Source organism: Arachis hypogaea, chromosome 8, assembly GCF_003086295.3.
Source record: "Arachis hypogaea cultivar Tifrunner chromosome 8, arahy.Tifrunner.gnm2.J5K5, whole genome shotgun sequence".
NCBI lineage: Eukaryota > Viridiplantae > Streptophyta > Magnoliopsida > Fabales > Fabaceae > Arachis > Arachis hypogaea.
The window spans coordinates 5,601,679-5,673,767 of NC_092043.1; the positions used below are offsets into that span (position 1 = coordinate 5,601,679).

Here is a 72,089-nt window from a genome sequence, read left to right on the forward strand (position 1 = left end):
ATAAATTTCACGGACCCAATTTTTATTTGAAATAAGTTTGACATAGTTTGAGGGTCCAAAAGCCAAGTTATGCCCTGCCGAAGTTGGTCAAAAATCAAGTTTTTATCAAAATCTCCAAACCTCTATTTTTACCAATAACATCAATTCAACCCAAGGTTTTACACCCCAAAACAACATTAAACACAATTTCATAGTCAATCAATACCTTCCTCAACATACTAATTCTTAATGTTTAATACTTCTACCCCCAACAATCCTCCATCAAAATTATACAATTCATCATTCTCAAAATCATCATCAAAGGCTCAACATTTACAATAATATACAACTCAAAATCATTCTCATCAATCATCATCAAAAGTTTATGACAATTCAACATTTTTACCGAATATCACTAAACCTTATCAAGTTCACATAGTTCAACCTATCCTACGGTCATCTAACCTAAGTGTTCACGTTATATTATCTATAAAAATCCAAAATCATACCTTGGCCGATTCCTCCATAAGCTCAGAACGCCACAGAATACACCGTTCCACAAATGTCAAAACTCTGAATATACACCAAATAAAAAAATCCAGCCACCAACAATCAAACTCAAGCTTCCAATATTCACTCCCAAGCCTCCGCTCCAATTCCATCAATTTGCCTCCACAACACATAAATCAATCTAATATACCATATAAATATCACTAAATCAGCATAAGGTTTACTATATCAATAATTTCACAAGGTTTAGAGGATCCTCACCTTACCAACAGAAGTTTGGGACAAGACCCAGCAAGTTCACAAAGCTAATTTGATCTTAAACACCAAAATTTAACAAAATCTCAACACACTATGCTCAAAATTTCAAAATTAAAGGAGTGAACAGTTGGGTGAGAAATTGAGACTTACCTACCAAATTATTTGGTGGGTTTTGTAGAGCTCGACATGATAATTGCATGGCCACAAACGGTGCAGCAATCAAAGATCCGGATTGAGAGATAAGTGAGATTGAAATTGAAACAAGGGTTTGGAGCTTTCTTCTTCTCCCCCTTTTGATTTTTAGCGTGGAATGAAATGTTCTAAGGGAGAGAAAGCTGAGTTGGTGTTATATGGAATTCAATCACCTAGGATTTGCCATAAACCCAATCTTTGCATGATCGAGGTAGTTAACATTGAATATTAATCCAGATATTTAAACATCACCAAAACATTAACTCTATTCTCATACCTTTTTCTCAACCATTCACTGCATGCTTTTTCTTAATTTACTGTCTTTAATGTTATTTGATACCCAAAACTCTCATTTTAACTTGTCTAACTAGAACAATTAATCAATGATTGCTTGCTTAGGCCATTAATACTCGTGGAATCGACACTCACTCACCTGAGTTTATTATTACTTGGTACGACTCGATACACTTGCCAGTAAGTTGTTATTTGAAATTCCGCACCACCTGCTCATCAATTTTTTAGTATTGAGTCCACACCCAATACCCATCCTTGAACCCATTACGATAAAGGTGCAAGATTATATCTGAAGTCCTTAGCTAATGGATACCTAGATACCCTTGAGACCTATAACATTTTATGTTGAACATATATGCAACAAACTGATCAATCCCTTTGAAGAATTCAGATTTTATTTCTCATGTTGTCCATTATCACTGTCATACATCTACAAACAATGACTTAGAATTATTTTACTATAAACAATCTAGAATTCACGAAACAATACAATTCAATATTAATTTTTTGAAATTTCAATAGAAATTTTAACTATAGTTAGCAACCTTCACCAAATGTAATTTTTAACTTTTACATATCAAACATATCTTTGAATAATTTTAACAAAATTTAGCATAATATTTTCTTAATTCAGATATCTCCACCAACAAATTGTCAGTTTTCACTGTTTAAACAATGACAAGCATATATTAAAACAAACAGTCACCATATCTTTCTAAATTCTGTTGAAATTTCGATAGAATTTTACCTATAATCAACTACCTTCACGAAGTGTACTTTTTTAATTTTTTTATGAATCAAATATGTCTTTAAACAATTATAATGAAAATTTGGTGAAATTTCTCCTTAATATAATAATAGAGAAACTCTTGGAATCCAGCAAATTTTAGTTTTTTTTATCATTATTTGGTCAACACAAACACTAAATTATCTTGAACAAATAAATTTTACTAATCATATGTGCAAACTCTGAAAAATGTGGGTGCAAACTGTATTGATTTATGTGTGCAAAATTCTAGTAAATATAAATATAAATTATATGCTTCTTTGTGTACAAAACGTCTATAAATATAAATATAAATTATTGTTGGCTAAATACCATGATAATATTTGTTGGTCAGGTAAAATTTTCCATACTAATATTATAATTGGCACACATGTAGTCGCACTTATGGTATTCTCACCAACCACTATGCTAGTTCCTTTGACGGCCCCAAGGAATTACCAACCTAACGGAAGATCTAGACTGTTGTTTTTGAATCGTACGTCATGGAGGAGATGCCTCTACTGTTATGTTGAACCTGCAGCAGAAGAAAAGCAGTGGTGACAGTAAGTGACACTGGAACTAAAAATAGTTGTGTTCTGAAATCAGCGAAAATGGTGCATGAATGTGTTCACCTTTTCTTGATTTGAACTATTCCATTGGCCTATCAAGATGATCCCATGCTAGTTTCCACCCTTTCTCCGCCCAACACCTACCAAGCTGTCATCAATGGCGACACCTTTGACCGATTGGACGATGGCCACCGCCTTTCTTTCTGTCTTATTTAAAAATTTTCAATTTATGTATCTATGTAATGCGAAATGTTGAAACTTTTTTTAGCAGGCTTTAGCATAGTTGGAAAGGCACCGGATTGTGATTGGAGTTTGCGACAGACCTATGCTCGTAAAGAAGCAGGTTAGACTTTTTTTTTCATTTTACATATATCATAATATTACTCTCGCTCAAAATTGATTAGCTTCTTTCTCTGTGCTGAGAAGAGAAAGTAAACTTATTTGTTTATTTGTGTCAATGTCTAAAATTAGATTTTTCATGTACTCGCACAGTAGTATAATTAAATCTTCAATTTTATGTTTTAAGCTGTGTAGCCCAGGTCCCATCATATTGTGACCTGTGAATTACTATTTTTTAATAAAGGAGTGCTAGGAGGCCAACAAATTTTATGATTTGTAGTTATAAATGAGCTATTATTAGTATTTTTAATAGTGTGAGATTATATCTAATGGTGTAGGATTATTCATTTTTCTTTTTCTGGTTAAGTGCTGGCCAAATTTTAATAAAATTGCTGGCTCCCTAGACTTTCTTTTTTTAGTATTATAGTTCAACCAGTTCTTGATTTGGATGTGTTGATATAACATAATGTTCTGAAAATTAAACCAGTGAGTTCAATCAGATTAACTAAAAACCAGTCTTTTAGTCTATTCAGTTGATCTTTAAAATTGTTCTTAAAAATATGATGAAAAAAATCGGTCAAATTGATAGTTAATCAATAAATTGACAAAACTGACCCGGTTTCTTAAACCTCTGGTTCACTACCCCACCCTATAAAATGGCGCCGTTTTATCCCAAAAAAAAAAACAAAAAACAAAACCAGCTCAAGCAGAACACACAACACCCCTCCCTCTTTTTTTCTCTCTCAAATTCAAAATCCCCTTCCGAAAAACCCTAACCCTATCAGAGGAAGTCACCAAAGCAAAACAGCCACCATCAGCTCCCACCGCTATCGGCGTCGACGGTGACAACTCGAAGGTCTGCTCTTTTTGTCGCGTCGCCAGAAGGTCGGTTCGGAACTGCTGTTAGCGTCTCTATCCCTGTCGTCGTCTCTATCGTCGTCGTTGAGCCCGAACCTGTCGTCGTCGTCTCTGTCCTCATCACGTCCATCATTGTCGAGCCCGTGATCGAGCCATGAACTTGCCTTTAATTTCCAAATTTTTGTTTGCAAGTAAGCAAGAAGATAGTAGATGCCAAACTCGCAAAATATTTTCAAGCCGTGCTGAAAGAATTTCAGAAGGCACAATGTCTTACAGTTGAGAGAAAAATAGCGTATATTCCTTTTGTTTCACAAGCAGTTTTTTCTTCCAGGTGATTTATCAACTTTGTAGAAGTGAAAATGGTAAAATTTGATCTTTATTTGCTCTATGTGTGTGTCTTATGTAGAATTTAAGTGATTATGTACGGCTGACGGAAGAATAAGTTAATTTTGAAATAATACAACTTAATTTGTTTGCACTTGGTTCTTTGGTTATCAATTATGTCTTGAATGCATTGTTGTTAATTCTTATTACCTATGTGTATGTGGTTATGATGTGGGCTTCTTTCACTGGCTGCAGCTATATAGCTAGTGAAGTAGATACTAGTTCTGATACTTTAGAACAGCGTGCCCTTCTTGTGGAATCCAGGAGGTGATTTTTTTTATGAGTGATTTATTGTTTCTTGTTTGTTTTCTATTGATAGTAAAATAAGTGATTTGTAGATTTGTTTTTCTTGGGGTTAATTAGGGGTGGTAAAATAGGTTGAATCCGTCCAGCCGATCCATTAAATCCGCTAAAAAAGGTGGGTCGGGTTAGAATTTGGAGCCCGCCAAATTAAAAAAATCATCAAATTCCGCACCGCCAAATTGACAGATTTTGGCAGGGTGGGGCGGGGCGGGCCAGTCCGTTGGGCCACAAATTTTTATTTATTTATTTTTACTAAATAGAAAAGTGATTACTATTATAAAATTAATAATTATAGAATTTTCAAACACTTTCTTTTTGTTTATGTTTTTATTCTTCTTTTAGTTATTAACTTCATTTATTTTATTTTATAATTTCGTATATTTGCTCAAATTTTGTGACTTATTTTTTAAAATAAAGATGATTCTATTGACTCATATTATTTTGAACAATTTTATTGAAGTTAAAAATAAAAAAAAGATAGTGAAAAAGATTATATTATAGTTTGACTATTTTTTATTTGTATTTGATTTTTTAATTATTATTTTTTGGTTAATTTTAATGAATTTTATTGTTTTAAAAAAAAGTCAAGCGGGCTAATCCGCCGATCCACCAATCCGCCATAAAGCGGGACAGACTAGCATTTTGAACCCATCTTAGTTGGCGGGTCGGGCCGGCCCGCTTTACCACCCCTAGGGTTAATAGTCAAATTCGTTCCTAAAAAATCACTCATTTTTTAAATTAGTTCTCAAAAGATTTTTTTAGTCATATTAGTCCTTGAAAGATAAAACGTAAGTCAAATTGGTCATTCCGTTAGTTAGATGACGACGTATAATGTTAAGTACAACATGGCATGATGACGTGGTAGTTTAATGCCACGTGTCACAAGATGATTGGTTGACGTGTCAGATCAATAACACCTAGCACGCCACGTGTCACTTTGACATGTAAAAAAGTTATTTATAATCAAAATAATCTCTGAAAATCCAAACAAGTCATTTTCATCCCTAAAATTTTAAAATTAATCAAATTAGTCCTTATATAAATTTTTTTAATTTTTTCTTCATAATATTAAATTTGAAATCTTTTTTTATAGTACTAATTTTAATATTATTTTTTAGACTTTAATAAACAAAATTCTCTTTACATAAAATAATAAGAATAATTAAATTATTATAAAATTATTTTGTCATTTATATTTTAAAATTTTATATTTTTAAATTGTAATTTTTTTTATAGTAATTTTTTTATTTAAATGAGTTTATCAAATTATTGTTGATAATATATTTAAAAATTTAATATTTTAAATCTCACTAAATAATATAGTAGTTATTTTAAAATTTAAATCTTTAAAATTTTTAAAATTATAATTTTTATTATTGTGTAATTTATATGGTAGAACTCAATAATTAAAAAACCAATTTGTGAGATCACTTGTTGAATCTTAATATTTTAATATAGTTTTTTCTAAATAACTACTAGTTATATACTAAAAGTTTTAATATTTTGGATTTTACGAAATAAATATAGTAGTTATTTTAAATGCTTTAATCTGTTAGATCTTACTAAATAAATATAGTTATTTAAAAAAACTATATTAAAATAGCAAAATTCAATAAGTGATCTCACAAATTAATTTTTCAATTATTGAGTTCTACCATATAAATTAAATAATAATAAAAATGATAATTTTATAAATTTAAAAGATTTAAATTTTAAAATAACTACTATATTATTTAGTGAGATTCAAAATATTAAATTTTTAAATATAATCAACAATAATTTGATAAACTCATTTAAATAAAAAAAATTTACTATAAAAAAATTACAATTTAAAAATATAAAATTTTAAAATACAAATGACAAAATAACTTTATATTAATTTAATTATCTTTATTATTTTATGTAAAAAGAATTTTGTTTATTAAAGTCTAAAAAATAATATTAAAATTAGTACTATCAAAAAATATTTTAAATATAATATTATGAAGAAAAAAATTATATAAGGACTAATTTGATTAATTTTTAAAATTTTAGGGATGAAAATGACTTACGTCTGAACTTTCAGTGACTATTTTGATTATAAATAATTTTTTTACCTGTCAAGTGACACATGGTGTACTAAGTGTCACGGACCTGACACGTCAACCAATCATCTTGTGACACGTGACATTAACATATCATGTCATCATGTCATGTGGACGTGGTACTTAACGTGACATGTCATTATTTATTAACGGAAGGATCAATTTGACTTACGTTTTATCTTTCAAAGACTAATATGACTAAAAAAATTTTGAGGACTAATTTGAAAAATGAGTAATCTTTTAGGGACGAATTTGACTATTAATCTTTTTCCTTGGGTCATTGTGAAATTTTAAAATTTATTATTTTAAAAATAATTGAATTTAAATATTTAAAATTATATATTAAATTTTTCATAATTTTATTGTATATTTAATTAAACCGGTTCAACTACAGTTCAACTTCAATTAGACCATTGAACCAGTCACTATATCAGTCATTGACCGGTTCGATTCTTGCAACCTTGATATAACATTTAACTTTTTTGAACCGGCTGATTTGTTGCGAATTGGATTCTTTTTATCCTTAGTTCTATTGAAAATGTGGATTTTTTTTATTTGCTCCACACTGCTGTGTCTTTAATTTTAATCAGGTAAGGTTTGTGTTGCAGAAAGTCATGGTTGAAGAGCCTCCAGGACATGATAATTCATTAGTTGAGACTTGAATGCTAAAACAAGAAAAATTCAGTTTTGAAAATTGAGAATTATATTTTTATGTTTACAAAATCTTATCTATTAAATTGTATAAGAGCTCATTGATTTAAACATTGTAGAACTGAGCTTGTTACTGGTAATTTCAACTATAAGATGAAAGATCACCTTATTACCAAGTTATAATTTTTGGTGTATGGATTTTACTTACAAAATAGCTTCTTTCCCTCATCTCTTCAGGCTTTGCTTTTGCTTTTAGTTTTGAAATTTCCTTATATGATCCTTTTCCACTTTGCAGTTTGTTGAACTGTTACAGCCTATTGAGGAAAGGATACGCAATGTTGAAATCTTCATAAAGGTACAAAGGCAATGTTTTCCTTATGCTCTTACATATAATTTATCAAAAGTAATCGCCTCTATTTCATGTACTTTTCTTTTTCTCCCCCCTGCCCCCTGTTAAACGTGCATAATTATTAGCTAAGAAAAGTTTACCCTCTTCATGATGGATGAACTTATTTTATTATTTTGTTGACATATGCATGTCTATTTTAAGTGGTGTATCTTTGTATTACTAGTTTCTAAGGGTAGATGGGAAGAAAATGAATGATGTCCTAATTTGCATCCATCCATCAATTGCATATCATTTAAGATTTATTTGAAAGAAAAAAAATCTTATATTAATTTTTATTCGAAATTGGTATGCAAAACCATGCAGTCTATCAAGCCAGAACTGGAAGTGCAAGCTGTACCAATCACATATCCTTATGGCCCTTCTATCGTGGATGCAGATTTGGAGGCTGTGGTTGTAAGGTTTGAAGTCTGCAAGCTTGTGTTATGCCGGTTTTATTTGTTGTTTCTGGATCTTGATGATTATGATCATTAGAATGTTGTTCTGATAGAGACCCGAGCAAGTTCATTACTATCACAATTTTGTGAGTTCTTCTGGGTTTCTAATAATTGTAGTATACAAAGTGATTTTATGACTTTCAAATTGTCAGTACTGATTTATTTGATACCTGACTCATGTTGGTTCTCATACAGCAAAGAGACAGTGCTCGGAGGATTAGCAGTAGACAGAAAAAGAGCTGAAAGAGGTCTTTCACAGTTTAAGGTATAGCTGTTTATTGTTTTTTTTTTTACATAGAAAAGTAAGAAACTAATTTGTCGAAACGTTTCTATGACATATTAGAAATTGTTTCTGTGAATCTTATGCAGATTGAAGTTGTAGATTTGGTCTCTGGAGGTTCAGGTGAAGTTAACCTGAGTTCATCAATGTTAAGGATGTTTGAGGCTGAAAAAGTCAACCAGCAAAGCACAATATCACAGACTTAGTAACAAAAAATTTATTCAGCTTATACACATATTATTTTTCAAGCGTAGTTTATATTACCCATGATTGCAACATGCAAGTTGTTGTTTCATCAGAGTTCAAAAAATGGAGGAAACATTTTAGGAGTGGGAAAAATAGGGGGGAACTCGCAAATCCTTGATAAGGAAGAACTTTTCTCTCTGCAGATAATATTTGTATCATTGAATTTATTTAATGAAATGTGACTATACATTAGATAAAAGGCAAAGATCATGTGGTGGTTTATTTCAAGCGAACGTTGATTTTACCCATTTTGACTGAGTGGTTTTTCTGTACTAGAATAAATTTTTCTATTATCTTTAAAGTAATTGCAAATATAAGTATGTGATAATATTTTTTGATAATGTATTGACAATATATTATATATTGAGATCTCATATTCCGGCAGGAGATATCCAATGCTAGAATAAAAGAGGAGTTGACACATCGGATAAAATCAAAGAGTCAGATGACTGGGTTTTAAAATTTTACTAAGGATAAGGATTGTTCGTTATTTTGTTAGATGAAAAGTTTTATCATACTTTTTCGTAACAATTTTGCTAGGTAATAAGTAAAATTTTGTCCATTCCTGCATATTCTTGTTAGACTGGACTCTAAAATCTATCAAACAAAAAAACACACTTCAATTATCCAAATTTATCCTAATTTAGAATTATATTTCACAATTTTTTTTATTTTTTATTTTGTGGTAATGTCTAATTTGGTCCCTGAAATTCCCAATTTGCTTCAGATTAGTTCTCCATTTTTTAAATGACCAAATAAGTCATCCACTCTCAGAATCGTAAATTTCGTTGGTCCAAAAGTTAAGAGACGTTTTAACGGCGCTAAGGTGTACATACACTTAACTAAACGACGTCGTTTAATTTGTTCCCATAATCTATTCTCCCCAATTAAAAATCTTTCAAATGGTCCCCCCATTACCTTTCCACCAAAAATTGCAATACGTTATCATCACCCTCATCACCTCTTCATCTTCTTCAAGTCAATGCGATCGTCCGTTGTCCCCTCATCTGATCAGCGAAACTCTTCATCTCTGTCAACATTATCCGCCTCAAACATTTACTACGATGAACGGTAAGGATTTGATTTTTTATTTTTATTTTTTCACTGTGTTGATGTTAGTTGGGTGATTAACATGATATGTTATGATTCTGATACTTGCATTTAACTTTTTTGAATGTATTCTATGTTATTCATTTTTTTGGTGGTTGTGTTCTAGGGTTTAGGGTTTCTATTTTGGCCATAGTGCTAATTTCTTGTGATATTCTGGCTTGCAAAGTTAAATGTATGTGATAGTGCGTAGTTAACAGTTTGTTAGTTAATGGTTTGTTAGTATGTGATTGTTTAACATTTTTTGAAAATTCGAAATTGATGTAATGGTGAACTCTGGTATATTTTGTTGTGTTTTTTCATATGAGTGATCGGCTGAGGCTTATTTTCACCATGGAGGGAGGTTCGAGACCCAAGTTTCTGATGGCAGATTTATATACACATCAAGTCGCACTGGTGAACAACTTAGAGTTGATGCAGATTAACTGGATGTTTTTGCCATAACTGGTTCCTACAAGAAGTTGGGCTATGATAAAGCTGATGCTTGCTGGTACTTGGACCCTAAAGATGGTTTAGAGAACGGTTTGAGAAGGTTAAAATTAGACCAGGATCTAAGGAATATGGTTAGCCTCTTCTGCCAAAATGGTAATGTCATCCATATCTATTTTGAACATGGTCCCTCTGTCCCTGAGTTTATATATTATATGGAACTGTCTGATGATGATAGATGTGTTGGTGGAAGAGGTGACAAGAATAACTTAGAGCAACACAATTGTGTTAAGGAAACCAACATAATTCTAAGTCAATTGTGTGCCCCCTCCTGAGTAAGAGACTCTAACACTCCAACCCACACCACAGTCCATACCACAATCCACACCACAGCTCACACCACAACCCACTATTAGCATGCCCTTATCACAGTCGAATTCCATTGCTCCTAAAAAATCCCATTAGTACTAAGCCATCGTCTCAACCAAATCCGATTACACCCACTCTCCCAACTCAAAAAAAATAAACGTAAAAACTACACAAACTATTTAGAGAAATTCCACCACCAAACCAACAAAAAAATTTGGTGGCTTTAAATTTAACACTTCAACAAAGTCACCTAGAAAATCTGTGACAAGATTTACTAGCAAGAAGACACCTCGAACGTCAATCATTGGGGCTGATGATGAATCATCCGATTCATATGAATCTGCAGAAGATAACCTTTACATGCCACATCTGCCACCTGAATTTTCAGAATCTAACACTAAATCTGAGGTAGAAACATTTAAAAAAGGAAGAAGCAAGCTGCCATTAATGGAGGATATGAATTAGATAAATAGAGTCTTGGTAATTTATTTAGTTGTACTTTATGTTATTTTACTAAATCATATTTGTTTGGATTTATTTATTTTATTTTATTTAGTTTAGTTTAATGTAATCTATGGTTTGCTAAAGCATATTTGTTTGGAGTAATTTTATTTATTTAGTTTATTGTACTCCATGTTCTTTTGCTAAATCATATTTTTTGGACTTATTTATTGTATTTATTTAGTTTAGTTTAATGTAATCTATGGTTTGCTAAAGCATATTGTTTAGAGTTATTTATTTAGTTTAGTGTAATTTGATAAGCAGGTTTATTTTCGGGTGATTCTTGAAAGTCAGATGAGCTGAGGACTCCACCAAATTCTGTTGACGAGGCAGACCAGGTTGTGAATCCAATTTTCTATGATGTTGCCAAGTTTGGCCATGTCAGGTTGAAATTAGGGATGAAATTTACAACTAGGGAAGCTTTAAAAAGGGCTGTTACAAATTATACTTTACAAGAGGGAAGAGGAGTAAGGTATTCAAAGAATGACACTATTAGAACTAGAGTTGTTTGTAAAAACGAAGAGTGTCTTTGGTTAGGCTATTGTTCTTATAACAAAAGGCATGCATGCTGGAAGATTAAGACATTAATGATGACCATACTTATGAGAGAAAAACAAAAAATAGGTATACAACTAGAAAATCAGTTACTGAAATCCTAACAAAAAGGTAAGGAAACAACCTACTTTTAGGCATTGTGAGGTATTTCACTATTTCAAGAAAAAAATTGGAGTTCAATTATCTAGGATCAACATTACAAGATCTTTAGGAAATGTTTGGAAGATTGTGAGAGGTGATGAAGTAGCCCAATATGCCAAGTTTAGGAATTATGCAGAGGAGTTGCTGAGGTCAAATCCAGAATCTATTGTGAAACTATGTGTAAATGCACAACCTGAGAGAGACCCTATCTTTCACAATTTTTATGTGTGTCTTCAAGGTTGCATGTAAGGGTTTGTGCACGGATGTAGACCCTTGATTGGTTTGGATCCAACGTTTCTAAAGACTTTCTATAGAGGATGGCTAATGTGTGATGTAGGGCAAGATGCAAACAATCACATCTACCCCATAGTATGGGCTATTGTCCTATTGAAAATACAACAACTTAAAAGTGGTTCTTGAAACTTTTGCATGAAGACATCGGTTCCTATCAGGAGCATAACTGGTGTTTCATGAGTGACATGCAAAAGGTACGTATAATGTACTATAGAGAAGCACGATATATGATATATTGGACTGTTTAGATCTAATGATGGTTCTGTTAGGGACTATTTGGAATTAATGAATGTATAGTCAGGGTATATTTTGAGCATTAGACACTTGTGAATTTTGAACTGGTACCATTCTCATAGTCATTCTGAACTGTTACCATTGTCACTTGTAAATTGCAGGGACTCATACCGGTACTGCAAGAGGTTATGCCCAATGTGCATCGCAGATTTTGTGCATGGCACTTGTGGCATAACTTCTAAAAGTGATGAAAGGACAAGCACCTGAAATAATTGTTGTGGGCATGTGTTAGAGCACAGACAGTTCTAGAGTTTAACAAAAATATGAAAACCCTCAAGACTATCAATGTGAAGACATGTGAGTATCTGGACAAGATCCCCAAACAATCCTGGAGCAAAGCGCACTACAAAGACACCCAAAAAAACAACAATGTATGCAACAACATGTGTGAAGTTTTCAACTCAGCCACCAAGCCATATAGATCAAAGCCAATACTTACACTATTAGAGAAAGTTAGGAGGATTGCCATGACAAGCATGGCCAAAAATAAACTTAACCTGGCAAGTCATATTGGACATTTACTTTCTATACAACAAAGTAGGCTTGCAAAGGAGAGATATTTCAGTAGATACCAAACACCTATATGGTTTGGTGATGCTGCAGAAGTCATATTTGAAGTTTATGGTGAGCCGCACAACGTGCTAGTTGATTTGGGAAATCACACATGCAGTTGTTGGTCATGGCAGCTATCAGGTAATAGACATGTAGATTTTTTGGATTTATTTTTCTAAATACTACAACATATTCACTTAATTATCTTCTTTTTAGGATTACCTTGTCGTCAGGCCATTGCGGCTATTGTATGTTTGAATGAGAACTATGTTCATGCATGGTTGACAATGGGATCTTACAATAAGACATATGAGTTTCATATTAACCCGATAAAAGGAGAAGAGATGTGGGACAAGTCTGAGTACTCTCACTGCTTACCCTCGACAAGACCAAAATCACATGGGAGACTAAAGCTCTATGCAAGAAAGAAGGATGCACATGAGGTCCCTGTTGGAGGCAGTCAAGACAGAAAGTCCACAAAATTAAAGAGACAATATGACAAGTTCACTTGTGGAACTTGTGGTGATGTTGGTCACACTACAAGGGGGTGTGAAGTTGCAAAAAAGCTAAAGGTAGAGGAGGCAGCAACAGCTGCAGAATAAGCTGATAATAAAGCTGGTGAAAAAATCCCACAAAATACTCAAGTTGATAATCAAGTTGGTGATGAAGTTAGTGTCCAACAAGGTATTGTTGTAGAAGGTGCTGCTGCTGCTCAAGGCATTGTTGTTCAAGGTGTTGTTGCTCAAGGTGCTGCTAAGATAATTTATGTTACTAAGATTATTTACAAGCCACAATTTGAACAATTTTATTGAGTATTATCATCAATTATTACTATTAATAATAACAATAGAATAGAATACTGTATAGTTAATTAAATAATTTTTTTATTATTATTGTTATCATGAGTAGAATTACGTTGTTGTTATTATTATTATTATTATTATTATTATTATTATTATTATTATTATTAGTAACCTTGTTATAATAATTACTATCATGAGTAATGTTGTTGTGATTATTATGATTATTATATTTTTTTTGCAGGTTATCAGGAATTTGTTGTTTAGAAAATTAGATCCGTTAGAGATCTTTAACGAGGTAGCTGTAGCGTCACTAGCAGTCATTAGGTTTCAAGTTTCAACATGTTTTACGAGTAGGCGAAATGAAAGGTCATTCTGCACTACTGAGTGCCTTGGTGGAATGCTGGAGGCCAGAGACTCACACATTTTATCTTCCGGTCGGTGAAGTGACGGTGACGCTGGAAGATGTGACCTATATTCTTGGTCTCTCGATTAATGGAAAGCCCATTACGGGTAGATCAGACAGCAATCACCAGTTTTTGGTGGAGAACTGCATTGCGTGTTTTAGTCGGGAGCCCGGTCTGCAAGATCACATGTTGGAAAAGGTTAATCTTGCATGGGTCTGGCGATGTAAAGACACCAAGCCGTGTGACACTCAGGAGTCTGTTGAGCGGTACATCCGGGCACACATTTTCTGGGTGCTCAGAACAGTTGTGTTTCCGGATAAGTCGACCACTTCATTGAACTCGAAGTTTCTACTGCTACTTCAGGATTTTTATCGGATTCAGCATACAGTTAGGGGGCAGCCAGTCTAGCACACCTATACAGATTGTTGTGTCGTGCATCACGATACAATTGTAAAGAGATAGATGGCCCACTGATACTAATTTTTGTTTGGGCGTGAGAGCGTATGCCGCTCCTGGCACCTATACCTCGCGATCAGCTAGACGATGTTGGTATTCCACTTGCGCGACGGTATTGTTTTTTTTTTTTATTATTATTATTATTATTATTATTATTATTATTATTATTATTATTATTATTATTATTATTATTAATTTGTTGTTGTTGTTGTTGTTGTTGTTGTTGTTGTTGTTGTTGTTGTTGCAATCATTCTATTTTTGTTTAGGTGGAGTTATTGGCGCCGATATACAAGATATATACGGAGGCCTACTGCGTATTTTAGGCGAGGACTCGATGACATGGGAGTTGACGATGTAAGTTGTAACCACTAATGTCCAATATTTCTATTTAGAAGAATAGTTTTCTTAATCAGCCTCTTGGTAACTAATGTGCAGTTTATATGGCGGCCGTATATGGGAGTGGGGATTCCGAATGACCTCGCTGCCCATTTGTTTGTGTGCTCCACGTAGTCGCCGCTAGTATTGTTCGAGTGCATAGAATGGCCCCCGACAGATCGAGTTAGAGGATAGTTCGGGATGCAACAGCTTCCACCAGGTCCGGCATTCGACCTTGGTCGTGATCATTGCAAGTGGTTGACAGGAGCACAAAATCATGACTGCGGAGAGATTTATAGTCAATGGGTTAACAGGTGGAGATCTAACCGCTATAACACCAGTTTATGCAAATACGGAGCCTTAAACCTCTTTAAGAAATTGGACTCGATGTGCATGATGCAGTACATGTGCCACGCTTTTGGTGGTGACCATGCACCGTTACTGCGAGCTACTGCACCGTCGATAGAGGTATGGTGGTCAGAAATAATGCCCACGCCATCAATGGTAACAACATATCTTCGCAAATTGGTCAGAAAAAACTCCCACGCATCTGCCGTCTCACCCTCGACTATCGCAAATGTAATGGCACAATGTTTTGGTTCCCATCTTATGTAACTGCAACCAAAAGTGTACCTTTATATTTATCGTACAGGTGCGTGCCATCAACCTGCACTAGTGGCTTGCAGTGTCTGAATGCTACAATACATGGATAAAAGCTCCAAAAAACGTAGTGTAGTACTCTTACACCTTGAACCTCCTCACTCTCACGGTAAACGGGGAGCATTTTAATTTGCACATGAGACATTGGCGTCTTCACAGTCATTGCTTTCAACCATACTGGCAGAGTCTGGTAAGAAACTTCCCAATCACCGAAAACTTTTGCGACATATTTCTGCTTTGCCAACCAAGCCTTGCAGTAACTTACAATGTAGTTGAACCTGGATTGAATTTCTGCAATAATAGACTTTACCTTTATCGACGGGTCTGCTTCGACCAACGTTCTAATAGCCTATGCAATTGTGTCTAAGTTCAACTTGGCATGATCATGTGAAATTGTGCCCATGGTGCACGTGTGTTTGCCATTGTATCTTCTGATCTCCCAACAAACTTTCTTTCGAATCAAGCTAGCTCGGATAAGCCAATCACAACCTACACCATAACTCTTGTATTTCGCATAGAATGTCTGCAGCTCAGATTCATATACAGTGTAATCAACTCCTCTAGAGATAGTGTAGCTTTTGATTGCAGATATCACCGACTCTCTTGAACCAAATTTCATTCCAACACTAAACTCACAATCTTCTGCCGCAACGTTCCCTTCACCTACGACATGCGCACCACCATCAGTCAGACAAGGCAAATAAAATAAACACCGTAGGTAACTTGAATTAATAATCATAACATACTCATGTTCACATACTTAGGAAATTCCTAGGCATGCATGGCTTCGAGAATCTAGAGTTCGCATAAAAGACGGAACACCAAATGGGTACTGGCTTACAATTGCATCTGCTTCATTCTACACCGCCAAATTGCCTGCTGAGTCTCCGTCATCGTTTTCGTCATCGACTTCATAGTTGGCTTCGAACTCCTCTTCACTGTCATTATTATCTTCTTCCCAATCTATATCCCCAAGCTTATCAACATTGACTTCCTCGCCAACCGCGCCCAACCCTGACTGTTGTTCGAACTCAACGTACAGCTCTATCATTGGCACGTGAAATCGGATTTGTTGATAAATACATAACATCTGCTGCATACTGCCATCGTCAGTGATGGGCATCATTTGAAACTGTATCAGCCCACCAAATACTTGTACATGATTCTTGTATAAAATGTTGCTCACCCTTTTTGAAATGTGGCTTTGAATATTATTACAAAGCCCATTTTGCAACTCTACAAAATTCATGGTACATGGAATAGCAAATGACAACGGATATTTACAAACAAAAGTCACTCCTTCACGTGTGTTTGGTATAATCAAACCGTTATAATACACTCGCAAATTTGCAATACTTTTCATAACTTCAACCTCACCTAATCCGACTTTTTTGACACAACTTACTGCCAAAAAAATTTCAAACTATCACATATGGGCAAGAAAGAAGAATAGGAGGAGTAGAAGTGGAGTGAGGTATTTTAAACGAGTGTTGCTTTGTATTTATAAGGAGGACTCTCGGATAAAATATTTTTTTTTATACAAAATGCAACTTGCGTTTTATATTTTCCAAAAAAAACTAACATCTTCAAAATGCAACCCGTGTTTTGGGTCTTCCAAAAATAAAGCTGACATAAAAAAAAAATGCATCGTACTTTTTGTTGTGTCAAAAAAATTAAAAAAATGCTCCTCACTAAACGCAGGTTGCGTTTGGACTTAAACGAATAAAAAAAATTTTAAAAACCTCCAACAAACAAAGCACACACTGCATTTGTTTTATATGTTGAACAAAATTAAAAAAAAAAGTAAAATACAAACTACGTTTTGTCCCGACATCATAATAGTAAAAATTTCGTCCATACATCCATTTTAATGAACTTTATCAATCTATTTTCCATAACAAAAAATGGCCTGTATTTATATGTTTTTTTATTTAAAAACAAAAGACTATACTCCTCAAATTTTATTTTTCTCTCAATTTTATATTTTCAAACAATAAATCCCATGGAGCTTAGGCATTAGGCATAAAGGACTCATTACCCCAACTAACTTAAAGAAATAATTAGACAATTCACTAATTATAATGATTATTACACACGAAATGAGATACGTTCACTTATCCATTTTACAAACATCCTTCTCCTCCACCTGTTGATCTCAAAGCTTAACAAGTGTAATAAACATGAAATGCTTAAAATTTATGTCAATATCATAGAATTTTTTTAAGATTAATAATAAAAAAATCACACTTTACTCCATCAAGTGTTAAAAAAAATTGAGACATTCATTCCTTGTTTCTTGGTTCTTACTTTTCCTTTTTGTAATTAGACCTAAAACTAACAAATAATTTTGGCCAAGTAGTAAAAATAAGGGATAATACCTTTGAACTTGAAAGTCCTAGGTTTGAACCCAGTTGCAATTTTGGAAATTTTTTTCAAAATTGAACTATTGGTCCACTTGTGGATTCAGCCGGATAAATTTTTAATTTGATAATTGGATCGGTTTGGGTTTTCAATTTTCATAACCTTATTAATTTGTGTGCTTTTTCGGGAATAGAGAAGTCAAAGGGTTTGACGGGGAACGAAGAGATGTTCGTTTAGCTTCAATTACCAAGTACCAACTAACACATCATCTTTGTGGGTTAGATTAATACATAATTTGCACCTACTACCGAGAAAAGTTTTATATTGAAAAAAACAAATGGGTGAATCAATCAACTCATTTAGCAGTCAACAATCTCGTTCATTTGGCGCTCACTGCCAGACTACCTCAGTCCCAATCCCAATCTCATCTCACTTCCTCCCCAACTCACCGTCTCACCGTCACCAAATACCACCATCGTCCTCGTTCATACTCTGCGCCGCCACGCAGGAGGTTGCTCGCCGCTGACGTTCCTCGGTCGTGCTATTCTCTTCCTCGTCGCTCTCGTCTCTTACTCGGTCACGCCCCTCGCTTCCTATCGCTCGCCTCTTCGTCGTTTCACCAATCTCCTGTTCATCGTCTCTGTTCCAGTGTTCCTCTGTTCTTCTGGTTTCTTCTTCTGTTTCGGTTCTTCTTCTAGCTTCTGCTTCTGCTACCGATTCTTCTTGTGGCTTCTGCTTCGGCTGGTTCAACTGGCTTCTGCTGCTTCTTCTTCGTCTGGGTATCTGGCTTCTGCTTTTTCTTCTGCTTAAGTTCTGGAACTTTACTGTTTTTGTCCTTTTAAATTTAGAAACTATTAGGTTAGATTAAATTTCTTTGGTGCTATTAGAAAATTTTGGTTATTCAATCTTCTATACTATTGTTTGAATTATGGTTCTGCTTGTCGATATGGAGGAAGAGAATTCGTTTGATCCTTTTCTTAATTTTTGGCATGATTCTATACTTCTGTTTTTTTTTCTTAATTTTTGAATTTTGGGATCTTTTCCTTTTTTTGGCATGGTTCTGTTTGAATTTCTTATGTATTTCTTAATTTTTAAATTTTTAGAATTTTTTTCTTTATTTTTTGGATGGTTCTGTTTGAAATTTTGTTGTTTTTTTAATTGTTGAATTTTTAGATAGATTTTTTATTTTTAACCGAATCCGATCTTATTTGTAAATTTGTGAATCGGATCGGATCCAAATTTTGGTGATATCCGATCCGATGTGTGAGTAGCCTTGTCACCCCAGAATTCATTTATTATTAAATTTTGATTTAATTTTCTTTTAGCATTTTCTTTCTTTATTGTTGACTTGAAATTGTTCTATTGCATGTGGATACCAATCTGCAGTTACTGAAGTTGCAATCTTTTGGTTACACATAAATTAAATCCATGGCTTCTACCCAGTTTCTCTGCAGTAGTCATCTCTTTCCCTCTTCTCGAAGTTCCTTCAGAAGCAGCCATTTACCTCGATTCAAGCCATATGGGTCATCCAATTTCCACTCAAAGCTTCATTGCCAAAGACCCCACTTGGTTAGAGCCATGGTTTCTGATTCCAACACTTCAAGGAAGCAAGTAGAGGTTTGTTTTCTCATCCTAGTTATTATCCCTTGGCTTGAAGTTTCTATGGTTATTTTGTTGAATGACATTTTAATTTCAGTTTCTTTTTGTACTTCTACTTTGGCGTGCTATCTTTTGAATTTCGCTGTTGCTGTTCTTGTTGTTGTCATTGTTTTTTCTTTTTTTATTTTTGGGAGCTGATACAAAATTAGTTGTGATTTGGTGAATATTAATTAGATTGAGTATGACCCTGAGGGAAGGATAAACAAATTAGCAGATGAAGTGGACAAAGATGCTCCATTTTCAAGACTTACTTTATTCTCTCCATGCAAGGTAACCATTCTGTTGCTCAGAGATCATTCCAAAATTTGTTTGCTTGTATTGATGATTCCTTTTATGCAGATAAATATTTTCTTGAGAATAACCAACAAAAGGGAAGATGGGTATCATGATTTGGCTTCCCTGTTCCATGTTAGTTAATATAATCTCATTTTGGTTAATACTTTTAGTTCAATTCTACAATTTTTTGTTTAATTGTTGACCATATGTCTATAACTTTTTTTTTTTTTACCACTTTGAAATCTTCAGGTGATAAGTCTAGGTGATATAATCAAGTTCTCTTTGTCACCATCAAAAACTACGGACCGTCTCTCGACCAATGTGTCTGGGGTGCCCCTTGATGATAGAAATTTGGTAATTCATCGCGAACTTTTGTTTTCCATCTATGATTTTTTTATCCAGTTTCTTTCCGTGAATGTAATGCGAATGTTCTTTTTCTGTAGATTATTAAGGCGCTCAATCTTTACAGGAAGAAAACGGGAAGTGATAAGTTCTTCTGGGTATGAACAACAATGCTATTTTCTTCTCTAAATTTTTATCATATTTGAATAAGAAAGGTGCATACTTTTTATTATTGTTTGGATTTCTAATCTTGATGAGATTTAATGTATATTGTTTTTACTTATGCTATTGTCAGATTCATCTTGATAAGCGGGTACCCACAGGGGCTGGGCTTGGAGGTGGAAGTAGCAATGCTGCAACTGCATTATGGGCAGCGAATCAGTTCAGCGGTTGTCTTGCCACTGAGGAGGAACTCCAAGAATGGTCGAGTGAGATTGGTTCGGATATTCCTTTCTTTTTCTCTCAAGGAGCAGCCTATTGCAGCGGTCGAGGTGAGGTCAGTCCTAACCTTCCTCATTATTAGATTTGACAAAAACTTTGAGATGTACTTCTAATATGTCGTTTCGTATTTATTTACGGGTGCTCAATCTTTGCTGCTTGTTAGTAATATGTGATATGTTGATAAGTTCCTAATGGGTAGAATATCAAAGGCATAGCATCATTATATCGGATTCGATAGTCATTCATTGTTTGTGAAAGTTTTTATTGTTATGTATAATAAACACAAGTGGACCAAGAATTGAAACTTGATTGATCCTTTTACATGAAACCTGAAGTTTATTGCTAGATGGATATTAGATTTTGTCATGAATGGGAAGGGTTTATGTTCCCATAACCATTGAAAGGTCAAGGCATTCGACTATTATATTTAATTTCGCAGGCAGTTGGATTACATGAATTTCTTTTATCATTATACCGTAAATTTTCTTTTTCATTTAAATCGTACAGATAGTTCAGAATATAGCTCCACCACTATCTTTGGACATTCCAATGGTTCTCATAAAGCCCCAAGAGGCCTGTTCAACTGCAGAAGTCTACAAGGTATTTGAATTTTTAGAATAAAAACACAACCATACTTTCCCCTCCTTTCTCATAATCAGTAATTTTTTCTTCGAATGATACAGCGGCTACGGTTGGACCAGACCAGTAATGTTGATCCTTTAACATTGCTAGAGAATATTAAAAGGAATGGGATATCACAAGATGTTTGTATCAATGATTTAGGTTTGTTTATTTTCTTCTCTTTTTAACTTTATTCACTCTGGTTTTGATAAAATCTTCTTGAACACACTTTATATACAATTCCTGTGAGGTTTCTAGTGTGAATTTGATTGATCTTTTGTTCTCATGATATAATTGAATGTGCAACTTACCATGAAATATCTTGTATGGCTCCTATGTCTTGCAAATCAATCCTTCTAACATTGATAGATACTGATCCATATGTATCACATTAGAATATAATCCAGATTTTTTACTATACTGTTCTGATGAATTAGAAAGCCTTTATGTTTCATTTGATTTATAGTATATTTTTCCTTGTTTTTCATCTGTAGAAATTCCTGCTTTTGAAGTTCTCCCATCTCTCAAGCGATTGAAACAGCGGATCATTGCAGCTAGCCGTGGAGAACATGATGCTGTTTTTATGTCAGGAAGGTAAAAACAGTTAAAATACCTTGTATTCTTCATTCATTCTGCCATTTTTTCTTTTGAAGTTAAAAAAGGTACAACTTTATGGAGCAAAGTTAAATAATGTCTCTGTTCCTTTTCTCTCTCTTGGTTTGTGTTTCTACTTGTACTACTCAATTAAGGACTAAACAATGCTCAAATATTCTGTGGAACAAGCCTGCTATGGTGTTGAAGTTTATTCTAGTTACTTCATTTTTTATGGGGGCAAATGTATAAACATATTATTATTGAAAATAAAATTTACATCATTATTCTTTCACTTGAAGTTCCTATGAATCCTTATGGTTAGATGACTTGGATGATTTAGAAGCCTCCCACAACACCTTAGCCTGATGGTTTGGCAGCTTTGGTTTATTGTTATTATTATTATTGTTTTTTGTTTTCATCATCATCATTATTATTGTTGTTGTTGTTTTTCCAATGGATGATTTCTAATTTTTTCAAAGTATAGGGATCATTTTTAATTAGCCAACATTAGTCAACTTTTCCTTTTTAATTCTAAAAATTCTCTTTTTTCTTTTGGAGGATTTTGGGTTTATAATTTAAGATTTTGGGTTAAAGGTTTATGATTTAGAGTCTAAAATTTAAGATAAACAAAATAATTTTAAAAATGTTGGCTCATGACTGAAAACAGTTGTCTCCCAAGCATTACTGTCTAAAAAAAAAATATTTGTTAGCTAAAGTTAATCAAGCACATGGTACAACTAGAAGTTTAGAGGCTTTGACATCTCTCCCTTAGTGTGGCATGGTAGATTGTTCCATGGATTTCCTTAGTAGTGATTTTTCGATAAACACTAGTGATTATAATGAATTATCAAATTTGATACATTGTAGCATAGTTCTAGACTTTTAATTCTATTGAAGGATGAGTAATTTATGAAAGAATGAGTTTTTAGTACTCTTCCATGTTCTTAAAATATATTCCTTGTGCTGAAATCACAAATGACAAGTTACTTCGTATTCTTTTCTTGCAATAGTCCAAAGTATTTCTTTTGCTCTTTTTAAAATATGCAATTACACATCTTATATGTTTTCTCTCAATTCATGTCATGCAGTGGAAGCACTATTGTCGGTGTTGGTTCAGCTGATCCTCCACAATTTGTTTATGATGATGATGAATACAAGGATGTCTTCTTGTCAGGTAAACCTCAATCAAATTGGCTTGAAAAATAAGTTCCTTGGTCTTCTTTTGAAGCCGCTATCCCATACTTCATACCTAGTAGCTATATTAAAATGGTTTAGAGTTTAGAAAATGTCTTTTGGAGTTGGTATCTAGAGCAATTCTAATGCTAGTTTTCATTTCAATTTCATTTTGGGTTCCATCAGGCTCCGTTTGGTTAATGTATAAGATGAGACAGAGATACAAAAACACAGACATTAAAGACAGACATAAAATGTGTCTATGTATTGTGTTTGACAAAAATAATGAACAAGACACAAATATTTGAAAAAGACTAAATTATCCTTCATTCAAAAAAGATTTGGAAAGACAGGAGGACAAATTTTGAAAATTTAAAAATTGAATAAGGGTAAAAGAGTAAAAAATTAGTCTCATAAGTTGTGTCTTAGTGTCTCACCAAATTAGAGGTATACAAATTTAGTGTCTCCGTGTCCATCCGTGTTCTTCAAAAATGTCTCACCAAACCAAACAGTAGACATGTGTCACTGTGTCCATGTCTCATTGAGACATAAACATCAATCAAACGCTATATGAGCATTTGTGGGATCATATGTCATAAATAATTATTTGAAACTAAATGCGAGATTGTCACTCTAATGATTAGTTTCAATTTGAATTTTATACTGTCAGAATTTGTAACTTCCATCGTATGTGAATCCCATTATCAGAATTCAAGAATGATTAAACACTTACTTTCTCACTTTACCAATCTCCTCACTTTAGAAGAGTTTGATCTGTGAGATTGGTAAGCTATATTTCATAGACAGTTTCTTGCTCGTGAGGAGGATCTCTTATCCTCCTCCCTTTTTCTTCGCTCGCTTTTATTGATGTTCTTCTATCAAAATGAGAGAGAAAAGAGGAGGCGGAGGGTTGGGAGAAAGTTTGTCTCTTAAATGAATTTGAACTTGGCTGACACCTCCAATCATAGAATTGATTCCGGTGTCGATTTTTCATTCTTTTTTTTTTTAATTTTTATTTTTATTTTTTATTTTTTCTGATTGCAGAAGCTTATTTTCTCACACGAGAAGCAAACGAATGGTACCAAGAGCCCTCTTCAAGTCCTGCCGCCTCTCCTTGTGTTTCCGAAACTGTTTAAGCTGTATTTTCCGTAAGATAATAAGATGGTACAATGTTGTGTTATGATCTCATTTTTCATGGAATAAAAATAATGTAAGCCTAGAATAAAATTTAAATATACATTTATTAAGGTGTTATTTTCTTTAATTGGCTATAATATTAAGACATGAGTTAACATACTTAATATTAAAATAGCTTTTTAGAAATGTTTGTAACTAAGACCAACCAAATGGTCACATGCTCTTTTTAATCTTTTATCACTAGTTCATTCTTTTTTTTTCTTATATTTCTTTCTTTCTTGTGTATCTTTGTTTGTTCGATTGTAGGTTATTTATATATTTTAAAAAATTTTATGAAGATGAAAAATAAAGAAGAGAAATACAAGGAAAAAAAGATGAAAGAATAGATAAGAAAACACAAAATTATCGAAGATAAAGACATTTTTTAGCTTACCAAAAAAAAAAAGACATTTTTTAAAAGTAAATGCAATTTTTTGAAGAAATAGTTTAGAAAATGAAAAAAATATTAATGATAAATATCGAACTTTTTGAAAGTAAACATAATTTTTTAAGAAAAACATATAAAAATTATATAAATTTATTGATGAAAAATATTAAAATTGTCACTAAATAATTTTTCATAAAAGTAAACACAACTTAAAAAGTAACATGGGAATGAAATAGAAAGATTTATCAACGATCAGAAGTGAATTTGGATTGGATGGTTAATTTCGATTTGATCTGTATTAAAATTATTGGATCGGATAGGATTTAATATCCGTAGTTTTTTTTGTTGGATCTGATATGTGGATTGGATATCAAATATATCCGCAAATTATAAAAATATTTTTTAATTTTTTTATTTAAAAAAATCAATAAAATCTCTTTTTCTACTATTTTAAACATATTTATTTTTAAAATAATATTAAACATATTTTTTAAATAATAAAAATAAAATAATACAACATATGATAATTATTAGTTAAAATAAAATATAAAAAATATTTATTTATTATTTTATGAATACGCGGATATAATAACTTGTTAATGAGTAAAATAGAAATGAAATACAAAATTTTACGGATTTTGTGATAATTTATCTAACATGTGTTCTAAGGCTCTGTTTGGTTGATGTATATGATGAGACATAAACATAAAGATATAGACATTAAAGACATGGACATAAAATATTTGTGTTTATGTATTGTATTTGGTAAAAATAAAGAACAAGACACACATATTTTAAAAATGTTGAATTATCCTTTATTCTACCACAAGTTTTACTATTATTACTGTACATCCATTATCCCAAACACTACATGTCATCACCATTGAATTTTTATTTCTTTTAATATTTTTTATTTCTTCTAATATCATTTTAAATTATCATTCAAATATTAAATATATATTTTTTTAAAAAAATAAAAAATTAAAGCTCAGAATTTATCAAAGATTAATCAAAATTTAAATAAATAAAATTAAATGTACAATTTTTTTTGAAGAAAATAGAAAGATAAATTTAGTTATAGAATCTAAAAGAGGAAGAGAAAAAAGAAAGGTTTGGGGAGATAAAAGGACAAATTTTAAAATTTTAATAAGGATAAAAGAGTAAAAAATTAGTGTCTCACAAGTTGTGTCTTAGTGTCTCACCAAATTGGAGGTACACAAATTTAATGTCTCTGTGTCCATCCGTGTCCTCCCGTGTCCTTTGAAAATCTGTCTCTGTGTCCATCCGTGTCTTCCCGTGTCCTTCGAAAATCTGTGTCTCACGAAACCAAACAGTAGACATGTGTCACCGTGTACCACTGTGTCTATGTCTCAGTGTTTATGTCTCTCAAACCAAACGCTGCCTAAGAGCACACGATCAGCTTATCATTTATGAAAAATTTTAACTATTTTTATTAATGAATATAAAGCAAATGCATTGAAAACTTCAATTTTTTATATTTTCAATGAAATTTTTTTTAATTTGTAAACTTAAACATGTGCTCTAAAGGCAAGATAAATAAATTATAAAAAGATAATATTTTTTTAAGATAAAACTTGGAAGGAAACAAAGAAATTTATTAATGATAAGCACCGAACTTTGTTGATGATAAATAAATTTATTGAAGGTAAATATAACTTTTCGAAGAATACCATAGAAAAAAATATAAGTTTATTAATGATAAACGTAGACAATTTTTTATGATAAGCACAATTTTTTTTGAAGAAAAACACAATTTTTAGAGAGAAATATTAGAAGAAAAACCAAAATTTTATTGATGAGTAATATAGAAATTTTGATACAATAAATACAAGTTTTTTTTATGATAATTGTTCTGTTCGTGATGATCTTGCCGAGTTAGAGCAATTCCGACTTCAGTAAGCTTCTTTTACAGAAAGAGCTATACATCGGCTAGAATTTAAGCACTACGGGTGAGAATACCTGCAAAAGATATTTCGACGCTCAAATAAAAAAAATTTATTATAAAGAAAAGATAGGTAAAGTAAATGAGGTGAAGTGTAGAGATGTGTCGTGTCTTGGTGTTTTGTTTGTTGTTTCTTATATAGTGGAAGTCTATTGTGTTAGTTTTGAGTTTTGCTGAGATCTTTGGTTTTTTCGAGCATCTCGCTACATGGGTTTTGGATTTATACCGTTTTGATGATCGTGCGGTGAATTACGTTTTACGTGTCCGAGCTTTTCCAATTTGATTGCTGAGGTATTAGGTATGCATCATAGCCCTAAACTTGACCTGTCTTGAAGGAAGCAGGGCGAACTTTGTTGATTGTATACCTCGGCAATGTCTTGTGGTGTGTAATAAAATGTACCAATGCCAAACTCGTTCTGATTCATTTGGAGAATGTGAACAGTTTGGCCATTAATTATAATTTAAATGTTACCTAGTTTTATGCGCCCATTATGATGTGATGGATGTGATTCGTGGCGTGACTTTTGGTGAATCCATGATCGTGTGATGAATAGATTTTTTGAAAGTTATGGAATCAGTGCCTTAGATTAAAAATGCTTGATTGGACACAACTGTTTTGGCTTCCCACGTTGGTCTTAAAGAGTGTCCTTTTCCCCAAGTGGATATTTGTTGAAGTCTCAAAGAAGAAAAAATTTAACACCCCTATTTCTCTTCAACATGAGTAAGAAAGGTGAGTCTTTTGTCTATTTGGTTTATCTTTCTTTCTGGTTTTCACTTAGCAGTAGTACTGTGGAAAAGCAAAAGTAGAGATTGATGAGAGGGATCCCTGTTCTTGGGTGAATGACAATGTGAAGTGCTACGTGTCTCGGTTTAATGCCGTCGAGTCGGTGAAAGTGTTAGGTTCAAATGTTTGGGTCAGGGAAGATAGTTAAATAAAGATAAATGTTTTGCTGTTTGGTGTTTGCTATGGTACGAGATAAATTTATACGTATCGATATATTTAAAATATGGACAAGTAATAACAAACCACGTGAAATTTATTTTCCACATCAATATTTAATTTTTTTTTAAATATATATTATATCACCACTTTTACTAATACAACCCTTTAATTAAATAAAAATAAAAAAATAATTTTTATTTAATTTTATAAAAAGTCTTAAGCATCATTCTTTTATTTGATTAGACAAAAATGCCCTTTTAAATTAATCAAATTTTAAAATTCAATTAATTCTAATTTTATAGTTTCAAATAATTTAAACAACAAAACAAAAACATATTAAAAAAAATAAAAAATTAAAATTGTTCTTCATCTGGGTTCAGAAACCCGTTCATTGAATCACGCCTTTTCCAGTATTCTTCATCTTCTTCTCTCCTTTTCCTATTGTCTCTCTCTATCTCTCTCTCTCTCGCTAGAGCTCGATCTCCCGCATCTGTCTCACTGTGCGTCGCACGCAAGATCTCTCCCTCTCTCATCTCTTGTCTCGCAATCGAGGTCATCGTAGCGTCATAGAGTATCGCCATCTTGTGCGTTCCAGAGAGCGTCGCCTTCCTCCTGGTTCCGTCTTCCTCGCCGTCTTCCTCATTCTTCATCACTGTTGTCAGCCTCTCCCTTCCGGTAATTTCCTTCCTATGATTTCTGTGATTTGAATTATTATAGCATTGGTGTGATTTTTGTAATTAGGGTAATTTGGTTTGATTCATGTGATTTGATATTAGTTGTTGTTAATTATGACGAATTGTTGAATTCTTATTTTATCTGCATATGTTTTTGAAACTGTGAATGCAATTTTTTTAATAGAAAACTTAATTTAGATCATAATAGTTTCATTTTTTAAATGCTGTATAGTGTCTTAATGCACATCTAATTTCACAAATTCTAAGTGATCCACTGCAAGATGCCACTTAGCTATTTTCAATCATGAACAAAATCTCTGAAAAAAAAAAACAAAATCTCTAAAAATTTTGGTACTAATAGAATCCACCTGAATAGGACAAAAACAGAACAATTCAAAAAATAAATCTCTTCAAAAATTCAATTTTAGTGAGCATTACGATAGACCAACACATGAAATAAAACAGTAAAAAACTCTCTGAGAAGTTTCATGGAGTATTTGAGATAAAAATAACACACCGAAGATTAAGGTCTAGACTCTAGGCAAACTTCTAAAGCGCAATATGTAGCTAAGTTTATCCTTTTCCTCTTGTGAGTCAGTAAAAAAATTATGCTTAGCAAATGCAACCAAATAGTAGGAATTCTTGCAAGGGTGTTTTAATAGTAATCTAGTTTAAATAGCTTTTGTAATTCCAATTGTTTAATAAGAGTAATTAACTGTTGGAATCTCTGTACAAGATCTTGGTTAGCAGCTTGAATCCCAAATGAACTACAACAGCAGATAGATACATCAATTTATGGATCAGAAACTACAGTAACTCATAACATTAAGATGGAATTGAAACCTACAAATTATAAGATGGAAGATTACATTTACCTGAAAGAACTATTCTAGAGTGTTGTCAGCTTCACAGGGCAAGACTCCTTTTAGTAGCTTCCATATTAGATAAAAGATCTTTAATGTCTGCATCCATTCTTCTTTTCATGTTGAAATACTCCAGATGTGCCCGTTCTAATACTTGAAGTTCTTCGAGTTTCTGCCTATGCATTTTCTCTGTCTCATCCAGTCGCAGCTTCGCAATTTGCTGAGTATACTCTTCATCAATTTTCTCACTCTTTCCAAGGGCAATACATTTCAACCCTTCAGCTTCTCTTCTTGCATCATCAGCACATGACTGAAACATTTTAACCTCTACTTGTTTGATTTTAACTACACTCTCCAATTCATCTAAACATAAGTCTTTTGGGATAATACTCATTTGCAGCTCAGGCGCCAGAGTCCTTTTATCATTTTGATCAAAGCTGATAAGGATGTTCGCTGGCCTTTCTAACACAGGTTTCTTTTTCGAATAAGTAGATTTTAGCCAAGAAGCTTCCTGGCTTAGCCCAGCTACTCCTTTGATTTCCTTACTTCGTTCCTTCCCAGATAAGCTTGTAGCCATTGTTAATTTGGAAGAATCCCCATCTGAAATATGGACAACATGTAGGGTAAAAAGATGCAAACAGAATTTAGCTTGAAAGCACTAGGAATTTAAACATGACAAAATAAAATCAAACATAGGAGATAGCACAATCTGAGATCTGAAATAGTATGCTTTATATGCAATTAGGCATGATACAAATACAAAAAATTGCAGTATTAGATTTTCTGCCTTCGACTTAAATTCATGAATAGAGTTCAAATTACATAATACAGATCTAAGTGTATAACAGAATGACACATTACAGCAAAACAAATTATCATACTTAGATTCATCACATTCTCAAGTTTTCAGAATTCACTCAAATCTGACAACCAAAACCTTTTCGTGTATGTCATTTAGACAGCAAATATAACTCAGTATTATAAGATTTATCCATATGTTCTTGTGGAAATTTTACCAATATACAGTGTAAAATTCAGCTAAAAGTACTGAAATAACAAAGCGTTGTAATTTATCAATAATATAATTATCAAGAAATATGTTACTCACCAACAAAGAAAGACATTACGTGCCTCAAAACCTCAGGAAGGTTCGACTTGTTTACCAGCCTTGGTAGCATTTGATCTGCAATCTCATGCAGTTGTCTCCCTCTCATGTCTTTGCTGGCATTAAAAATTTTCTTCACATATTCAACACAAGTATTCGATCCATAATAAGAAAATTCACACTAAATGAAAATTTCCAAATGAAGCTTTTTCTAATCTTGCTATTGTATTTTCTACAAAGTGAAAAATCATGGCATAGTGGACACCATTTTATGGAACATTAACAAAAGCGAAGAGAACTAAATAGAGGAAAACACGGTCATACAGAGAGAGAGAGAGAAGAATGAGTGTTTCTTTGACTATGATGACCTTCAAACTGCATGATGATCAAGCAGAAGATAGTCCCAATTCATGGGAGAAGAGGAGGGACTTATGTATTAGTGTAATCACAAGTTACTCTCCCATTATCCTTTGTACCTAGCAAGGTTCTTACTTCTACCTGTATTTTTTTAGTGGGTCTTATCTTTTCATCTGGGTTGTCTAAAAATGCTTCCTTTTACTGTGATTTGATCTGGGTTTTGGTGGATCCTTGTAGATGAAGCTGCCTTTTGATATCTATCATTTGCTAACATAACTACATAAGTGCAAGTGCTTTCAATATTGATGATTTGATTTGAAGATTTCTGCTTTGCTTCAGCATTATTGCTCTTTACCCACTTGAAGATTGTTGATCTCCTTGCTTTATTTATATATAAATAATGTATTTTGATTAGTTTTCTCCCCAGTTTATTGATTTTGATCCCCTTGTCTGTTTGATTTTGCATTTGGAATCACGAGTAAATATTTAAACCATTAGTCTCTAAATTTTAAACTATTAGTCTCTAGAATTTGAGTTAGGTAATTTATTATTTTTAATGATGATGTTTAGGATAAAATAAATTTTTATGATACTTATGTAAAATTTTAAAGTTAAAAAATAAAAGAGTTTATTTATCATATTTATGTTTATTATGAATTTTTTATTTTAAAATTATTTTATTTTAAATTATTATATAAAATTTTAAAGAATTTAAAAAATAATTTAAATAATTTTAATCATAAAAAATTGAGTTCATTTTTCCTATTCCAATCTCCTAGCATTTATTTAGTACCTAACATGTTAAAATTTTAAGTTCAGTCACGGAGAATAATGGGAAAGAGTCGTATAAGGATGGTGATCAATCTGAGGATTTAAGTGTTGAGTATGAGTGCAGTTTGGATGAAAGTGATGATATGGTGGATGTAACTGTAGATGAAGCAGAGGCAGATATAATTAATGTTGATGGTTTTGAAAAGTTGATAACTGATTTGACCATCAAAGACATATGGGGACTGGTGTTTGATACAGAATCTCAAGTTTGTGAATTTTATGCCAAATATACCAAGTGCTATGGATTTGTGTCCCGAAAAGACTTAAAGACGGTGGATGCTAATGGCAACATTAATACAAGACAATTGGTTTGCAATAAAGCAGGAGAAAGACATTGGAAGCAACTTAAAAGGGACAATCGGCACAGGAAGCATAGGGCAATTACTCGTGTCAACTGCAGGGCGAGGATTCGTTTCATTCGTCACTATATAGAACAGGTAAGTGGAAAGTCAGTGTCTTTGAGAGTGAACACAATCATCAACTGTGTCCACCTAAGTGCATACATCTTATTGCCGCAAATCGTGGGCTTAATGAGGCCGATAAAACACAAGCAGACAACTTGCGAGCATGTGGTGTTAAAACTTGCCATAGTGGTATGTTCTAGCCATATTTCAGTTCATTATTGTGATTTATTTCATTTTTACTCTTTTTTGTAACTTTATTTAGATATAATACAACCTGTGTAGTTCCTTCAGATGCATTAGAAAGAGGGGTTTACATTTTCTTTTTCCTTATTGATAGGGATGCTCATATTTCTGCTAATAAGAATGTGCTTATGGCTGTTGTAAGGGAGACCCCAACGGTAATTTTCTTGGAACCTTGTTATTTCTCGTAGTTTGTTCATACCCTAGAATTATCTTGCAACATGCATCAAATCTCCAGCAAACTAAGGAAGGGAGGAAAATGCTGCATATCTTTTGCCCTTAATATTGCACTTGTTTTATATGATAATTTTACATGGAATTGTAAGTTTGTGCTGTGCTTATGGGATTGTGATGGTAATAGATGGATGAGATGAAATTCAGAACAGTTTTATGCATGTGAACTAAGTTTCATATGAAAAACTTATTAGGGCCTATGTTCGTAATAAATATCATGTATTAGGATTAAAAATACATTTTTTCCAAAAAAGGGAACTAAACTAAGAAAATACTATTAGGGTTCATTGATTCATGCATGTACATCATCTGCATCTTGTCTTAACTGCTCATGCTTATCTTTTTCAGCCAATTGTCAGCCTCACCTTTGCTGGAAAGTCTGAGTATCTCTTATCTGTTTCGCATGGTTTAAAATTCCAACTATACCCAACCACCTGAGCGATTAACTAACTAGAAGACTGTTTAATTGTATTTGACTTTTTTTATTGCATTCTTGAATATATTAAATGCTTAAAATCATAGACACATGTCTGGTGCATCAGTGAATTCTTTACTATAGTTGATGGTTTTCCCTTTTTTCTGGGGTTTTGAAGTGGAAGTGGGAGTTCAGGTGATTTGGATTATACCCGAGAGAAAGGGCTGGTTGATACAGTTTTTGCTTAAATAATTAAAAGTTCTTTTATGCTCAATTTTGAATATGCTGCCTGATTAGGAAAAAAAGGTAAAGTTACTCAGCTCATATGTATATTTAGATTCACATGTATGTATCTTAATATGTTTTGTATTTTTTGGGGAGGAATCTAGTGGATGTTGAGGGGTATGGAATGATATGTGTAGTGACTTGTCAATGTATCTATTGCCTATGTATGAATTTATATTCTTTTGGTGATTGAAATTTAGTTCTTTTATACAGTCTAGTATTCTGTTTTTTCTATCTTAGTTGTATGCTAGATATGGGGCTTGTGTGTTTGTTTAATAAATAATAATTCCTTTTGCAAATGTTTATGCTTCCTTGCCGTATGCTAGATACTTTAGTTGGATTATAATCTACTTGTGTTTCTTTCACTGATCTATTATGTTTCACTCAGTAAATCATTATTGCTTGAAACCATTTGCTTTGGACATTTTGCTCTTTTCTCTCTAAAAAAATGAAGCAGCATGGAAGAGGTCAATTGTCAGTATGAGGATAACGTATCCTCATAGACCAAAATCAACTGAAAAAGATATTGATTGAAAATATCCTTTTATATTTTTCATTCTCTCCCCTTTTTTGAGTTAGTTTGGAACAGTACATTCATATTTTAGGATTTGCAGGCTTAGCTGTAACATCGTTTACTTCAATTAACTGTATTGACCCTAATAATGTCTTCTAATTTCTACCTGCTTTGGTATTTTATTTGTATACAGAATTTGGACTCCCATAGATGGTGAATTTGATGACTACAACATTAATCCAAAACCTAGTGGCTATCAGGTTAGGCTTTCTTGTTCATACTATTATAAAATTTAAATGATCATCTTGTATGCTAAGCATAATAATAGTGCTAATGATTATATAATTTAAATTGCAGTCCTTGCACACTGCAGTACAAGGTCCTGATAACTCAGTCTTTGAAGTACAAATAAGAACACAGGAGCCAAATGATTTCAAATAGGCTAATTCTTTATACTTTATTTCTGGATATTTTATATTATTGTGTTTACTAGAGGATGCATGAGTATGCTGAACATGGAAATGATGCACATTAGCTATATAAGGAAACTGGAAATCCTTTGTCATCAATAGACAGCATGGATGAACCTGAAACAGAAGAATCCTATTTCTCCAAGGATATAGAAGATGGAAATTCTTCGGATATTTTGTTATGTAAATATAGGTCATTGAAGCCTGGACATCCAGTCCTCAGGGTAGAAGGAAGTTACTTACTTGCTGCTGTAATCATGAGGTACATAACACTACACTGTGTTAAAAAGTTGACAATAGTATTTATGGCTCATGAATTTTCACCACCTTTTCAGTGTTGAAAAGGATGAAAGAGAATTGTTAGTTGCTGTCAGCTTTGGCTTGCAGCTTCTGAAGCAGTAGCTGACAGAAGATCTTCTTTCCAGATTAAGCGATGGAAAGCTTATGCACAACAAATTGAAGAGAAAGAGGAGGCCCGTGATGAAGATGATGATGGTGATGATGATGTTCAGTGGCAAACGGATACATCTATTGATGCTGCTCGTCAACGTATCCAAGAACAGTTAAGTGCTGTAACTGCTGATATGGTCATTGATAAACCGCTATTTTACGGTTTATCTTGTACTCAACTGAGTAAATTTTATCAATCTTTCATACACTTGTTTATACAAAATGCATGGTTTTACATTTTCCTTCCTGATTTTGTGCTATGATTGAAAATATGCTTCTTTGGCCTACATTTTGCTAATCTTAATCCTTTCTTATTACCATTCGATGCCGTGATATGTGCGTTAAGTGATTTCAGGGATTACAGGGTAGGAATGGCTTAGAGGATGGAAAGGAAGCATGCAAAAATAAAAGGAACACAAAGGAATAATGAGGCTGACCAACGGGACGTGACGCGTACGCGTAGATGACGCGTACACGTGACCAGCGGAAAAGAGGAGTGACACGTAAGCGTGACTGACGCGTACGCGTGATGTGCGCCACGTGCAGAAGTTACAGAAATCACTCCTAGCGATTTCTAGGCTCTTTTTGGCCTAGTTCCAGGCCCAGAAAACACAGATTAGAGGTTGGGAGTGAGGCAGAATGATGAGATACATTTATTATTCACAATTTTAGTTTTAGATGTAGTTTTTCTAGAGAGAAAGGCTCTCTGCTCTCTCTTAGTTTTTAGGATTTAAGATTTCTCTTAGGTTAGGTTTACTTCTTCTTCATTCCAGGTTCAATGTTCCTTTACTTTGGTTTCTCTTCTATTTTTATTTATTCTATTACTTTGATTTATGAATTCTCATGTTAGATTTGATTTTATATTTAATATAATTTGAGGTATTTCAGATTTATGATTGCTTTCTTTTATTTATGATATAAATAATTTGGATTTTTTTTCCTTTGGCTTTGGTTGAGTAATTGGTGACACTTGAGTTATCAAATTCGGTGCTGATTGAAAATTAGAATTTGCTGATTGATTTGGATTCCTCTAACGCTAGTCTTTCCATAGGAGTTGACTAGGATTTGAGGAATCAAACTGATTAGTCCACTTGACTTTCCTTTATTTAGTAAGGGTTAACTAAGTGGGAGCAATAAACAATTCTCATCGCAACTGATAAGGATAACTAGGATGGGATTTCCAGTTCTCATACCTTGCCAAGAGTTTTTCTAGTTATTAATTTATTTTCTTGCCATCTAAATTCCTTGTTCAAACCTTTCAAAAAATCCAAAAGATACTTTTCCATAACCAATAATAAATCATACCTCCCTGCAATTCCTTGAGAGACGACCCGAGGTTTAAATACTTCGGTTATAAATTTTACTGGGTTTACTTTAGTAACAAACAAGTTTTTTGTATGAAAGAATTTTTGTTGGTTTAGAAGCTATACTTTCAACGAGAGCTTATTTGTAAAATTCTAGACCATGGAAGAATCTCTTCGTCAGGCATGCTCTCGACAAATGAACCAGAAAAGAAGAAGAAGAAAACAGAAAGCAAGGATTCTGAGAATGGTGACACTGTGAACTATGCAACTGTGGTCAAGGAAGTGAAAGCATATTTGAAGAAAGGTGTTGCAGTGAAGGAATTGCAGTCACATATTGCTGCATTTCCTGTATCTGCTCAGGAGAAGATGAATGCACTTCTTTGAAGGATTATTTAATGGCGTCGAAAAAGGGTTTGGAAAAGAAGCTACCAAGACAAAGAATCACCTTGCTGCTGTAGTTGCTGGAGATGACAAGGGATCACAGATATTATTGCTCAATGCTGTTGAGGAGTTCTGTTACAAGAAAGGTAGCAATGCGTTGAAGGAGGTTGCACTTATTCTGAAAGCCCTCTATGATGTTGATTTGGTGGAAAAAGAGCACGTCGTGCATTGGTATTCAAAGGGACTGAAGGGTGATAAGAAGGACTCTCAAATATGGAAGAATTCTCAACCATTCATTGATTGGCCTCAGAATGCTGAATCAGAATCGGAGGAAGAATGAGAAAAGTTTGTGCTCGGTTCAGAATATTGAAGATTATGATATCACGTTTACTTACTATTATTGTCCTCAGTTTGTTGATTTTCTTTATTGTTGTGTCCTTTTATTTTGAATAAAGGGTCTTGTTTTGGCCCCTTGTGTGGTTGAAGTGTTGCTAGAGTTCATGTATGTGTCTAGATTATGCATGATGTTGTGTTCTAAGTACTATGGTTTTAGTTATATATTCATTATAAGGTATGTTTCTAATTATATGTGCCCGTAGATTACATGAATTTTGCTGGTAATTTCAATCATCAATAATGCTTATGATCTTTTCCATGTGTACAACATACATTTGGTTTATTTTTGCATACAAGTTAAGCATACAACGTTAATTTTCTCTATAATTTAGGCATTGATGATTTGCCCTTTATACAACGTGATCACAGTGTCCTCATCTCCACTCTAATTTTCATCAAATAATTCAACATCAAAGCAATTTCTTCATCTGAAATTGACCATGTAGCATGGAATCACCAGTATGATTTGCACTCTTCACATGATGAAATAGGGGAATGATGAATCTGTACATAGAAACAATCATTAATTGGATTCCCGCTAATTCTTACAATTTTATTAGTAACTAATTCTCACTACACCATCTAATTCACGAGTGGTTAAGAACAAATGTTGTAACCTGGTATTAAAGTCCTTGGACCATAGTAGTTAGCTTTGATAATCGTATGTATCGAAATCAATATTCCAAGGATTCCCAACAGTGATAGCTGCGATCAAATTGAATCATTTTTCTTAAACTCCTCTAGATTATTGTGTAGGATTTTAAAAAAGATGGAAACTATTTTTTAATAATTATCTATAAATGTATCCTCTTACCATAAATACTGTTAATAAATACTCTTCTGTTTCACTGAGTATCAGTATAACTTGAAGTGTATGCATTAAAACAATAATACCAAGAAACTGCAATAGACATGGAACACATATAATAAAGTGTGTTTTTTTTATTTTATTTGATTTTATATATTTTTTCCTATCAACTGCAGTATAGGGCAAGGGCTTCAGTCTAAGTCTAATGACACAGCAAAGTTGCTTCCCTTATTTTAAAGTAATGCACATGGTATTGTTTATGGCATATGCATAATGCACCAATTTCACTTAAGGATACTAATGGAGATGTAAGAATCACAGATGGCCGGTAGGAAAAATAAAACCAAACTGCCAAGAGACTAATGGAATTTTGAACTAAGTCAAAAACAAAAAAAGTTTGAATACAGTGAAATATGCCTCCTCCTCTGAGCCCCTTGGTTGTTATTAGAAAACAAAAAAGCCAAAGTAGCAACTAACATCATAGACAAGGCAAAAAGATACGAAGTTTGAGAGAGAGAAACCCGAAGAAGAGGTCCTTCTTCGATTAGTGCTTCATCATCAAAGGAACTCATATTCCCAGAGGAACCTGTTTGGCGCTTTGATGAGCGGATAATTAATACGCTTTTTGGCATTGTTTTTAGTATGCTTTTAGTATGTTTTAGTTAGTTTTTATTATATTTTTATTAGTTTTTATTTAAAATTCACTTTTCTGGACTTTACTATGAGTTTGTGTGTTTTTCTGTGATTTCAGGTATTTTCTGGCTGAAATTGAGGGACCTGAGCAAAAATCTGATTCAGAGGCTGAAAAGGGCTGTAGATGCTGTTGAATTCTGACCTCCCTGCACTCGAAGTAGATTTTCTGGAGCTACAGAAGTCCAATTGGCGCGCTCTCAATTGCGTTGAAAAGTAGACATCCAGGACTTTTCAGCAATATATAATAGTCCATACTTTTCCCGAGATTTGATGGCCCAAATAGGCGTTCCAAGTCAGCTTCAGAATTTCCGGCGTTAAATGCCGGAACTGGCACAAAAGTGGGAGTTAAACGCCCAAACTGGCACAAAAGCTGGTGTTTAACTCCAAGAAAAGTCTCTACACATGGAAACTTCAATGCTCAGCCCAAGCACACACCAAGTGGGCCCGGAAGTGGATTTTTACGTCATTTACTCATTTCTGTAAACCCTAGGCTACTAGTTCTCTATAAATAGGACCTTTTGCTATTGTATTTGGGAAGCTTTCAATCTTCGGATCATCTTTTGATCATGTTTTTATGATTGAACCCTCTTTGGGAACGGCCATGCCTAGACCTTGTTCTTATGTATTTTCAACGGTAGAGTTTCTACACACCATAGATTAAGGTGTGGAGCTCTGCTGTACCTCGAGTATTAATGCAATTACTATTGTTCTTCTATTCAATTCAGCTTATTCTTGTTCTAAGATATCACTTGTTCCTCAACTTGATGAATGTGATGATCCGTGACACTCATCATCATTCTCACCTATGAACGTGTGCCTGACAACCACCTCCGTTCTACCTTAGATTGAGTGGATATCTCTTGGATTCCTTAATCAGAATCTTCGTGGTATAAGCTAGAATCCATTGGCGGCCATTCTTGAGAATCCGGAAGGTCTAAACCTTGTCTGTGGTATTCTGAGTAGGATTCAGGGATTGAATGACTGTGACGAGCTTCAAACTCGCGATTGTGGGGCGTTAGTGACAGACGCAAAAGAATCACTGGATTCTATTCCGACATGATCGAGAACCGACAGATGAATAGCCGTGCTGTGACAGAGCGCGTTGAACATTTTCACTGAGAGGACGGGACTGTAGCCATTGACAACGGTGATGCCCAACGTACAGCTTGCCATGGAAAGGAGTAAGAATGATTGGATGAAGACAGTAGGAAAGCAGAGAGACGGAAAGGACAAAGCATCTCCATACGCTTATCTGAAATACTCACCAATGAATTACATAAGTATCTCTATCTTTATTTTATGTTTTATTCATCTTTTAATCATTAATCCTCCATAACCATTTGAATCCGCCTGACTGAGATTTACAAGATGACCATAGCTTGCTTCATACCAACAATCTCTGTAGGATCGACCCTTACTCGCGTAAGGTTTATTACTTGGACGACCCAGTGCACTTGCTGGTTAGTTGTGCGAAGTTGTGATAAAGAGTTGAGATTACAATTGAGCGTACCATGTTGATGGCGCCATTGATGATCACAATTTCGTGCACCACGCTTTTCCCTCAAAACACAAACTTTCCTCCTTTTCCCATCACTGAAAAGCAGCATAGAAGGTGTACAAGAGTGAAAAGGCACCACAAGCGTGGCCTTAGAAGCCTACTTCTAGAAGAGCCTCAATTCCCATTCTTTTGGTCCAGAATCAAGGCCTTCTTTTACGGCAATTCCTCTTCTTCTAGTTCTTGTAAGTTCAGGTTCTTCAAGTGCAACATCCTGCCTAATTATGCCGAGTTTGTGACCTTCTTTGTCGTACGGATCGAAGATGACATATTCACGATCTTCGTTTATATATACAAGCGGTGTCTGCGATGTTTTTCCATCAATAACTGCTCGTTCAAACAGATCACCTTTCAAAAATGCAAGTCCCCCTCCCTTATCCTGAATACAAAATGTAAGGAAGAGAAGAAACGGGCACTATAAATCATCAACTATAGTAAAGAATTCACTGATGCACTAGACATATGTCTATGATTTTAAAATTTAATATATTCAAGAATGCAATAAAAAAAAAGTCAAATACAATTGAACAGCCTTCTAGTACTCACTTTGCTATAAAGTAAATGAAGGCCTAAAAGAGGAATAACCTTGATGCCTGAGATGGATTTGATTATTTCCGTTCAAGGGGTCTTCACCCAATTGCTTTTTCCAATATTGGCTCATCCTCATCAATCATGTGATATATTTTTGTCAAAACAGTGTTTGTGAAATAAGGATTAGTATCGAAATAAAACTCAAGCTTGAATCCGTTTGGGTTGTCTATCCTGCTCCACTTGATATCTTTGAGAAACTTGAGAGCACCTTCATCACGTTCTGAAATCTATTTCACAAAGACTTAAAATTAGCTTGGTTGCAAGACATAAAATAAACATTTAAAAGAAAAAAGGAGTTACTATTGAATAGAACCAACTAACCTATTAAGCTAACACTAAGACTTGGTTGTAAGACATAAAATAAACATTAAAAAAAAGGAGTTACTATTGATAGATCCAACTAACCTTTTCAGTTAACACTTCATTGTTTTTCATTGCATTGAGCCAAAAAGCAGGTACTCCTTTTTCTACAAAACCAAATCAAAATATTATCAATGAATGAATTGAAATGCTATTTAAAGAAAAGGTGTAATCTTGTAATTAGTACCTTCATCCTCTTCAGCACTTGTAGTTTTCTCCTCTGCTATTCCTTCAACTTCAGTGACACCATTAACTATCTCAAAGCGCTGCATCCATTAAGAAATGGTTGAGGGATATAGATTTTTTTTCCTTTTTTTGGTAAAAGGATTACATAAAATAGAATGTAATCACATAAAATGGCTCCGCAGATCACAGTGTATTAAGACCCACAGATTCCTATCAAAATGTAAAAGAAATGAACATTCTTGCTCTTGGTCCAATCATAAGACTGGCTGTATTTTCCTTTTGTCAATTGGGGGTTTAGCTTGTTTGCTTTTATTTGATCCAAATACCCGAATGGGGTATATGTTCAGTTTACAGTTTTTTATTTTAATTCATTCAGGGGAAACAAGCTATCAGTTGAAGTATATCATGCAAAAACAAACTGAAATAATGAAGTAATGTACAATATAAAAACTGTAGAGATAAATATAATAGGGGGTGTTTGAGCAAGACAGCAACAAATTGTAAGCCCGGTCATATGAAAACTGTAACATATACAAGTAGTGCATAGAAAACATAATAGGGGGTGTTTGAGCAAGCCAGCAACAAATTCAAGGTTCGATGATAATCAGTAACAAATTCAACTCTGATGATTTTTAGCAAAGAAAAAAAATTCGGTGATTATTCAGCAAGACAGCAACAAATTCAAGATTCAATCACTAACAAATTAATTGATTACCAATTCAACATCATCTCAAAATACAGGGAGAATGGAATATGAAAAAGGGAGAACAGTGAAAGTGATGATGCATGGACTTACCAAGGGCGACTGGGTGACGAAGAGAACCCGACCCCAGAAGAAGACGAGCAACGAAGCAAGTGACGATCCTATGACTGTCCACGATCCACTGCGACTCGCGACGGCGAGTACTTGAAACCAGAAGACCACGAGCGACAACGATTCGATGAGTGCTTCTGTCGCCGGCGAGGAGGAGCCCAGGAAAGGCCGCGAGACGTTAAAACGCCGGTGACGAGAGAAGAGGAGCAATGAGATGCCGGTGAGTGTGAACGAGTAGAGACTCTAGTGAGACCGAGAGAGACTCTAGTGGCAGTGAGAGAAGAGAGAGTTTGAGTCTCAGAATTAGGAATGAGAGAGACGTTCGTTGAGAGTGTGTTGGTGAGAAACCCAAGAATATGAAGACATGAAGCTCTATTCTTTTATTTTTTTCTCAGTTTTTCAGATGATATTTTTTTGTATGAACAATTAGAGATGAGAGTTGTATGAGAACCCAACAAATAAAGAATAAAGTGATTTTGTTTAGTACTTTTTAAATTTATTTATTTTTTTGGTATGAATAATTGATTAGGATTTATGAAGAGACAAATGATTTTGTTAAATGTATTTTTGTTTTTGTTTTTTAGATTTTTAAATTTTAAAATTATAAAATTAAACAATTTAATTAATCTAAAAGAATAATTTTTGTCTAATATATACAAAAAAGGATATTTAGGTCTTTTTATAAAATTAAATAAATAAATATTTTTTTATTTAATTAAAAGAGTGTTTTAGTAAAAGTGATAATATAATATATATTTAAAAAAATTAAATGCTGATGTGAAAAATAAATTTTACATACCTTATTATTACTTGTCCATATTTTAAATGTATTGATACGTATGAATTTATCATCGTACCATAATAAACACCTATTTTTATTCGTCTGTTTGTTGAAAATGATTCAGGAGAGAGAGACGAGGTTCAAAAATTTTATATAAGGATAAAGATGAGATGTGTGATCCAGATTAACTCTTAAAAGATAATTATCAAAAGTGGTAATTCTCTTATCACAAATTTTTACTTTATTTGAATAATTGGCTCATATACCAGTATTTATGCCACTATAAAATATTTTGGTATAGTTTATTAGAGTAAGGAGTATTGGTAAAAATCTTATGCCGGTTGAATTTGGATCCAATAATCATATGATCTCAACGTTACTTTTGACATTTTGAACTACTTTAACCTTTTAATAATAATATATTATTATATTATTATATTTTTTTATTATAGAATTGACCCAACCTGTTAATCTAAAGTGAGCCATGTCATGCAGATTTCACGAATTCTAATTACAGAAATTCCAAAGAAACATTTTACAGAAAAACTGGGTTATTACACCCAATATGACTTGAGTCTCTAGAGATTAAAGTATCTTTTTACTCTCTTTTGTTAGCATTTTATTGAGGGGTATGTTCTTATTGTTTTAGCCAGCCTAAAATCCAGACTTAGGGCTAATGCATGAATACTCGGGATGTTGTATGTTCATATAGTATATGTACTCTATACATTTTTTGTGTAAGAGGGATAACTGTATCTGGGTTATTATGACTTCTTGTAATCTTTGTGATGTATCAATTGAGCATTGGTGGCACTATGTATGATATGATTGTTTATATATATATATATATATATATATATATATATATATATATATATTAATGGTTAAAAATGACTAATAAGAGCTGATTTTTAAATAAAATAGTGACACTTGGTGAGTTTGGTTTTACAACTTTTTAATATTCTAAAGGGTTAAATGAGTGTGCAATAATTATTGGAAAGTTATCTTGTGGATAGAATTGTCATTTGAAATTATCTTATGTATTGTTGGGTCTTGAACAAAAATATTATTGAGCTATTATACAAAATAAAATTAAAACTACTCAAGTATAAGGTCTAATAATTTTTTTGGCACGATTGTAAAATAAAGTTTATTTTTTAATAATTTATTCCTTAATTTGTTTGTATTTCTCTAAAAAAAATAACCGCAAAAAATATTATGATACCCTAAAAATTTTATTAAGGAAACAAAATTAGTATTTTTTTATGAGATATATTTGTAAGCTTTATTTTTTATATTTGTTTAAAAAATTGTTGGATTGTGAGAGTGCTCGTTTTTTTTAATAATTATACAAAAAAATAATAATGAATTAATATAAACATATTAACATTTGTAAAATATATGTTATAAATATTAAAATCAGTCACCTGTATAAAATATATATTATAATATAAATACATATTTATTATCTATTATATACTATCGATTTTACAATTAAAATATGTCACATCTCATTTTTTCATTGCAATTATAATCAATTTTTTCTCTCTAAAATTAAAGAGTTATCTTCTCCTCTCTCTCTCTCCTTTTCTCTATCTCTCTCATTCCTTTACTCACTCTATCTCTCTTATATATCATTATCAATTACTAATTACAAATTTGACAATCAAAATATACAACATGGCATTCTCTAATTACATTCAAACAAGATTAAAATTTTAAAATTGAATATAGCTATATTATATATTATATTTATACATTACTAACTAATTTAATAACTAAAATGTGTCACATGACACTCTCTTATTAAAATTTAAAGAAAATATTTTTCTCCAAAATGACTAAATCTCCTTCTTACATTCTCTTATCTACCTCTTTTTTTCTATTTCTCTCTATCCTTCGCACTCTATATATAATTTATATTTTATATTATAAATTTGACAAATCTAAATGTGCCACGAAATATTTTTTTATTGTAATTAAAATAAAAAAATTTTTAACTTCAAAAATTAACAAACTCCTACTCCCATGCTTCTTTTTTATCTTTCTCTCTCTTTTCTCTTATTTTCTATTTTTCTCTACCATTTTGTTCTACAAAAAATAAAATTAACAACATAATATAATTTAAATAAAAAATTTTATTATATACATATTTTTTATTTAGCTTTAATTTTTTACTACTTATCTTTCTAATTTATGTTTTTACTTTTTTTTCAATTATTTATTGTATATAATTTAAAAAATACTAATATTGTGATTAAAAGTTAGAATTGATATAAATTTTTTTATGCTAATATCTAATTATATTTTTATATATATAGAGTAACAAATATTATTTTTAAATAACAAGCATAAAAATTAATTATTTTTATTTGTACAACAAACTTAACACCTAATTAAATATAAGAGTATACAAGTTAAATTCTTTCAAATTTTAGATAACAAATGTTAAATTAATTATTATTAAAAAATTAAACTCTTTCATACGAAATACTAAAAAATGTATTGTTAATTTTGGAAGCTAAAGAAAAATTTTATTTTATTACAATAAAAGAATATTTGGCGGCATATTTTGATTTGTCAAATTACTAATATAAAATATAAATTATATATAGAGTGCGAATGATAGAGAGAAACAAAAAAAAAGAGAGATAGATTAGAGAATATAAGAAGGAGGTTTAGTAATTTTGGAAGAAAATATTTTCTCTAAATTTTAATAAGAGAGTGTCATATGACACATTTTAGTTATTAAATTAGTTAGTAATATATAAATACAATATATAATATAGCTATATTCAATTTTAAAATTTTAATTTTATTTGAATGTAATTAGAGAATGCCATATTGTATATTTTGATTGTCAAATTTATAATTAATAATTAATAATGATATATAAAAAAGATAGATTGAGTAAAAGAATGAGAGAGATAGAGAAATGGTGAGAGAGGAGGAAAGAATTATTTAATTTTAGAAAAAAATTTATTTTAATTGCAATAAAAAAGTGACATGTGACACATTTTGGTTGTAAAATTAGTAGTATATAATAGATATAATAGATATAATAGATGTGTATTTATATTTTAATATATATTTTATATTAATAGCTGACTTTAGTGACTAATTTTAATGTACATATAGCATAACCCTTTATTTAGTGAAGTTTTAGTCTTGCATGGAATGGTTAATTCCATTGAAAAAAATTTCTACTGTAAATTTTACACAGAATCAATTCTGCAATCAAATCACAAATTTACTGAATGATTAATTTACAAAGAGAAAGAGATTTTATTATTTGAACCTAAATTTAAAAAAAATTGTGATTGTTTAGTTTGAATTTTGGTCTTTTTTAAATTTATGTTTTTTTATCTCTCTTACACAATTATATATTGACATGTATTTTGTAGTACCCTAATTTTTACACGTCATGATCGTACCAAAAGTGAGGCGTTACTAACCTGTTTTTCTTATTTACTATTTAATATTGAACCTTTAGTTCAATTTCGCGTTTCAATTTTAGTGAAACACATTTATCAAATAACACCAAGTAATAATAATTACATAATTATTAATAATAAAAAATACCATACAAATAAATTCAATAACAAATTCGAATACAACATCTATCCCTCTGGATAAAATAAAATCCTAATCGGTAAAGGCGAGGGAACTCTATGAAGACAACTCAACACATAACTTAGCTCAAATAAGACTAATAATCGCCCGCAACTTCAAACTGAGTTTTCAAACCTGTGTCAGTGAAAGGGTGAAAGATTTTGGGGTGAGAACAAACCACACGTTCTCAGTAGGGAATAGCGAGTGCTGTAAAAATAAATATACAAAGTAATATACAAATAGTTAACTCATAACCCAAAAACAGCTTTCTTTATTAAACCCTTAAAATCCTTCCAAAGTCTTACCTGAAGCCGGGTAAACCCTTTTCCTTAAACCACATTACTTAAATAAAATCTCCGTCACATTAATAATTCCTCGTCCTTAGACAATATTCCTCAATTGCCGCAATATCTAATAAGCCAGCATCGCAAATAATCCTAAACCCAATCCACAAACATCAGCCCCTATCACATTATTAAGTCCACAGCGCAAGTAAAGTGTCCAGTCAAGTACACAAGCAAGACACCAAGACAGCAGCACAATCACAAATAAACAAGATAAACAACCATAATCAAATGCAAATACGCAAACAATATGATGCATGTCTGTCCTAAGCAGGCCATGAACTCAGGCGTCGGTTGTCTACCTACAACCCGATATTACTCGGGACAAACCCCGAATATGGTTCATTTACCGTGTCAGTTAGGCACAATTATTATCATGGGCGAACCCATGTCAGTTAAGATATCTTGGCATCACGGTAATAACAGACTATCAGTTAGGCGAACCATCCCGCATTAGCAACCTTAGGCTATCAGTTAGGCGGGCACTTTCGCATTAGCAACCATAGGCTATCAGTTAGGCGGACATTCCCGCTTTAGCAATTTCAGGCTATCAATTAGGTGGGCACTTTCGCATTAGCACTTTGGCACAAAAGTTCATTTAACATACACTTTTCAAGCATCTAACATATTCATTCTTTCTCATTTCTTTCCTCCTAAGTATCTATTTCCTCCATTAGTTCTTATTTCCTTTCTTTTTATTATGCCTCCACATCACCAATTTACATACCCACACCTCCCCATCACTTATATTATTAAACGTACTTCCGTATCACCTCTTAATTATACATACCTCCACCTCACCAAATAATCAATCACACCTATTCTCCATCATGCTAATACTAAAATTCATTACTATCCACTTCCACAAGCATAAATTCCAGCATCAAACTCAATCTCAACTCAAATTCAATTTGTAAACTTAATTCACATTTCAATTTATCAAGTAACACCAAATTGACCAATATTCACAATCATAATACAACCAATTTTAGTCAATTAGACACACAAAACACGTATAAATTATGTGTAATTACTCAATAAATTTTTTGGCATTTTTAAATAAAAAACTATTAATTTTAAAATGAAACCCCCTACCTCCATACGAAATTAAAATTAACAAAAATTTTGAAAAAATTTTCTGACCGAGTTGCTGAAGAAGGAAACGTCAGAAATCATTTGTATCTTTTCGAATTCCAATTAGTCAAACTTAAGGAGAAGAGGAGTTGTGTCATCATCAACTTTTACTGGACAAAAATAATACCAAAGTATAGAAGAGGAGAATACAAATATTTTTATTGGATTAGATTTTTTATTAGAGTTACAGACTACAAAAATCGGAGCCGAAAGTTTACGGTGCCATTGTTTTCTTGTTCTCTCTCACTCACGACATTCTCTTTATTTTCCCAAAGAAAATGGTTCAGTATTGCTTGGAGAAGGAATGGTTAATGAAAGAAGAATAGATTATTAGTGTTAAGGTGACACATGAAAGACTTATGTGTCGTTGGTTTTATATATATATATATATATATACACATGCATATAAAGCTTAACAAGTCACATTCCATTTTTTTATTCTTTCATTCCCTTAAAGGCTTTCTACCAATAATAATAATAATAATAATAATAATAATAATAATAATAATAATAATGATGATAGTTTAATATTAATAATAATAATAACGATAGTAATAATAATAATCATAACAATGATAATAATACTAATAGTAATAATAAGAACAATAAAAATTAATTTAATTTTTGTTTTATTAAATTATTTTTTGATAAATAATCAAATTTAATAAAATAAATAATAATTAAATTAAATTTTAATAATCATAAAAATTTATTTAATTATTTTTGTTAAAAATAATTTTTTTAAAAATTATATCTCAATATAATATATTAGCTCATAAATAACTAATTATTTAATTTTTAAAAATTTGGGTCTTACATACTTTTTTTATATTATATAAAAGATAATCAATAAAATATAATGGCACAAAATATTTGCAAAAACACTATTATTAAACATATTAAAATAACAAAAAGATACTTTTTAATTATTAAATTTTTTGATATGTTAATTAAGTTATTAAAATTTTATTAATATACTAACTTTACAAATTTTAATATATTTACATTAATTCATTATTATTTTTTGTATAATTATCAAAAAAAAGAACACTCTCACAATTCAACAATTTTTTAAACAAATATAAAAAAATAAAGCTTACAAATATATCTTGTAAAAATATACTAATTTTGTTCTTTTAATAAAATTTTTAGGGTATCACAATATTTTTTATGGTTATTCTTTTTTTGTAGAAATACAAACAAATTAAGGAACAAATTATTGAAAAAATAAACTTTATTTTACAGTCGTAACAAAAAAATTATTGGATCTTATATTTGAGCAGTTTTGATTTTATTTTGTATAATAGCTCAATAATATTTTTGTCCAACACCCAACAACACATACATAAGGTAATCTCAAATAATAATTCTATCCACAGGATAATTTCTAATAATTATTGCACACTCACTTAACCCTTTAAAATATTGTACACAAGCTTTCAAAAATTAGTTTCTGCGTACGCAGGTCTTGCTCGTGTATGTGGGATGCCTGGGTAGTGCCCTGTTCCCGCATCACATGTAGGTTCTTACATACGCATGTCTCCATTTTTCTTTAAAATGGCTAAATTGCAAAAAACTAGATTTTTACAGCAACTTTAAACGTGCTTAACTTTTTCGTTTTAAATGATTTTTTCATTTGTTTTTCAAACAGCATAAACTTTACGAACCCAAATTTCTATTTAAATCAAATTTAATAAAATTTGAGGGTTCGAAAACCAAGTTATGGTCTACAGAAATTGGTCAAAATCACCTTTTTGCGAAAAACACCAAATATGCTTTCCAGATTCTAAATTCTATAGCATAATCTTAAAACCAAAACAACTCTAAAAATCATGTCCATCTATTTCCAAACACCTCTCATCATCAATACATACAAATCTCATCAACATACTAAAAATATTCAATCCAATTACTGTCATTATTCCTCAATTTCATCATCACAATTTACTATCATCATCAATAATTATCAAAAATCAATGCATTCTTATTACAAACTCAACAATCTCATAATAAATACTAAACCTTAATAAATTCACATGGTTCAACCGATTACAGTCAACTAACTTAAATTTTCACACAAAATTATATACTATTTACGAGAAACCAAAATCATACCTTAGCCAATTCATTCCTAAACTCGGAACGCCTTTAATACCATAATTCCACAAAAGTTCAAGGCACCAAACGTATACCAAACAGAAAACCTAGCCTCTAAGCTCAAATTCAAGCTTTCAACTTCATCAATTTGGTTCCAATTTACATATATACAATATAATTCCACACAAATATCACTAAAATTAATATAGGAGATTTGCTAATTTAATATTTTTACAAAGGTTAGAGATTTCTCACCTTACCGATAGACGTTTGGGACATGACCCAGCAAATTTTCATGAATTTTAAAGGGGAAAAATTGGACACAAAATTAGAAATTTCTTACCAAATTGTTCAGTGAATTTTGTAAAGAATTTTGAAATGAATGTGTGGCCGCTGACAACTTATCAATCGGAGCTTCAAATTGAAAGTTATGGTGAATTGAAATTAGATCAAGGGTTTGAGTTCCTCTTCTTCTCCTCCTTTCTTGTTTCAGCATGTTCCCCTCTGATTTGGGGAAAGAAAGAGCTGAGCTCTTTCATTAAAGTGTTATATTTGGTAGCTAGAGATTGAAACTAAAGTTTCAGTTTCATGATACAAAATTTCAATTCCTTCAATACCTCTAAAAAGTGGGGATATTGAAGACTAAAATTTTTGGAGATCGAGATTAAAACTTTAATAATATTTATTTTTAAAACTACGATCATCCAACTTTTCAAATTCTAAATCTAACTTCCCACTTTTCTTTTTCCTCCCAAACCATACCTCCTTCTCTTGCAACTTCCATCTCCATCGCCACCTCTACCTCCACCTCTAGCATCTCTATTCCACTCCTGCATCTTCATTCTTGTAAATGATTGATATTAAGTGTAACAGCAAACCATTCGTAGTAACAATGATTTCTTGCCTAAAAGAATTATATCGAAATGTTGAATTACTAATTTTATTCTTATTATTTTTATCATTATTTGTTTAATGCATGGGATGATAAAGCTATTCAAACTTAGATAGAATTACTAATTTTATTCTTATTATTTTTATCATTATTTGTTTAATGCATGGGATGATAAAGCTATTCAAACTTAGATAAAAGTAGGTTAATTATATTTTACACATCGTGACAAGGGAATTATACATCAATGCATTTTTGAACGTCAATCGCACATCGGTGACAATATTGAAGGCTAATAGTACACCTTCTTGAGATTGAACTTCACAGTGCCTAAATCCATGAATTTCTTCACTATATCATAATAATCATGAAGACTTATTCTAACGATATCAACGGGGGTGTTAAAAATGTTTTACCATCATTGCTGCTATTTCAATCAAGCTTTATATTATTGAATACAGTGTCTTTTGTTGCAAATTTTCATGTAAAAGCAAAAGAAAATTTTCCTGATTTTTCCTTAACAATCGCAATGGTGAAAAATATTCATGGTTTTCTCTTATTATTATTATTATTATTTTTGGGTGATGTATTTGCAATGAATAAGAGAAAGAGAAAGGAAAAAAGGAGAAAAGAAAAAGAAGAAATATTTAAATAATTTTGATTATTTCATTCTTTGTATTTATTTTAAATTAAATAGGATAATGAGACATAATTCAATCATGTACTTCACGCTAAATATAATATAGAAACTTAGTTTAGTTTTTATCTCTCAGTCTCTATTTTTCAGTTTCTGTCTCTCAGTTTTAATCACTACAAAAAAGAGAGTTATTTTAACATTCTTTTTTTTAACACCATAGTTAAATGTAAAATTAATATATATTTTTGACAAATATTACAAATGTCAAATTATCTATGTTTTCTTGATGAATAATTAGACTGGAGAAAATTTATCCTCAATTTTGACATTCATTTATTTTCAACTTACTCTACTATTCTTCTTTTTCGTTGAGCTCTGTCAATTTTGGCATCACACTGCTCTCAGTTTAGGATCATACTACTCATTTTTCATCTTCAAAATCTCAGTTTATTCTTCAATTTCAAGATCTCATCTCATTTTTTGTTGAAAATTTTTGTTGAGAATTTTTTATGGTCAATAAGTGTCAAAATAAATAGTATTTTTGACGGTTAATAAGTATCACAAAAAATATATTCTCAATTTTTTTTAACAAATTATTTTTGACGTCCAATATTTATTAAAATAAGATTTAACTTTTTTTTACAATTACTTATATGTTGAAAATACTATTTTTGACAAAATTTTTATTCACATCTTTTTATAGTTAAAATAGTGTCAAAATATATTTTTTTTGACGAATTTTAATTCTTTTTTAACACATATAATTTTAAAAAATAATCTATATTATTGTAGTGAATTTATGTGCCAAGTATAATTTTAGAGTCTATGTGTCTGTGTGATGTTTTCAAAAACAAACTGCCGTCTAAAAGTTCATGAAGACACAAAATGAATAAAATAGTAATGTTCTATATTCTAATTTAATCTTTCATATTTTATCACTTTATAACTTAATAATATTATAATTATGAAATAACAAATATTTAATATAATATCTTTTCAAAAAAGGTAGTTAAATGAATTATAAAATATTTATTTATAATAATCATTTATACTTATTTATTTAAATATTAAGAATATAATTTAATTATTTGTATTTATGTTTTTTTGTGTAGATTACTTTTGTGTTTTGTTATTTTTATGTATTTATTTATAATTATATATTATTTTATTGTAATTTAGTTATTTCAGTGGCTGATTAAACTTCTAAATCGAGGTATCAATAGTTTGAATGGTTTAATAACCATTTTGGTTTTTAAAACCTTGATTACAACGACATGATGTGAATTACTTGAGTATGGGTAGTAGAAATTAGGAATATGCATCTTCTCAAATTTTTTTTTAATAATTGAGAGAATAAGTGTGATTTTTCACCATTAATTTTATAAGTGGGATTAAGAATAAATATAAGAGAGAGAACAACAAAAAATTAAAGATCACACTTACACTCTTAATTTTTTTTAAACAATAAAAAAATCCATTTTCACAGAAATTATACCTATTGATACTTTTTCTGCTCTTTGCACGTGTATGATGGTGTACACAAATTGCAGCCGTCAATTTATATTCTTTAATTTTTTTATTTAAAAAAATTAAAAATTGCATCAAATGATTTTTTATTTTTTTTAAAATCATAAATTGCACTCAACATTTTTCTTTAATAAAAAATCGCACCCAATAATTTCTCTTCTAAAATCTTTTTAAAAAATTAGAAATCACACCTTGCTATTCTCTTACTTAAATCTTCTTTTATATTAAAAAAATTTAATTTTCATAAACTAATAATATAAAATTACGGAGTGATAAAACGGGTTAAATCCGTCGGACCGATCCGCCAAATTCGCTAAAAAAATGGATTGGGTTAAAATTTGGAACCCTTCAAATAAAAAAAAAATCCGCCAAACCCGTACCACCAAATTCATAAGTTTTGGCAGGACGGGATGGGTTGGCCTGCTGGACCAAAGGCTTTTATTTTATTTTATTTTTTTATTAAATAAAAAAATAATTACTACTAAAAAAGTAAAAATAATAATTATATAATTTTTAAGCACTTTTTTATTTTATTCTTCTTTTATTTGTTAATTTTATTTATTTTATTTTATAATTTCGTATATATACTTAAATCATGTAACTTATTTTTTAAAATAAAGACGGTTCTATTAACAAATATTATTTTGAATAATTTTATTGAAGTTAAAAATTTAAAAAATGATAGTAAAAAAATTTACATTATAATTTGATTATTTTTTATTTATATTTAATTTTTTAATTATTATTTTTTATTAATTTTAATAAAATTTATTTTTCAAAATAAAAAGAGTCAAGTGGACTAGCCCGCCAGCCCATCAATCCGCCACAAAGTGGGATGTGCTAGCATTTGAACCCACCTTAGTTGCTGGGGCGGGGTGGGCCTCCCTGTTTATGGTGCGGACCGACTCGCTTTGTCACCCTATGTAAAACGTTTTACACAATGGTACAATCACAACTATTTTCTTGGTTGATCATTGCACGTATAAAACGGTTTTACACTTGTATTAAAATTAAATTCATTAAGAAATTCTTAAAAATATAATATTTTAAATTTTACAAAAAATCTCTCATCATAGTTATCAGAATCAAACTGATTAGATTATTAGATTACTGGATCACTGATTTAACTAATTAGTCATAAATTGAATCAATTGATTTGGTCATGATTAAATAATTATATAAATTTAATTTAATTTTTTATTTTCATAATGAATATCTTAATTTATCAATTAATTTATATTTATTATATTCTTTAAGTATTTATAAATTTATATTTATTATATTTTTAAATATTTTAAAAAATAAAAGTAACAATCATTGAAATAGAAAATATATTATAACTAATAAAATATATATTTTTTAATTTATAAATATAATTTGATTTTATTTATGTAATACATTTTATGTATAAAAATAATTTTTTTTTTAGTTTAATTGAATTTGACGGGTAAGTTTAATTCGATTTTGGACGAATTACACTGGATTTTATCGAGTTTAACTAAATTTGTTTGGGTTAATTATTTGATCAGTTTAAATGATAATCCAACCAAAATTGATGATCTAATGACCCAATTTCGAATCTGATCGAATAGAATCGGGTTTGATAACTATACATCAAGCATATAAAGAAATTAGCCTCACATTTTAACTGCATTATTATCAAAATATGATGATCTATTGGAAATTTGTAACCCTAAAATTTTAAATGGAGTCAAACCCTTTTTTGGCTGTGGTTGTTGAAGTTAAAAGTTAAAACATCATACTATTGAAGTTAAAAAGTTAAAATTTAAAACACCTTCCTTGCTTTAATCGAAAAAGATAAGAGATTTTGATTCGGTAGGACTTAGGAGGTAGAAGAAGATTAGAGAAGAAATATTACGTCATAATAACTGCTATCACGTTAGTTGATTAATAGTGGTGGCAGTGGGTGGTGGTGGCGGCAGCGAGCGTGCTGTGTTTCTTGGATCTGAGTTCCGAGCAGTTCAAAGTGACAAGTGAAGAAGAAGAAGAAGAAGAAGAAGAAGAAGAAGAAGAAGAAGAAGAAGAGGAGGAGGAGGAGGAGGAGGATGACGCTATTTCACTTCTTTAACTGCGCGATTCTCACCTTCGGCCCCCACGCCGTCTACTATTCCGCCACCCCCTTGTATGTTTCAGATCTAATTTTTTCTCATTCTCTTTGCTTCCGTATATTTCTGTTTTTTGGATTCAGCTGCTTAATCACTTAACCCCTTCAAATTTCAATTATATGCCCTATAGCTTCTATTCGATCAAATAACCAACAATTGCAGCTTCTAGTTCTAATCCATACCTCATCACAAAGCCCCTATCAATTCATAGAACAAACTTGATTTCTCAAACTTTTTTTCCCTATTTATCACAAAGATATTGTGGACGGTCTTGTGTGTTAGTGCAGTAATGAGTTTGCGTTATGCAGATCTGAGTATGATACACTCGGCACCTCTATCAAAGCCGCTGTAGTTTATTTAGCAACTGCATTGGTTAAGGTTCGCGAATAGTTTGAATTCTCAATCATCTTCATTTTAAATTTAATATTTGCTGAAACTAAGACAGAATCTTTTTTCTTTTTTCTCTGCATACTCTGGCAGCTCATTTGTCTGGCTACTTTTCTCAAGGTATCTGAAAGCGATAGCTTCGATCCATATCAGGTATGTTTCTAAATTGCTTGAGTTCGTTTTCATTGTTGTGAGTTCAAGTTACAGTAGTAATGATAAATAGCTTTGTAATCGTGTTTTTCATTGCAATAGAATCAATTCATAAATTTGGTATTTTGCGGGTGTTTTCAGTATCATGAGTCATATTTGGTACACAATAGGTTTTTGCAAAATCATAATGGAGGAACCTCATTCTAGTTTTTGGTTCGCTCAAGAATGTAACTGTGTGTTATTCCATCCCATTTACATCTGATAAGTAGAATTGGTAAAAAATAGAGCAACAAACCCCAGTTATAACTGTGAAATTAGTTATAAATAAGGAACCTTGCTCCCTGTGACATCATGTTATCCGACATGCTAAATGGATACAGCTAGTTGTGCTTCTCATTTTAGTATTTGGTAAATGATATCACATAGTCATGACTGCTGAATTCCAGTTGATTTGAAGCATGGTCCTTTTAAAGGGGGTTTCCCTTACAAATAAGTTGAGGGATTGGGTAGCCATGTTTTGCCAATTAAATTAAGTAGAAACTCTTATCCTCCTTTTTTTTTGGGAAACTTGTAAGAAATCTTCTCTTTATCTTAATGCATGTCTTGATTTGTATATATGTAGGTGACTGTCTTTGTTCTCATGTTTCGTGGAGTGTGTGTTACATTTATTCCTTCCAGCCTAGGGGGAGGACCTTTTGTCTATTAAAAACCAACACTCAGAATATTAAGGCCGTTTCATCTTTTTCCCTCCCCTACCTAGTTACAGAGTCCTCATTCCTGCATGAAAGACATAGGATTAGGCAGTAACCATCATTTTGCATAACAATTGTTCTTTAAAATTGAGCCTCTGAAGTATATGACAACAGAGTGCAATGGCACATAACAATTGGTGGCTATGAATTTATCATCTGTGTTGAGCCATAGTCATTACGCATAATACCTTAAGTGATAACAAATGGCTTTATTTTTCAGGAATTATTAAAGGCTTTAATAGGTTTCATAGATGTTGCGGGACTTTATTTTGCCTTGGCCCAGTTGACTCACAGGAACATCTCTCAGAATCACAAATTCCAAGCAGTTGGACTTGGTATGTTTGGCAAGCTATATCATGTATAACAAAATGAATGTTATATTTATGTATATCATGGAAGTGATGTTCACTTTCTCATATCAGCAGCCGTTGTACTTCTTCCTTGTGTTACCCTGCATCTCTAATCCTTATTTCAGTGCTAATGGGACTTTTCTTGTGGCAGGTTGGGCATTTGCTGATTCTGTTCTACATAGATTGGCACCTCTTTGGGTGGGTGCTAGAGGATTAGAATTTACTTGGGATTACATTCTACAGGGCCTGGAGGCTAATGCAAATTTGGTACGTTATTTCTCTTAATGCTATAACTTCGGTTAGGTCAAGCTGAAGAAATGTAGTCAATATTCTCCATGAGTTTGGAACTTCTTATAATTCTACATTCTACATTGGTTACAATGCTAAAACAGTTTGTTGTTATATTATGTGCTATAGGTGAACACAATTTTAATTTGTATTCAGTTTATCTCTTATGTAATATCTGTGTTTTAAAGGGTTTTTGCTCTTATATCTACGCAGGTGTTGAGCATATCCCTCGCAGCACTGGGATCTTTAATGTGGCTACGTAAAAATAAACCCAAGACCCTCATTCCCATAATATATGTATGTGCAGGAATTGTAGCAACCATGCCATCAATCACAAGGTTCTTTCTTCACTCATTACAGTTAGTTTTTGTCAATCTGCAAGCCTGTAGATTTATTTTCACATTTTTTTCCCATGTACAAATCGTCCATTAGGTAAGATGGCCAAACATGTAGTGTTTGATGAAAGTATAACTGTATAAGATACATTGCTTAGCTAGATGGTATTCATTATTTAGTAAGTTATTAGTTGCACTTTTCGTGTTTCATTTTCCGTGGTGTTTGCTAAAATATGTCTTTGTGCAGCTATCTGAGGCGTGGATTGGGATGGCACTTTCCAAAAATCGTAGGTTTTGAACTCTTCACGTCGTTGGTGATGGCGTTTATAAGTTGGCAACTGTTTTCAGCTTGTCAAAGACCTTCACTGTGAGAAAGCTGATTAGTAATATAATGATAGAAGCGTGTTTGGTTATTGAATGGCTAGAGTCTTGATCCAGATTCTGCTTCTTAGCAACAGACTAGTGCGAACTGCCATGTTTCTTAAAAAGTTTTATTTATTTAGATGTTTGGTCAGTGATAATTTTTGGTAGTTTGATTTTATTTGGCACGCTTATCTGTATTCCCTGCGGTTAATTGTTGATTGCAATCTTTTTATAAAATTTTGATTACCACAAATTATATGATGTGGTTTACACTTTACACTATCATTACCTAAACGTTCTGCGTTTGATATAATTTCTGTACTTATCTTTATCTATACGCCAAATATTAACAAAAACATTCTCCACGACATTATAGTCATTGCAACAAAACATTCGGGATAACTTAAAGCAGAAACAAACGTTTAACACTTCCGAGGAAACGAAAAAACACTACATCCTACGAATTAATTCGGTACTCCTACGAAAAATCAATACATCCTTTTCACTGCAGGTAGTTAAAGTTATACTAAATCTTTACGCATATCGTAATTGGAGAGTTAAGTTCATTACCCTGTTCACAAAAATAATCTACTACAAATATCAGAGATTTGGGTGCAATTAGTGTTCTATCTTCTACTTGATGGTTAAAGTTAAAACAGGCCGAGACTGATGAAAAATTCATCTGAAGAGTTTAGAAGATTGTTAATGGTAGCAGTTCATGAATGATTAGGTGGTATCAATTATTGATGAGCAGAGACTAAATTACGAGAACCACAAAAATGGAACGTTGACAAATAAAAAGGTTATAATCCAAAGCAGAAGAAAAGCATTCGATATACAAAACATACAAGTATTATGAATATGAATATATTGCTACCATCTGAATTCTGATCCAGAGAGAGTTTACTCAGCCTCAGTCTCCTCCACCCAGGCTTCAACCCTAAGAAGAACAAAGCCAACAGCAACCCCAACAAGAACAAGACCGTTCATGATGGCAGCAATGGTGAATATCTCAGCTGCGGCATTGCAGGTGGATGAGAGAGCTCCTCCTTTTTTTCCATTTGAGGCCTTGTTGGCCTTCACTGAACTCACCATCTTAGCAAAACAATTCTCAGTGCTCAAAGGAAGACCCATAGAGACAACTCCATTTGTGGCCTTCAGACCCCCAAATGAGTTTAGGCCTCTTATGTGCACTACTTTGCTCATTCTCTTGTTGGTCTTGGCGGTTGTGGTGGTTGATGTCACCGTGGCTCCCGTGATGTTCTGATGAGCAGAGAGCACAGTTGTTGCCATGGCCATTTTCTTAGCTTGTTACCCTTTGCCTCAGCAAGTGCTAATAAGTGATGGTTATTAATTATTGGTGGATCAGTTAGCTTTAGCTGTGCTGTGTGGAGGAATGTGAAGAAAGATGATGATGATGAAGGGGTGGTAGGAAAAGTGAGTATTTATTTGGATAAGGGACTGAGATATTGATTGGCTGATAGGCCATAAATCACTATTGACGGATTATATGCTCATTCAATGGATTGGTGGGGCTACGATTTGCCTTTGCTACCGTCTCAATAGTCATTACCATTAACCTTGCCTAGTATACTAACAAAAATAGGTGGATACTACAATGAAGATGGCAAAAATATCTTCTCATGAAGATGCTTTGGTTAAAAGTGTGGTTTATTTATTTAGCCACACTTTAAACAAAAACAACACTTTTATAAATATCAAAATCTAACCATACAATCCATCATCCAAAGGTCAAAAAGAAATATACTCATATGAAGACAATTATGCCATCTTCATTGTAGTATCCACCACAAAAATAATATTCAAAAGTTTATATGATAGGGAAAAAAACTCTGAAATTTTTAAAAAGTTTAAAAACTTAAGAAATGATAAAATAATTTTTTTATAAATAACAAACAAATTTTATATTTAAAAATGACTTATGTATTTAATTTTATTTTTGTTATTTTTTTAATTTTTTTTTCAAAAATTTATTTATTGTTTGTATCTTTTAAAATTATGTCTCTCCCTAATATGACTTATGTAGTATTATTTTAATTATTTATCTAAAAATATTTTTCATACCAAGTGTCTACCTAAATTTAAGAGTGAAAAAATAAATGTAGATTTATAATTTAATCTAAGGATGATACGATTAACTTTGAAACAGACCTCAAGAAAAAAACAATTAACTCTAGCTATATTAACTAAAAGTCCCCAACTAAATTGTTCGATTGAAATTCCATAAGAGAAATAAGAATTTTATCTTTTTTATTTTAAAAATTTGAATTCAATTTTTTTTCTAAATTAAAAGACCTGATTTTACTTCATGAAAAATGGTTGGCATATATATGTACTATTTTTTTACTCACATTTTTTCTATTAAAAATGATTAATAAGAAAAGGTGAAAAATTTATCTTTATATTTTAAAAAAATATAAAACCATTGGATCCAAAATGCCAATAAGATTTAGACTTTTAATTAACCCATTCGGTTAAATAAGGCGGTTTGTCACGGTAAATTTTATAAAGTTAAATTTAACGGTATTTATGTAGTTTTCTGAAATGTTTGAGGATGTTCTAGATGGTTTCAAAACGTTTTAGAATGTTTTAGAAGGTCCCAGAATGCCCTAAAAAGTTCTAAAAGACTCTGGAAGGTTATAGAATATTCTAGAAGAGTGTGAGTATATCTAGAAGTATGAAGAATAATATGAAATAATCTAAAATAATTTAGAAAGTTGTAGTAGGATAGATATTTGTAGTGAAGGTTCTAGATGATCAATCTGAAACGTTGATTAGATTTAATCCTAACCATCCATTAAGGAGATGGATGACTATAAATAGGGGGTGAGAGTTAGAGTCTGGGGGTGTGAGTCATTTGCAACAAACACTTGTGTAACAAAGTATTTTTTTCTACCAAAACTTTCTTTATCTTGTGTTCTCTTATGTTCTTAGCTTTCTTGCTAAATACTGAGGGTTAGACTGACTTGGTCTTAACTCAAGAGGTTGAGTAAGTTCGAGTGCCAGCATGACAGCGTTGGAGTGTGTTTAAGGCCGTGACAATTTGGCATCGGAGCAAGGTTCGAGAGGGAGCACAAGTAGTTTGTGGATATGATTTCTACTGTAACCATGGAGCAAGTTGAGTCTCAAAGGGGAAGGGATCTATTCCTTCTCAATGGAAAAGCAAGAATGTACGCTCTTCAAGTGAGCGTAGAGGTAAGAACTCTAACTTCTTGGAAGAGAGAGTTTCGATATTGGAGAATGTTCTATCCCCTATGGATGAGCGCTTCCAAAGGATAGAACATGACAATACGTATCGGAAGAACTAGATGATTTCAAACAAAGCATGCTCCAAATCGAAGAGAAGCTTGAGAATTCCTTGAAACTATTTGAGGAAGTTCGAGTTTGGTTCGAAGAGGTAAAATCTCGACCAACTATTATAAGGGAGACAACAAAGATTGATCTCCCAAAGCCAAATGAGTTCAAGGGTGTGAGGGACGCTCGAGAAGTGGAGAACTTTCTATGGCAAATGGAGAGGTACTCCGAAGGGTAAGGGGCGGTCGAAGAAGCAATAAAGGTATGCATTATAGCTCTCTACCTTTCTCATAATGCTACTTTGTGGTGGAGGAGAAAATACATGGATATGGAGAAAGGTACGATTAGCGAGTTAAAAAGACAATTCTATGAAGCAAGGAAGAAGTTAAGGGAGTTGAAGCACAAGAGTACGATTAGCGACTACGTAAAGGAGTTCACTTTTCTCAAGCTTCAAATCCCTAACTTAGCATTAGAGGATATATTGTTCTTCTTCATTGATAGACTCCAACCTTGGACAAATCAAGAACTACAAAGAAAGAATGTTAAGGATGTCAATGAAGCCATTGTGGTGGCTGAGTCGCTCACTGAGTGTCATCAAGGAGACTCTAAACCCAAGTCTTCTTCCAAGCCTAGTTCTACTAAAGATGGGAAAGACAAGGGAAAAAGTTTTTCAACTAAGAAAGAAGGGAAGTACTCTTCAAAAAAAGAGTACAAAGAAAAGAAAAAAGATTTCATGCCTAAAAGAAGATGCTTCATATGCAAGGGACCACACCAAATGAAGGATTATCTTATGCTAGGAACTTTGGCATCTATCGTCGAAGAACGAGAGGCTCAATCATAAGTGACTGAATGTGTTGGATCTGTCCAACTCATGAATGCTATAAAGGGCAAAGAGGCAAGCCCTACAGAAAAGAAAGGTTTGATGTATGTTAAAGCCTTTATCAATAGAAAATCTGTTATAGCTATAATCGAAAAGAATGACTGATTCAAACCTGTGAATACTAAGGGTGAACCTCTTAAGGGAGTAACAAAAGGGTTGAGATGACTCTTGGTTCTTTGAAGGGCCTTGTGGATTTTTCAATACACCCATGGATGATTTCAAGATAGTCATCAGGCTTGACTTACAAAGAAAGGTAAATATAATACTGATGTCATACTACGGCATAGTATGAGTCATGGAGAAAGAGTCTCCATGCATGGTCTCTACAGTTTCTAAAGTTGGAGGACCACTGATGCTCTTTACTATGCAACTCAAGAAAGGGTTCAAGAAGGGGAAGATTACATATTTAGCTCTATTACAAGACGAGTCAATATATGAAAGAGAAGACGTTACTCCTGAAATTAAGGAAGTCCTTGAAGAAAATAGGGATGTAATGTCTTTCGAGTTGCCAAAATAACTATCACGTAGGAGGAAGGTAGACCACAAGATTGAATTGGAGTCAGGACTAAAGCCGCCTGCCTTGACACCTTATAGGATGCCACCGCCAGAACTTGAGGAGTTAAAAAAGCAACTCAAGGATCTACTAGATGCTGGGTTTACCCATCTATTGAAGGCACCTTATGTTGTACCAATCTTGTTCCAAAAGAAGCATGATGGTTCATTGAGACTATGCATCGACTATTAAGCACTTAACAAGGTAACCATCAAGAACAAATACAACATATTCCTTTGATAGTCGATTTGTTTGAACAATTTGGTACAACCAAGTTGTTCTCAAAGCTAGATTTGAGGTCAGGCTATCACCAAGTGAGGATTGTCGATGGTGATGAGCCTAAGACCATGTGTGTCACGAGGTATAGATTGTATGAGTGGTTGGTGATGCCTTTTGGCTTAACCAATGCTCCTGCGAACTTTTGCACCTTGATGAACAAGATCTTTCGTCCTTATCTTGATCAGTTTGTAGTCGTCTACTTGGATGACATTGTTGTCTATAGCAACACCTTGGAAGAACATGTAGAACACTTATAAATCATGTTCAAGATCTTGCGAGAGAATAACCTATATGCGGAGAAAGAAAAGTATTCATTTGTAAGGGACGATGTCCACTTCTTAGGACACATCATAAAAGGTGAAACTTTCTGCATACATCAAGAGAAGGTGAAGGCTATCAAAGAATGGGAGCTGCCAAACAAGATATCTGAATTGAGATCATTCTTTGGGTTGGCTAACTACTATTGGAGGTTTATAAAGGGATACTCTGCCAAGGCTTTACCATTAACTGATCTTCTCAAGAACAATCAATCTTGGGAATGATCCAAAGAGTGTCAAAAGGCTTTTGATGAATTGAAGGCTGCTATCACAGAAGGACCAGTACTAGCAACTCCCGACTATTAAAGGTGTTTGAAGTCCACACCGATGCTTCATGCTATTGGAGGGGTTCTGATGCAAGAAGGACATCCTATTGTCTTTGAGAGTCACAAGTTGAATTATACAGAAAGGCAATACATCATCCAAGAAAAGGAAATGACTGTAATGGTGCATTGTTTGAGAACTTGGCGTCATTACTTGCTTGGTTCACACTTCATCATCAAGACAGACAATGTGGCTACAAGCTACTTCCAAACTCAGAAGAAGTTAAGCCTCACACAAGCTAGGTGGCAAGATTTCTTGAGTTTGATTTCGAATTTGAATACAAGTCAGGCAGGACTAATGTGGTAGCAGGATGCGCTGAGCCGCAAGGCTGAGTTGGTAGCCATTTCCATGATCGAAGGAGATATTATGCATACCATCAAAGAAGGATTGCATCATGATCCATTAGCCAAGAAGTTGGTAAAGTTAGCTAGAGAAGGTAAGACCAAAACATTTTGGCTAGAAGACAACCTTCTCTACACTAATGGGAGAAGACTATACGTTTCTAAGTGCAAAAATCTAAGAAAAAAGTTGGTGAGAGAATGCCACGAAACCAAGTGGGATGGTCACCAAAGTTAGGAAGGACCTTAGCACTCATTGAATCTTCTTATTATTGGCATCAAATGAGAGATGAATTGGAGAGCTATGTGAATACTTATCTTGTGTGCCAACAAGATAAGATTGAAAATATAGCACCAAATGGCCTATTGGAATCTCTGCCTCTATCAGGGCGACTGTGAGAAAATGTCTCTCTAGATTTCATTTCTGCCTTACCAAAGTCTAAGGGGTTTAGATCTATTCTCGTAGTAGTGGATCGATTTTTGAAGTATACTATCTTTATACTTGCCCTTATTGATTGCACTGCAGAAGAAGCAGTACGACTATCTTCAAGAATGTAGTGAAGTATTGGAGATTGCCTAAGTGCATCATTAGTGATCGAGATCCACGCTCCACAGGACGACTATGAACAGAATTGTTCAAACTCCTTGGGTTGGAGCTTCATTTTCCAACAGGCTTCCATCCTCAAATCGATGGGTAGACTGAGAGAGTGAATGTCTTACTTGAGTGTTACTTGAGATATTTTCGTAAGTACTAATCAGAAGGATTGGACAAAACTTCTGGACATTGCTCAATTTTCATACAATCTGCAAAGGAGCGAGTCTACAAAAAAAGTCCGTTCAAGATTGTGACAAGACAACAGCCGCTTACACCACACTTTCTTTCTTTTTCTTACTCATGAAAGAGCCCTGGAGCTTATGTGATTAAGTCTTGGAAAGAACAAGCAAATATCACTTGTTCTTACCTCGACAAAATCGCAAAAAGGATGAATAAATGGGGAGATAAGAAAAGGAGGCATGCAAGTTATCAAGTGGGAGACAAAATAATGATTAGACTTTTTCCACAACAATTCAAAGCCTTTTGCAAGGTTCATAAAGGCTTGATTCACAAATATGAAGGGTCATTTGAGATCATTGGGTATGCTGGAGAGGTTGCTTACAAAGTACAACTCCCCCCTCTATAAACATCCATCCCGTCTTCCATGTGAGTGTGCTTAAACTATATCATGGAAACTGAGAGGAACCGAATAGAGGTGACGCGAATCGTGCTCCTCCCGTGATGATTAGATCCTTTGATAAATTAATTGAAGATATCTTAGTTAATTGCATTGTGAGACACAGAGGAGTACCACCAAGTATCCAATACTTGATTAATTGGAAAGGACTCCCGAGAATCGAAACTAGTTGGGAAGCTCGTAAAAATCTGTGGCAATTTCAAGAACACCTAGAGTGCTATCATGAACATAACGCAACGAGGACGTCTGCACAATAGGTGGAGGAGAATGCCATGGTAAATTTTAGAAGGTTAAATTTAACGGTGTTTGTCTAGTTTTCTGGAGTGTTTGAAAATGCTCTAGATAGTTCCAAAATATTCTAGAATGTCCTAGTAGGTCTCAGAATACTCTAAAAGGTTCTAGAAGACCTTGAAAGGTTATAAAGTATTATAGAAGAATGTGGATGTATCTAGAAGTATGAAGAGTAATATGGAATAATCTAGAAGTATTTAAAATATTGTGGTAGAATAGATATTTGTAGTGAAGGTTTTAGATGAACAATCTGAAACGTTGATTAGATTTAATCATAAGTATCGATTAAGGAGGTGGATGACTATAATAGGGAGTGAGAGTTAGAGTTTGGAGGTGTGAGTCATTTATAACAAATACTTGAGTAATAAAGTGTTCTTTCCACCAAGACTTCTCTTCTCTTGTTTAAATACTGAAGGTTAGGCTGACTTCGTCTTAGCTCTAGATATTAAGTAAATCTGAGTGCCAGTACGATAGCGTTGGAGTGTGTCTAAGGTCGTGACAGATTACATTAGTTATACCTATTTTAGATGAGATTGGAATATTTATTTACTGTTTTAGTATCCTAATATTTATTTACGTCTTACAATCTACAGTATGTGCCAGCCTAATGCAAAGCCACATGCGGCAATTGGAAGCATCACTGTATTAGAAGAAAATTCAAAATTAAGTGCCTATTTTCTATTCTTTGCTTTTTCCTCTACTATGAACACTTCTTAGAATAAAAATGTTCAATATTTAATTAACGACTTATGTATGATTAAATATAAAATACATGTTCTTGTCCTTGCATTTGCTCTGCCAAGAGTAAAAAAAGAATCTTTAAAGACCATATGGTTACTATAAAAGACAAAAATCTCAACTTTTTTATTGTTGAAGCTTTGGTCTTGGTTGATACTCTTGAATTTTCATGTTTTTATAGTTTTGTTAACTATCTTTTTTTAATTTTATTTCATTTAATAATTTGAGTTGTGTGTTAGTTATAAGATGATGAGTAACAATGTGCATATTTATGGAAGTAGTGAAGGATGTAATTTTTTAATTGATTTGTGGTATACTAATACTACATTATTGATGGAATGTTATTGAGGAATATAATTATTTTTTAAAATTTGTTGGTATAGCTGTAATGGTCGACAGATTCTGTTAATGAGAATTTCATGCTTTTATTTTTTGCGAGGATATTTCAGGATCAACTGTTAAGGAAAATTATGAATCATAATATATATTATGTTTTGAGAGTTACCTGAAACGTTGATTTGGGCCTGAACGTGAGGTCTAAGTCTCTTTGAGTGGCAGCATCCGACTTGTGATGCCGAGGTGCCGCTTGTCCGAGTTCCTCGTGAGGAGGTGGGGGTGGTACCTACAAGAGACTCTGATGCTTAAGTTAGCAAGGGATTTGAGTAGGTTTTTAGTAGATTAGAACGTGAATTATACCTGGAGGATGCCAGTGTATTTATAGTAGAGTTGATGACCACCTTTGTTGGAATAGTTCTATCTTTCCTGATAGATAAGCATTCCATTTATCTTGGGAGTTTGTTGAGATCTATCTTTCAGGAAAGATAGAGATAGTCAGAAAGATTTAGGGAGGCAGTTACTTACTTAGATATAAGCTGCCCCTTTTCATTGTGTTCGACCTTTTTAAGGACGTCGGGTATGCGGTAGAGGCCACCCTCTTAGGTGGGCCTTTCATCCTTACTGGGCCTGGCTTAGGTCAAGGTATGCACAATGCCTCTGCTTGAGTCCTGATCTTTTCATAGGTCAGGCTCGAGCATTTTGTGACTTCTGCTCAGACAGAGTTTGCTTGACTTTAAGTCTTAGCAACTTTGTTAGGTTATTAATTATTAGTTTCCTTTCATAGTTTCGACTTCAAGTAGTCGGCCTTTATTAAGTTACTTTTATAGCTTGTTTTTTATCCGATCTCATTGAGATCGCTTTGTACGAGTTGTTTATATAACTTCTTACATTAACTTGTACCTCGCCGCTTCATCTTGCCGACCATTTTTAGGTCGGGCAATGATTTTCATGGTTTGTCGAACTTAAATTAATGCGTTTGAGATAGAAAACTTTTTTAAAGAAAGAAATAGACCAGGAATTTTAATGTTTAAGAAATTCCTTTACAAAGCTATTTACTAAAGGCTTGAATGCCCCTAGCCTTTGTTTTGGTGTCTCATTAAAAAACCTTTATTTATTGGGAAAAAGAGTGCACCTAGGTACAAGGCTTTTAGCTATAGTATTTTTTTAGGTTATAAGCATGCCAAAATCTCGGGAGCTCCCGCCCTTGGAGGTCAGCACCTTATAAGAACCTTTTCCTAGGACTTCTACTATCTTGTAAGGTCCTTTCCAATTTGCAACTAGCTTTCCTTCACCTGACTTCTGTATTTCAATGTTGTTTCAAATTAGAACGAGGTCGTTGGTGGTGAAGTTTCTCTTGATCACCTTTTGGTTGTATCTTAGAGCCATCCTTTGCTTCAGAGCTTCCTCCCTAATCCGAGCTCTTTCTTGGACTTCATAGAGGAGGTCGAGTTCTTCTTTTGGATCCCTGGTGTTTGCTCTTTTATTGTAAAATAAGACTCTAGGTGATTCTTCAGCTATTTCTATAGGGATCATTGCTTCCATTCCATATGTAAGTCGGAAGGGTGATTCTCCTGTTGTGGAATGTGGAGTGGTCCGATATGCCCACAAGACTTGAGGAAACTCGTTCACCCAAGCTCCTTTCGCATCTTGTAATCGGCATTTTAAACCTGCCAATATGATTTTATTGCCAGCTTTAGCCTGTCCATTGGCCTGAGGGTGATCCACGAATATGAACTGGTATTTTATTGTTAGGTCGGCCACTAGGTTTCTGAAGGTTGAGTAAGTGAATTGAGTTTCATTGTTCGTGGTGATGGAGTGTGAAACTCCAAACTTTGTGACAATATTCTTATACAAAAATTTAAGACTTCTTTGAGCAGTAATAATTGCTAAGGGTTCTTCCTCAATCCATTTAGTGAAATAGTCAATCTCTACTATGAGGTATTTAACTTGGCCCGGTGCTTGCAGAAAGGGTCCGAGGAGATCAAGGCCCCATTTCACGAATGCCCAAAGTGAGGTAACACTGATAAGTTCTTCAGGAGGTGCTATATGGAAGTTAGCATGTTTCTGACAAGGAAGACATACCTTAATGAACTCGGTCACCTCTTTCTGTAAGGTCGGCTAAAAGAAGCCGGCTCAGATCACCCGAGCTCCTAGGTGGTTTCCACATATGCGACTATGTACATCCTCCAAGACTTCCTTTGTGTTGGAGGTCGGGACGCATTTTAGGAGGGGTATTGAAATTCCTCTTTTGTATAAAATATTGTGGACTAATGTATAATTTTGAGCCTCCTTTATAAGCTTTCTAGCTGCTTTTTCATCCTTGGGAAGTATGTCGAATTTGAGGTAATTGACTATGGGAGTCATCCATCCTAAATGTTGGTTGGATATCATCAGTACTTCCTCTTCTTTTGATATAGATGGCAATTGCAGAGTCTCTTGATTGAGACTTCTATTGTTGTCCCTTGGCTTAGTGCTGGCTAATTTTGATAAGGCATCAGCTCGGACATTGGATTTCCGAGCTATATGTCGGACCTCACTATCTGAAAAGTGTGTCAGTTGTTCTCGGGTCTCATCCAAATACTTCTTCATAGTGGGGTCTTTAACTTGATAGGTGCCATTGATTTGCGAAGTTCTTACTTGAGAATTACTGAACACCCCCACTTTTTCCGCCTCTATTTCTTTAGCCAGCTTCAAGCCTGCAAGTAGGGCCTCATATTTTGCTTGATTATTGGAAGTAGGAAACTCAAACCTCAAAGATAGCTCTATCCGAGTTTCTTGGTCACTTTCTAGGATAACACCAATTCCACTTCCAGCCTTATTTGATGACCCGTTTACATATAAGCTCCATGTAACTAGGTTTTCTGGGCTTTTGGTGTATTCGGCGATGAAGTCAGCAAGGTACTGAGACTTTATGGCTGCCTGAGATTTATACTTCAAGTCGAATTCGGACAACTCTACCACCCATTGCAGCATCTGACCTGCTAAGTCCGCCTTTTGTAGGATGTATTTCATTGGTTGATTAATGCGGACTTTGATGGTATGAGCCTGGAAGTAAGGTCGGAGCCTTCGAGATGTGAGGATAAGGACATAAGCAAACTTATCTATCTTTTGATAATTCAACTCTGCCCCTTGTAAGGCTTTGTTGATGAAGTAGATAGGTCGCTACCCCTTTTCATCTTCTCAGACCTGGGCTGAGGCTATGGCCCGGCTTCCAATTGACAGATATAGCACGAGCTCTTCCTCTTTTTTAGGTCGGGTAAGTATGTGTGGTTGCCCCAAGAATGCCTTAAAGTTTTGGAAGGCTTGTTCGCATTTTGGTGTCTATTCGAATTGCTTCCCTTTCCTTAGAATTGAGTAGAGGGGAAGTGATTTCAGAGCTGACCCGGCTAAAAATCTGGATAGAGCAGCCAACCTTCCATTTAGTTGTTGGAACTCTTTAACACAAGTTGGGCTCTTCATGTTGAGTATAGCCTGACATTTATCTGAGTTTGCTTCTATTCCTCTCTATGTCAACATAAACCCCAAGAACTTTTCCAGCTTTTACTGCAAAGGTGCACTTTGAGGGATTTAACCTAATCTCATATTTTCTTATAGTCAATAATACTTCAAAGAGGTCGGACAGTAGTGTCGCGTCCTCTTGGGTCTTGACGAGCATGTCGTTTACATATACCTCCATGAGTTTTCCTATGTGAGCAGAAAACACCTTGTTCATCAATCGCTGGTATATAGCCCCTGCATTCTTTAATCCAAAAGGTATCACTACGTAGTAATAGTTAGCCTTTGGAGTTATGAAATATGTCTTCTCTTGATCCGGCCTATACATAAGGATTTGATTATACCCCGAGTAGGCATCTATAAAGGACAAGTATCTGTCGCCTAATGCTGAGTCGACCAAAGCATTTATGCTGGGGAGTGGATAAGGCTCCTTAGGGAAGACTTTATTGAGGTCGGTATAAGCAACACACATTCCACTTTCCATTTTGTTTCTTTACCAGTACGACGTTAGCTAACCATAGTGGATATTTTACGTCACTTATAAATCCTACCTCCAACAAGGCTTGTAATTGTTCTTCTATGACCTGTACCCGTTCTGGTCCGAGCTTCCTGTGTTTCTGCTGAATAGGTCGGGAGCCTGGATATACTGCAAGCTTATGGGACATTGATGAGCGGATAATTTATACGCTTTTTGGCATTGTTTTTATATAGTTTTTAGTAAGTTTAAGCTACTTTTAGGGATGTTTTCATTAGTTTTTATGTTAAATTCACATTTCTGGACTTTACTATGAGTTTGTGTATTTTTCTGTGATTTCAGATAAATTCTGACTGAAATTGAGGGATTTGAGCAAAACTCTGAAGAAGGCTGACAAAAGGACTGCTGATGCTGTTGGAATCTGACCTCCCTGCACTCGAAATGGATTTTCTGGAGCTATAGAACTCCAAATGGCGCGCTCTCAACGGCGTTGGAAAGTAGACATCCAGAGCTTTCCAGCAATATATAATAGTCCATACTTTATTCGACGATTGACGACGTAACTTGGCGTTGAACGCCAAGTACAAGCTGCTTTCTGGAGTTAAACGCCAGAAAAACGTCATGATCCGGAGTTGAACGCCCAAAACACGTCATAACTCGAAGTTCAACTCCAAGAGAAGCCTTAACTCGTGGATTGATCAAGCTCAGCCCAAGCATACACCAAGTGGGCCCCGGAAGTGGATTTATGCATCAAATACTTACTCATGTAAACCCTAGTAGCTAGTCTAGTATATATAGGACATTTATCTATTGTATTAGACATCTTTGGTCTCAGTTTTGTTTTATTCTTCATCTTAGGAGATCATTGATCACATTAGGGGGGCTGGCCATTCGGCCATGCCTGAACCTCTTTTGCTTATGTATTTTCAACGGTGGAGTTTCTGCACACCATAGATTAAGGGTGTGGAGCTCTGCTGTACCTCAAGTATTAATGCAAATCCATTGTCTTTTATTCAAATCTCTCTTATTCTTATTCCAAGATATTCATTCGTACCCAAGAACATGATGAATGTGATGATAAGTAACCCTCATTATCATTCTCACTTATGAACGCGCGTGATTGACAACCACTTCCGTTCTACATGCAACAGAGCTTGAATGTGTATCTCTTAGATTCCCCAACAGAATCTTCGTGGTATAAGCTAGATGGATGGCGGCATTTATGAGGATCCAGAAAGTCTCACCTTGTCTGTGGTATTCCGAGTAGGATCCTGGGAATCCGGAAAGTCTAACCTTGTCTGTGGTATTCCGAGTAGGATTCCGGTAATGAATGACTGTGACGTGCTTCAAACTTGTAACCTGCTGGGCGTTAGTGACAGACGCAAAAGAATCAAGGGATTCTATTCCAGTAGGAGCGGGAACCAACCGGTGATTAGCCGTACTGTGACAGAGTGCGTGAGCATTAGTTTTCACTGCGAGGATGGGATGTAGCCATCAACCATGGGTGATGCCTCCAGACGATTAGCCGTGCGACTGACAACCGCATAGGATCATTTTCCCGAGAGGATTGAAAGTAGCCACAGCTGATGGTGAACCCCTATACAAAGCTTGCCATGGAAAGGAGTAAGAAGGATTGAGTAGAAGCAGTAGGAGAGCAAGCGTCCTTGAGCCATGCAGCATCTCCATTCACTTATCTGAAATTCCCACCAATGAATCTGCATAAGTCTTCTATCCCTTTTATTATTCCTTTTTATTATTTATTCCAATAATCACAATTACCCTTTAATCTGCCTAACTGAGATTTACAAGGTGACCATAGCTTGCTTCATACCAACAATCTCTGTGGGATCGACCCTTACTCACGTAAGGTTTATTACTTGGACGACCCAGTACACTTGCTGGTTAGTTGAACGGAGTTGTGAATTCAACCAGTGCCATAATAAAGCTTTCATCTCAAAATAGTTAGAACATGGATCACAATTTCGTTCACCAAGTTTTTGGCGCCGTTGCCAGGGATTGTTCGAGTATGGACAACTGACGGTTCATCTTGTTGCTCAGATTAGGTAATTTTCTTTTCAAAAATCTTTTTCAAAATTTTTCTTTTCTTTTTCGTTTTTCCAAACTTTATTTTCGAAAAAATTAATAAAAATACAAAAAAATTAGAAAATCATAAAAATCAAAAATATTTTGCGTTTCTTGTTTGAGTCTTGAGTCAAATTTTAAGTTTGGTGTCAATTGCATGCTTTTAAAATTTTTCTTGCATTTTTTTCGAAAATCTCATGCATTCATAATGTTCTTCATGATCTTCAAGTTGTTCTTGACAAGTCTTCTTGTTTGATCTTGATGAATTCTTGTTTTGTGTTGTTTGTTGTTTTTCATGT

General features: G+C 33.1%; 5 protein-coding genes, 2 long non-coding RNA genes and 2 pseudogenes across 8 annotated transcripts; 6 read left to right on the forward strand and 3 right to left on the reverse strand.

Annotated features, from left to right (window-relative positions):
• The first annotated feature begins 2,676 nt into the window (after nt 1–2,676).
• LOC112704921 (phosphopantetheine adenylyltransferase-like) lies at nt 2,677–8,755 on the forward strand. Its single transcript, XM_072200080.1, is given in 6 exon segments — nt 2,677–2,764; nt 2,829–2,911; nt 7,483–7,542; nt 7,900–7,994; nt 8,226–8,295; nt 8,400–8,755. Coding segments are annotated over 6 exon segments (513 nt in total). The 3' UTR covers nt 8,517–8,755.
• A 3,754-nt stretch (nt 8,756–12,509) lies between these two features.
• Nucleotides 12,510–13,400, forward strand: LOC112704922 (uncharacterized). Its single transcript, XM_025755784.1, has 2 exons — nt 12,510–12,939; nt 13,015–13,400. Exons 1-2 carry the CDS (start codon nt 12,510–12,512, stop codon nt 13,398–13,400), a joined length of 816 nt encoding a protein of 271 aa, XP_025611569.1.
• A 4,485-nt stretch (nt 13,401–17,885) lies between these two features.
• Nucleotides 17,886–24,364, forward strand: LOC112705796 (4-diphosphocytidyl-2-C-methyl-D-erythritol kinase, chloroplastic). 2 transcript variants are annotated; one of them, XM_025756762.2, is made up of 12 exons: nt 17,886–18,636; nt 19,244–19,474; nt 19,691–19,786; nt 19,856–19,924; nt 20,042–20,146; nt 20,236–20,292; nt 20,430–20,630; nt 21,083–21,175; nt 21,259–21,358; nt 21,691–21,790; nt 22,879–22,964; nt 24,008–24,364. In XM_025756762.2, the coding sequence occupies exons 2-12, from the start codon at nt 19,286–19,288 to the stop codon at nt 24,097–24,099; spliced, it is 1,188 nt and encodes a 395-aa protein (XP_025612547.1). In that variant the 5' UTR covers nt 17,886–18,636; nt 19,244–19,285; the 3' UTR covers nt 24,100–24,364. The 2 variants fall into 2 exon arrangements, with proteins under 2 accessions (XP_025612547.1, XP_072057747.1); XM_072201646.1 differs by having other exon boundaries at nt 18,017–18,636; nt 19,301–19,474.
• Nucleotides 24,365–28,760: 4,396 nt separating this feature from the next.
• Nucleotides 28,761–29,045, reverse strand: LOC140174896 (uncharacterized). Its single transcript, XR_011865008.1, has 2 exons — nt 28,983–29,045; nt 28,761–28,874 (listed from the first exon to the last, which is right to left on the reverse strand). It is a non-coding gene; the product is annotated as an uncharacterized lncRNA (long non-coding RNA).
• A 2,666-nt stretch (nt 29,046–31,711) lies between these two features.
• On the forward strand, nt 31,712–35,166 carry LOC112705798 (uncharacterized). The gene is made up of 5 exons (XR_003155568.2): nt 31,712–31,856; nt 32,005–32,065; nt 33,549–33,615; nt 33,713–34,087; nt 34,161–35,166. It is a non-coding gene; the product is annotated as an uncharacterized lncRNA (long non-coding RNA).
• Nucleotides 35,167–35,762: 596 nt separating this feature from the next.
• LOC112705797 (eukaryotic translation initiation factor 5-like) lies at nt 35,763–36,418 on the forward strand (annotated as a pseudogene).
• Nucleotides 36,419–40,702: 4,284 nt separating this feature from the next.
• Nucleotides 40,703–40,813, reverse strand: LOC112708607 (small nucleolar RNA snoR2/U65; annotated as a pseudogene).
• Nucleotides 40,814–54,023: 13,210 nt separating this feature from the next.
• Nucleotides 54,024–57,412, forward strand: LOC112705800 (uncharacterized). The gene is made up of 7 exons (XM_025756765.3): nt 54,024–54,527; nt 54,819–54,888; nt 54,991–55,050; nt 56,020–56,134; nt 56,301–56,416; nt 56,651–56,775; nt 57,020–57,412. The coding sequence occupies exons 1-7, from the start codon at nt 54,451–54,453 to the stop codon at nt 57,141–57,143; spliced, it is 687 nt and encodes a 228-aa protein (XP_025612550.1). The 5' UTR covers nt 54,024–54,450; the 3' UTR covers nt 57,144–57,412.
• Nucleotides 57,413–57,922: 510 nt separating this feature from the next.
• On the reverse strand, nt 57,923–58,608 carry LOC112705801 (uncharacterized). The gene has a single exon (XM_025756766.3). The coding sequence runs from the start codon at nt 58,432–58,434 to the stop codon at nt 58,039–58,041; it is 396 nt and encodes a 131-aa protein (XP_025612551.1). The 5' UTR covers nt 58,435–58,608; the 3' UTR covers nt 57,923–58,038.
• Between the last annotated feature and the right edge of the window lie 13,481 nt (nt 58,609–72,089).

Excerpts from the sequence above, each read along its gene's own strand:
- LOC112704922 (XM_025755784.1), top strand. The coding sequence starts at position 12,510 with ATGAAAACCCTCAAGACTATCAATGTGAAGACATGTGAGTATCTGGAC. Across the intron at positions 12,940-13,014 it reads TTGGTCATGGCAGCTATCAG|GATTACCTTGTCGTCAGGCC; the intron begins GTAATAGACATG and ends TCTTCTTTTTAG.
- LOC112705796 (XM_025756762.2), top strand. The coding sequence starts at position 19,286 with ATGGCTTCTACCCAGTTTCTCTGCAGTAGTCATCTCTTTCCCTCTTCT. Across the intron at positions 20,147-20,235 it reads CCCTTGATGATAGAAATTTG|ATTATTAAGGCGCTCAATCT; the intron begins GTAATTCATCGC and ends CTTTTTCTGTAG. Across the intron at positions 21,359-21,690 it reads TGTTTGTATCAATGATTTAG|AAATTCCTGCTTTTGAAGTT; the intron begins GTTTGTTTATTT and ends TTTCATCTGTAG.
- LOC112705800 (XM_025756765.3), top strand. The coding sequence starts at position 54,451 with ATGACGCTATTTCACTTCTTTAACTGCGCGATTCTCACCTTCGGCCCC. Across the intron at positions 55,051-56,019 it reads ATAGCTTCGATCCATATCAG|GAATTATTAAAGGCTTTAAT; the intron begins GTATGTTTCTAA and ends TTTATTTTTCAG. Across the intron at positions 56,135-56,300 it reads ATTCCAAGCAGTTGGACTTG|GTTGGGCATTTGCTGATTCT; the intron begins GTATGTTTGGCA and ends TTCTTGTGGCAG.
- LOC112705801 (XM_025756766.3), bottom strand. The coding sequence starts at position 58,434 with ATGGCCATGGCAACAACTGTGCTCTCTGCTCATCAGAACATCACGGGA.